The sequence below is a fragment of the Lactuca sativa genome, chromosome 5 (genome assembly GCF_002870075.4).
Source record: "Lactuca sativa cultivar Salinas chromosome 5, Lsat_Salinas_v11, whole genome shotgun sequence".
Lineage (NCBI taxonomy): Eukaryota > Viridiplantae > Streptophyta > Magnoliopsida > Asterales > Asteraceae > Lactuca > Lactuca sativa.
This window is the reverse complement of record NC_056627.2, coordinates 370,828,631-370,900,719: the sequence shown is the minus strand read 5'-3', so window position 1 is coordinate 370,900,719 and position 72,089 is coordinate 370,828,631. Positions and strand designations below refer to the sequence as shown.

The 72,089-nt window shown below is 38.8% G+C and overlaps 4 protein-coding genes and 1 non-coding gene across 7 annotated transcripts in view; 3 read left to right on the top strand and 2 right to left on the bottom strand.

Moving 5' to 3' along the window:
* Window positions 1-34,814: 34,814 nt before the first annotated feature.
* LOC111892789 (small nucleolar RNA Z267) lies at window positions 34,815-34,885 on the top strand. The gene has a single exon (XR_002850666.1). It is a non-coding gene; the product is annotated as a small nucleolar RNA Z267 (small nucleolar RNA).
* A 1,620-nt stretch (window positions 34,886-36,505) lies between these two features.
* On the top strand, window positions 36,506-38,360 carry LOC111892783 (60S ribosomal protein L18-3). Its single transcript, XM_023888833.3, has 5 exons — window positions 36,506-36,649; window positions 36,737-36,826; window positions 36,936-37,064; window positions 37,417-37,599; window positions 38,081-38,360. The coding sequence occupies exons 1-5, from the start codon at window positions 36,647-36,649 to the stop codon at window positions 38,237-38,239; spliced, it is 564 nt and encodes a 187-aa protein (XP_023744601.1). The 5' UTR covers window positions 36,506-36,646; the 3' UTR covers window positions 38,240-38,360.
* Window positions 38,361-40,394: 2,034 nt separating this feature from the next.
* LOC111892782 (uncharacterized) lies at window positions 40,395-42,151 on the bottom strand. The gene is made up of 3 exons (XM_023888831.3): window positions 41,675-42,151; window positions 41,044-41,282; window positions 40,395-40,872 (listed from the first exon to the last, which is right to left on the bottom strand). The coding sequence occupies exons 1-3, from the start codon at window positions 42,149-42,151 to the stop codon at window positions 40,626-40,628; spliced, it is 963 nt and encodes a 320-aa protein (XP_023744599.1). The 3' UTR covers window positions 40,395-40,625.
* A 13,221-nt stretch (window positions 42,152-55,372) lies between these two features.
* On the bottom strand, window positions 55,373-56,044 carry LOC111892785 (uncharacterized). Its single transcript, XM_042901984.1, has one exon. The coding sequence runs from the start codon at window positions 56,042-56,044 to the stop codon at window positions 55,451-55,453; it is 594 nt and encodes a 197-aa protein (XP_042757918.1). The 3' UTR covers window positions 55,373-55,450.
* A 14,101-nt stretch (window positions 56,045-70,145) lies between these two features.
* Window positions 70,146-72,089, top strand: part of LOC111892781 (glyoxysomal fatty acid beta-oxidation multifunctional protein MFP-a) — a 6,035-nt gene continuing 4,091 nt past the window's right edge. For 2 of the 3 annotated variants that reach the window (XM_052763885.1, XM_052763884.1), the window contains exons 1-4: window positions 70,147-70,412; window positions 70,940-71,011; window positions 71,095-71,160; window positions 71,252-71,305. In XM_052763885.1, the coding sequence (XP_052619845.1) occupies window positions 70,316-70,412; window positions 70,940-71,011; window positions 71,095-71,160; window positions 71,252-71,305 (289 nt within the window). In that variant the 5' untranslated portion in view covers window positions 70,147-70,315. Of the gene's footprint in view, window positions 70,413-70,939; window positions 71,012-71,094; window positions 71,161-71,251; window positions 71,306-72,089 lie in introns of all 3 variants that reach the window. The other variant, XM_052763883.1, reaches the window with a different exon arrangement.

Below are 72,089 nucleotides of genomic sequence, written 5' to 3'. Positions count from 1 at the left end.
TTAAGTCATTAATTTTGAGTTTGCTATTATGACTTGATAATTTTCCAAACACGTTAGAAACTCATGAAAACACCCCAAATTATTATTTGGAAAAATTTTAGTTTTATTCCGTTGAGTTATAAAACGATTAAATCGGGTACGACCAAAAATCTCACTTAACATCAGTATCGGGTAGAATTCCACCGTGTCCCAAACCTTAAGCATATATAAAGTTGAGAGAGCCTCATTTGAAGCCTTTTCCACTCTCTCTCTACTTTATCTCTCTAAAACTCGAAATTGAGCCAAAATAATCCAAATCAAGCTTCAAATCATCAAGGTAACTATCCTAGCTCCTAGTATAACACCTTTGGCCTTCAAATTCGTGAATTATATGAGAAATAAGACCATAAACATGTGTTTACGGTCCTGGAACATCCTTAGGCCATGAACACATGTAAATGGGGTTTTTAAGCCATAAAACCCTTCCAAACCACATTTGGAGCTTAGATATGACTTAGGGGCTTACCAAATTGGACATGGAACACCTTTAACTCATCATTTAGGGTATAAACATGAGTTTATGGCCCAAGCATATGCTTGGACTGTAAACACCTATTCATGGGGAGTCAACTCATTTTAAGGTGTTAAAATGCCACTTACACACCTCTTAAGCCTTAGAATAAAGTCTAGAAGCAACAACAATCAAGTTAACAGCCTTAAACATGTAAAAACTACCCCCATAGGAGCTTACGGCCGTAAACCCCCCAAGAATGGGTTCTTAGGCCGTAAACTCCTAAAACCTAGTCAAATAGTGCCTTAAACTCATTCCATGGCTTGTAGATTTAGCTATAAACACTTGTAAGGACCTAGGACCACTAAAACATCAAAGGAATGTGTGTAGGGGAGTTTACAGCCATAAACTCTTAGTTTACTACCTTAAACTCCATTAGATGGTCCATATGAGGGTTCAATCCATTCCTATGCCCTAGATTTGATCCTAGCTAATTTTCCCAAGTGATATAAGGCCATCTAACACCATAGAACACCCCACCATGATTTTACGGCCGTAAACTCATGGGGAGTGGGTCATTAGGGCTGTAAACTCTCTTAGGAGTTTACTCTTGAAGAGTAAACTCCATATCCAAGCCATATACGTCCTTAGATGTCACCCGGGTCACTCCAAACACTTATTTTGAAGTGTTTTCGCGTCTTGGAGTGTATAATCTTATCTAATTAGTGATTCAAAGTCTAATTAGATATAATTGTGTATACTTTCATATTACATAGGAACCTCACGCGTTATCAAGCCCCGATCTGACACTTAGCATCCTAGACGACGCGTTCCTCGACTGGTGAGTTCATACCCCTACCCTTTTTCAATGTTTTCAGAGGGGAATACAAGCAAAAGTACAAGGAAATCTTGTACTCAAACTTATGATTTTATTTGATCCATTTCATATTTCGTATGCTTTTAACACAGAAAACTGTATTAACCAATCATTCATCTTGCAGAGTAAACTGTCATGTTATTTGTGAAGCTCGTTTTAAAATGTCATATTTTATATTTCACAAATGAATTTCCATATAATTTTTTGTTAAAATCATGAATCTTAAAGCATTAAAATGTTCTTGATATAACTCCCCGTAGATACGAAAGTACAACTAGGAACAGAGCGAATACGAAAGTATAGTTAGAAACAGAACGAATACGAATACGAATACGAATACGAATACGAATGCGAATGCGAATACGAATACGAATACGAATACGAATACGAATACGAATACGAATACGAATAGGAATAGGAATACGAATGTGAATGTGAATACGAATACGGATAGGAATAGAAATAGGAATAGGAATAGGAATAGGAATACGAATGCGAATACGAATGTGAATACGAATACGAATACGAATACGAATACGAATACGAATACGAGTACGAATACAAATATGAATAGGAATAGGAATAGGAATAGGAATGCGAATGCGAATGCGAATACGAATGCGAATACGAATATGAATACGAATACGAATACGAATACGAATACGAATACGAATGTGAATGTGAATACGAATACGAATATGAATATGGATAGGAATAGAAATAGGAATAGGAATAGGAATACGAATGCGAATACGAATACGAATACGAATACAAATACAAATACAAATACAAATAGGAATAGGAATAGGAATGCGAATACGAATGCGAATACGAATACGAATACGAATGCGAATGCGAATACGAATACGAATACGAATACGAATACGAATACGAATACGAATAGAAATAGGAATAGGAATAGGAATAAGAATAGGAATACGAATGCGAATACGAATGTGAATACGAATACGAATACAAATACAAATACAAATACAAATATGAATAGGAATAGGAATAGGAATAGGAATAGGAATTCGAATGCGAATACGAATACGAATGCGAATACGAATACGAATACGAATACGAATATGAATACGAATAGGATTATGAATAAGAAAGTACGCCTTTGGATATAATCGAATGTAGGACAACTGGGATAACTGAATTGTTCTTAACTAGATCGTGTAACGAATAGATAACTAAACTATTAGGAAAATAAGGGTCTTCCTGGGAAAACGAAATGTTCCAAATCAAACTGTAGGATAAACGAATAACTAAACTAAACTTATAAGAAAATATGGGATTTTATTGAATAACAAACTTTTTCAGAAAACCAAAGAAACTTGTACATTTTCAGAAAACAAACCTCTTATGAACTCACCAACTTTATGCTGATTTTCAAACTGCTTGTATTCTCAGGTCCACATTAGACAGGTACCCCGCGATCTTTTGGCGAAGACGGAGCGTAGAAGACTTTTCTTAACTTTTGTTCATATGATATATATGTATGACACTTGTAACACTTTGGTTTCAAACAAATGTAATAATTCTATGTAATGTAATGCTTTGTGTTTACTACGCTTACTATGTACATTGGTTGCGATATTCATGACGTCCTCCGCCCCGGAACGTTTCCGCCTTCGGTTTCGGGGTGTGACACTTTGTGCTATAGTAGTCAATGAAAAGGAACTAATATTGCAATTGCCACGAAAAATATTTAAACTAAGATTTTAATAAAAAAAACTAGAAACTTTACATTGGAAACAACTACCAATGAGAAAAACAAGGTTACTTCAGGTTCAGTGTCGGATGATTAAGACTCACGTGTTTATCTTCCCTTAAATTCCAAGTTAAATATGAAAACATAACTAAGGTCAATTAACATGCAATAAATAACTTTGGGCACACAATACATTATTCCTACTAATTGTCTTACTCCCTATATCTAAATGGATTAGGAACAATGAGTGGTTTGGCAATATTGTGTCTTGTGATTACCAATTACAATGTTTAGCATTTAATATCAAAAGTTTGGAATAGTATATGTTGATTCAACCGATCGTCTTAGTTCCTAAGCTATATGAATTAGGCACGATTAGTGAATTGACAATAAACTATCTTTATTGTAAAATTAAACACATGAATAAAACCCAACTTCAATTATCATTGATAGAAATCATAAATTTAAGAACATATAATAACCAAGGTTGATCGGAATAGAAGTAATAATCAAAACACGTTCATCAAATCATCCTAAACATTCCCGGAAGTAACCTAAGTGGTTTAGCCTTCCATAGAACTCACAAAACACAAAACTTGAATAAAAACAACGTAATTCATAATAAAGTTCATAAACCAACTTGAAATCATAAAACTAATAAAATATAATGATCAATCAATCATTGAACGATGAAACCTTGGAGAAGAAGTAACCAAATCTGGAGTTGGATGAAGATCCACCGGTTGAACGACTTCAATTGTTGAATAATGATGAACTTGGTGATTTGTAGCCTCATATTCGGAAATTGATGATCAAAAATGTGTTTGGAGAATGTTTGGAAGTGTTTGGAACCCTCCAAAACTGGTGAAAATCGCAGGGGAGGAGTCCTCAGTCGATTAGGGTTAAATCTCCTTTAAATATGTGGTGAAAAACTGAGCGTTGGCATCCTATTAGGCGTCTTTCAGGGCGTTTTACATGCCTTCTGCCATCCTTGATTTGCACTTGAAAATGGCCTAAAATGGATAGGCGTCCTAGGGGGCGTCTTAGATGCGTTATAGGACATCCCTCATGTTTGGTGTCCCTTTTGGTGATGAAAACGGTAGAATCAGTAAAAACGCAAAACATGAAAGTTGTAGGAAATTTTGTCTAGTTTCCAGAACTTCTTCATTAATGTCAATCGGAGCACTAGATCTTGAGATATGATCAAAACATTGAAGAGTGGTCAAATTTCTCAGCACCATTTTTCTTCATTCCTTTAGCAATTCGTCTCCCACACTTGTTAACTTCAGTTTGCTCGTTTTTCTTGCGGGTTCTGCCCACTTTAGCACTAAGTATTTACCTGCATATAAAGTTCAACAACTCATCAAAGTAGTGTCATTCTTGGGCAATCATACATTAATTCAACATATTTAATACAATTTAGTATATTCATAAAATAGACTATCACCGACCCACTTCCCTTACCTTGAAATACCGATCAAAACCCTCTTTTACCTCTTTACGCGCCCAATACTCTCAAACCCTTGATTTATCTCTTTGTTCTTCGTGTTCTTCAAAGCTTTCATCACCTGCAACAATGGCGTCTCCACATAAATCCACTCAAACTGCCTCCTCCATCAAGAAATCCATTGCAAGAAAGAAATCAACCAAGGGTTCCAAGGGTTCATCATCATCTGTCGATCAAGAACCTTTTCTAAGAGATACCACTCAACTATTTTCTCTCAATCCCATGGATTACGATGAATCCATTAGGGTAATGATCGAGTTTATCGCAAATCACCCCATCTCCATTCCCCTCACCAAAATCCCTGAACCTCCACTACCACTTCATCATCTTCATCGTGCATTTACCAGTATCAAACTCAATGATGGTGCTCTCGAGACTACAATCACCGGTGACAGAACTGTTCCCATCTACAAATCGACCTTCCTTCAGGCAATCGGTGTGAAAGCAAACCCAAAGGGTTTCGAGGTCCAAGAACCAACGGCTGAAGAGTTTCAGACGTTTTTGAATTATATCGGTTACAATCAAGACTACAGAGCAAAAGATTTCAAGAAGTCCACCGTCTCCGGACTTTGGACAGTGCTCATGCATTTCATCATCAGAGGGATGTCCGGAAAGCATGGTGGAACTGATACGCTGAGCAATTATTGGCTCAATGTCATCTACAACATCTACTCCGGACGTGACAATGCAGTGGATCTTCCGGAAGTCTTATGGCAAGACTTCTGCAAATTTGCCACCAAAAGAAAGGAGAACAAAATTTCGATCCCTAGGTTCTGGGCACTGACGCTCCAACAAATATTCCAAGAGCTGTCCAAACCACTTCCGGTTAACACCATTCCTCCAGAGGTATGTGTCTAATTCAAAGTAGTTAAGGCTTATAGGATTCCGGACCAATCCTCCTTTGGTCTGCTTTAAGGACTTACGAACCACATGTTGACCCTTATTCCTTCCGAGCCCATTTATCTTAAGCATCACCTAGAGACTTCGGTTGTGTTCGACCCAACACAACCTGCCCCAGTCTCAATTGAGTCCATCTCGGAAGAGGCCAAGCCTACTACGTCCGGACCAAAGGTTAAGAAACCTGCCAAGCGAAAGGCTTCTCCCTCCAAGTCAAAGCCTAAAAAGAGAACCAAATTCAGCTCTTCCTCTCCAAAGGAAGATGTTCATGACATTCCGACTGACTCTGGCCGTCCGAACTCCCCTCCTGCCCACTCATCTGAGGTACCCCTCAATGTTTCAAAATCACCCGCACACACTCACGAGGAGTCTCCACATAATCCACCCTCACCTTCCAAAAAAGGTAATGCCGGTGTTGAACATTGTTCCTTACAGCCCCTGGAACAAACCCACGAGTCACCTTTGATGATCCCATTGTTTCTTCTACACGCATACACTCCGGAACCCCTGTTCCGGACCCCAAGCTTTCCGAAGATTGAGCAGTCTCTCCGACTCCAGAAGCCTCAACTGGTCTGATACCCGGAAGGCGTACAAGACGACCAGGTGCTAATGATCCCCAATGGGAGGATTTTGTCAACAGGGCCACATCCAAACGTCCGGATCTCACCAGAGCTCAAGTGGAGTCCACACCTATCTCCATGAGGAACATGGCCACCCAAAGCAATTTGTCTTATGTTCCTCCCCTGATACTAATGCAATCAACGAACTTTCTTCCGAACTACCTCCCATTACCACTCATCAAAGCGTTTTCCATACCAATCCGGATGAAGAAATTTCCGAAGAAGTCATGCTAGATGATGAAGAAAAAACTTCTCTAGACACAAACTTCATGACTTCAACACATTTTCAGTCAAAGGCATCCGCATCCAAGTCTGCTTATGACTTCGGATCCTCCTCATCAACCACTCCGGATGATGCACTCAACTCCAAAATGCCTGAAGATGATGTTGCAACCAAGTCGGGTCCTTCACAAATATTTCCTCACGACAAGCTCCTCCGCACAACTCAGATTCTAATTCGGAATCCTCTGCTGGTGACTACATTGACCCCTTCGCTCTCCTTAAGATCCAGACCAATGTCTCAGACACTATGAAGAAAGTGTCATCCATCGAAACTTCTGTCACAAAGCTCAACAAGAAGACGGATTAAAAAGTCTTCGGACTTGATTCCAAACTTGATGTCATTCTTCAATCTCTATCTCAACAGTCCGGACCATCTGTTGTTGAACGAGAAGCTCAACTGGATCAGTTAATCTCTCACCGGGTCAAGCACACAATGGAAGAAGTTGACACCAAGTACCATACTCTGGTTGATCACTATCTCAACACCATTACTTCCATGCTCAAAGTCCATGACGACTTGGTGGCTACTACCAACGACCTGATTAAGCAGACCCATGTTTTCCATGAGAAACAAATCCAAAGAATGGAGAAGGAGATCAAGAAAAAGGATGAAATGAACATGATCCTTAAACAAGTCCCCATCAAGCTTCTCCGCTCCACTTGGAACATCGTTGATGTTCTGAACCAGAAGTTTGATGAGATGCTAGCCATCCTAGGGCATCTGTTCGATCACCTTGCTGCACAAGCTCCTACGTCCAAATTTTATGATTCCCTCACTCTTCAACTCAACACAGCGCTTCAGAAAGTCTTCACCAAATTTGATGATCTTCAGAAAACTTTGGTACTTGCACCAGTTCCGCAGTCCACTGATGCAAGAGGGGGAGAAGGCCCAAGCAAACCTTGGAAACCCGCCTCGAAATTTACACTCCGAGATGAAGACCTAGATTCCGAAGATAAAGTTCAAGTCGTCTTTGGAATGCTAGGGAACTCTGAGAAATAAGGAAGTGAAGAAGAAGACGAATAAGTTTCGAATAAGGCTCCTAAGGGAGTTCTTTCTCTTCAAGCTCCTAAGTTGACCATTCCGAAGGAAATGACAGAAGAACAAAAGAAAATTGGGTCTGCTACTTCCTGGCCTTCCTCTCTCCCTGATGCTCTCCGGATGGGCATTAAAATGGCTAAGGACAAATCTTTTTTAACTGTTCAAGCCTTCATAGCCATGCCTTCTGTGCAGCCTCCTATTCCAGACCCAAAGATTGCTCCAATCGACCAGGGCTCTCCTTTCTGGGTCCCTGATGAAATTTCGGAAGAACCTCTTCCAAATCCTACTCAGGAATTTTCGATTGATGAAAATATGAAGCTCGTTATAACTGGACTTCAAAGAGACAAAGGGAAGAAGCCTATGACTGTCGAGCAACAAGCCCTTCATTCCGGACCTCCTCTCAAGCAAAAACTTGGATGGTCACAGGAAGAAATCAACCAAGCAATAGAGGATAGCATTCGGATCCAAGCACTAAAGGATCATCCTTATCCGATGAGGGGTATCTCTCCTCTTTGCCGCGAAGGCATTCTCAAGGCTGAAGAAATAATTTCGTGCATGTACTACGATGTTTCTCCCAATGACTCCGATCAGCTGGATCTTCCTCTCTCTCCCTTCAGCAAATTCTACACTAAGTTTGCTCCTCTTAACCCATATAATGATCCGGAGATGATTATCCGGACCGAGCGAGAGAGACTTAAAATCTTCTACTCAAAGCACACACAACCTCTCAAGGAAGTGTGGTCGACGGAGAGAATTACCCAAGTAGAAGGTTTCGGAAGAAAAATTCTTGTGAAATTTGAGCTCAATTGTCCTCTCTTCCGTTTTCACATCCTCCAGAACAAGCCTACACCTCGGACTGTTACTGATGTGGACTTTCCCTCCATGAATCCTAATGACATCCTTACCTTAGCTGCCTACTTCAGAGAAAATCAGAAGGATGACATAAGTATGGGAGCTTACCATGCTACTCTAAGCTTCCTGAAGGATTACGTTGCAGAATTTTGCCGACGTGATTATGAACTTGCACACAGTTACGGAACTGAACTATTTGTTGCCAAAATCGACTTTGTTCTTCTGGAAGCTGAAGTCCTTGCAGATGGTCCCATTGAAGGACCGGTTCTAGGGTTTGTCTACACCACAAGGAAAACAAACAAGGATTGTTTCCGAGTCCTTGACAAACATCTAGTTTCGACCAAAGCTGTGAAGAAGTTCATATCCCGGGCATACAAGTCTGATGCTCCGGAACAAGTCAAGGGAAAGTTTGTAAGTCAATTGGCATGGTACATAGAAGTCCGAGAGTGGTTATTCATAGCATACACCTTCATCAAGGAAGAAATGAACTAAGCTTGTTGGATTGCTAAGCTCACTTAGGGGAGATTGTTGGAACCTGAAAGTGAACCTCTAGAAATCCTATCTACTCATTCTGAAGTGTGCATGTTCCGAAGTGGGGAGTGGTTCGGAACACTGTCCGGACCAGGAAAGCAGACGATGTGAAGACTGAAGGCATTCCGGAATGACTCTCATGTCCGGAATGGATGTTGGTCCGGAACAACTTTATGTTGTCTTAGTGCATTTATTGTATTGGTTTTTGTATTGATGTAACGTTTCATAAGACTTAGTCCTTAGTTGTATTTGGACTATCAGAATTTCAGAATTATCTCTATTGTCCAGTCTTATGTAAACACTCTAGTTAATTCAATGTAACCTTCACTCCTATTTAAAGGAGCATTCAATACAAATCAAGAACGGATCTTTCACTCAAATTTTGGCTCTTTACTAAGTTATTTAAAACTTCTTTCAAACATTCTTCTTGTTTTTCATTTATTAACTTTACCTTGATCATTTACTCTCATTCTTCATTTAATGACTTGATCATTTGTTGAATATATTATCTAAGACATGACTGGTCTTTCTAGGCTTGACTTGCACATTTATTAGCAAGCATAAATTGATCTTAAGCATTAACTCAAGGTTTGAGTTTTCAAACCTTGTCCATACGCATCTATCTTGTTCTTACAACAAGCCATGTACACCCTGTGTACGTCTGACCAGATGGGAATTGGGCTTTTTGGACTTGGACTCTTTTGGTATGGGATTCGGTTGGGCTGAGTTGTTTTTTTTTTAACTTAGTTGACTTAGGCCCTATTGGTCCATCAAGTTTTTGGTTGATAATTATTTTGAGAAGACCTACAATGGGTTTGGGCCCAATTTGGAAAATTAGGCAATGGGTTCGGCCTTGGATGGTTGTTGGTACTTGGGCCTTTTGGATTATTAGGTTTAGGCCTAAGTCTTGGTCCAAACTAGGTAAGGGGTAAATTGGTCATTTACCCTAGTAATGGATTTATGGTTATGGATTGGAACCCAATTGTTGATTGGGTGTTGTTTTGAATTTGTTAGTTCGGGGATCTGTTAGCCATCAACAAAGGATTTTCAATTTGATTCGGCAGTGCAAGGGCAGTCTTCTCACTATATCCATGGGTCGAAGGCACCAATGTCGGCCCATTATGTGTTATGTGTTATGCTAGTCGTCTCTGTGATAGTTGTGTGGATGACCCCAGGGGGAGCATGTGGCATTTGGATATCAGACCATGAGGGGAGCCCATGGCATTCCAGATAAAGACCATGGGGGGAGCACATAGCATATTAGATAAAGACCATGGGGGGAGCCCATGGTAACTATATGTATGTTGCATGATAATATGTAGTTGTATGTTTTGGATTAGGTGTCTAAGCCCATAACTATAATTGGTATGTACTTGACCCGAGAGTAGCATGGTCCGTTTGGGTTGCATATCACCAGGACAGTTTGATAGGATGGACTTTTTAGAAGAGGTTATTTATGATTTGTTAATATATTATAAGTTCTAATATTTCAATATGAAATCATATGATTTAAAGTATTGATCAAGAATTAATTTGGAATTAATTTCCTGATCAAAAGAGACTAATTAAATATATGGGGATTGATTTAGTAAATCGTTCATTCTTATGGTGTGGGCCTATGATCCATGATTCTTTAGGTTGGGCTAAACCCATGTGACAACCCATGGAGGTTTAAACCCATGGAGCCTAAGGAATATGGAAGGTCATGCACATTAGGGTTTACATGGTGTAACCCTAATCTTGCCACACTATATAAGAAGCCCCCTAGCATCCAAAATGACATACTAGTGTTCTTGGAGATCATTAAGCCGATTTTGGTGTTAGGATATTCTCTCAGAAGTCATCCTTAGCATCCAAAATGACATAATGAACTTTCTTTTCAACTCAAGAAGTTATACAAGCTACAACAAAGAGGTAACTCCATAACTCAATCTTATGTTGATTATGTCATTTCCATGCTAGTTGTAGGCTTAATGCTTTAGAAAAAAATATTACATGTATAATTAGAGAAAACATAGATCCAAAGCATTTAGGGTTGTATGTGCACCATAGGATATTGTAGTATACTAAAACCCAACAGTGGTATCAGAGAATATGATTGTTTTCCATTATACTTGATGCTTATTGTTTTTTAAAATTGGATGGTGGTTGTCGAGGCCAACAAAAATAACAACCCTAAATATTACACACTAAAATAGTGTATAGTGGTAAAGGGGTCGAATCCACGGAGATTGGTTCAATTTATAACTCTATGAAAAATCTCTTTGTAAAAATACTTGTAAAATAACAATAAAAATAAAATGGGGGGTTTTGGTGTTTTGAAATACTTGAAACAAACTAGAATTAACTATGATTTAAATAGACAATTTCAACAAAAATAAGGGTTTGATGTAAAATCAATAAGGGGGAGATGGTTGACTTAAAGTTTCCTCACTTTGACTTTTGATGAACATGTCATTAGAATCCAATGGTGCAATACTTTGATTTAAATCCTTAATTTGGCTATAGTAATCCAAGGAGCTTGAGATTACCTAGACTTTTCTTAATTGTTGAAATGGCTAGAGAATCTCATAACAATTTCCTTAGTCAAAGTCACTAATTCCAAATAGCATGTAATTAGTGAAAGTCAACTAGCATTAAGAACCAAAAAGTCACCAAATCCAAGAGGATTCAATTGCTTTCACTACCATGTTAGGGAAAATGTTTTTATGATTGCGTGAAGCAAAAACAACACAAAAATCATTTGTTGCTTGCTAATTTGAGGATCCTTTACTTAATCAAGAAATTAGTCAACTAATCACCACAAACACATTTAAACTCATGAATAAAAACATACTAGTAGTGATAATATGATAAAACACAAAACATTTCCATAAAGATTTAAGAACAAGTTCATGGATTCTTCAACATTCAACAAAAGTTCAAAGGATTCAACAAAAAGTCAACCAAGATTAGTTTAGCCAAGCATGGCTAAACTCAAGTAAACAAAGTTAGTTAAGATTGTACCAAACATTTGACAAGAATCAAGAGATGAAAAGAAGATGTTCTTGAAGTGTTCTTGGCCTTCAAAAGTGCTCCAAACTCCATAGAGAAAGTGTCAAACTCGGACATCCAAGATAAGGCTAAAGAGGCACACCAACCTTCCTAATATAGAGCTCTAGGTAAAATCCCAAAATTGCCCTTGTCAGGAATCCATGCGGGCCGCGGGGAATCTTACGCGGGCCGCGTGACTGCAACAGAATTTTTGGGCTTCTTCATGTCTTGGGGCCCCCACAACTAATCCATTGGCCCAGTTTGAATCCAATTAGCTTCTAGCCCATTTATCTTCAATATTTCTTCAATTAGAGCCCAATTTGTCTCTCCACATCACTCAAAACTTCCGCAAACTCCTAAACATCAATCGTGCACACTCAAGAATTCTCTCGCGCCCTTTCAAATTTAAAGTTCAACACTTTCGTGCCTTCAAGCAATCGACAAGCCTACTCTCTGAATCACCTCCACAACCATCAAGCACGAAATCCCCACTGCTTTTTAAGTCCAATCGCCTTCCAAAAGATCCCGCACATTCCCGCTCCTCTAGTCTCCTTAAAATCTGCAATAATGCTCAAGAAACTAGAAAGTACCCGAAATGGTCATAAAAATAACAAAAAGGAAAATATGAATGGAAATTAACTAAAATGCGAATAAAATGTGCTAAAAAAACTATAAAAAGAAGTAAATAAAATGAAGTTATCACTGGAAAATCTACAAATTTCGTTTCTGCATGCCCACCACGACGTGGAAATATTTACCACGTCATGGTGATGCATCTGTGTGCAGGATTTCGAGTTTTTTTTTTTGCCAAATTAGATTAGGATCATCACCCCAAACTGTCTTTGAACCATGAAATCTGTTTTTTTTTTTTTTGATATGGTAATGATCATGCTTGTCCAATTACAAGATAATTGTCATAGTTTCAAGATTTGTGTTAGTTTATATGATAGACTAATTTCTTGTAAATAGTTTATGTGAATTATCTTGACTTATGAGTTTAATTAAGATCATACAAAAATTATTTGATTATTGTGTTAATTGAAATATTTGATCTAAATGTCATTTATTGTCACACCCCCAAACCAGACGGCGGAAACGTCCGAGGGTGGAGGACTTCATTTGTAGTATCACAACACATGCATCATAGTAATCAATGTACAAACAACCATTGTATTTAAAAGTATATAAGTATTTACATGTGTTCAATCATTGTATATTGAAACCAAAATAGTTATACAAAAGAAGAAGATATGACTCATAATGGCTCCATCTTCTCAAAAAGCTCGGGGCGTACCTATTATTATTTCCCTAAGAATACAAGTAATTTGGAAAGAGAGTATCAACAATAAGTTGAGTGATTACATAAGTCTTTATGTGTGAAAGGGTGTCTTTGTATCTTGAATATGAAAACTGTTCTAGAAAATCCCATATTTTCTGTGGTATGTGAAAAGTAGTTTTATTCCCATAAAATCGTTCTATTTGTAAACCAATGTATTTGTAAAACTTGTAACTGGGAGTGTGCTTGGCTTCACCAGCTGTTATTGAAAACTATAGTATACCATTGTACTTTGTATTTTGTAAACTGGTACTTTAAAGATGTACTTACGTTTAGTTGTTCATACACTAACGTGTTGTTAATATCTTTTTAATGAGTTATTATAACCATACTAAGACATGAACGCCTGAAACAAACGCCTTGTGAACGTTTAAACTGTTGATAACAATTGTCACTCATTGGCGTGTATGCCTGACTGTAGCTAGCAGCCTAAGTGCGGGGTTTTCAATCCCGATATAGATCTACACACAACTGGTTTCGATCCCCGGACTGGAGATTCTGGTCATAATGTCAGGGTTTTACCTTGGTTGTCTAAAATGAATTAAACAACCTGAATTGAATGTCTCATAAAAAGTATATAAACGTTACATGTATATCAGTTATGAAAACCCAATCATTCTGAAATAAATGATTGGCAATATGTTCATGAATTAGTATTCCGAACTTGTATTTGACAAGTGTAAACCCTTGATTTGTTTTGAATCAAAACCCTTGTTTCATGTAAAATAGTGTATTCTTGTATACTTAAATCATGAATTATTGTTCTATGTATCATAAATTATACCTATTATAATTTATATGTATTTTATGAATTGGTAAATAACTATTTTTGCATGTAATCCTTTGCTCAACATGTTACAAACGGTAATTAAACTAATGAAATAACATTTATATTTATATACATATACAATTTTATATATAAGTAAAATTTAAACGACCTTCGGACAAATAACCGGTACTATAAGTCCACAACCAAACAAGGAAAAGGACCTAGAATGAGTTATTAGTCCTAAGCCTTTTAAATCTTATTATTATTAATATATATATATATATATATATATATATATATATATATATATATATATATATATATATATATATATATATATATAAGGAAGAGTTATATGGAAAATGAATGATTAAGGCAACACATATTTGAACCAATGAAAACATGACAACACATCACTTCCACAATAACTTCCACAATACATTACTTGTGAAGAAAGAAATGGACACGTGTCATTTGATTATTGGTTCCGGTAGATGTTGCCCTAGTTATTTGTTTTCCATAGAACTATTCCTATATATATATATATATATATATATATATATATATATATATATATATATATATATATATATATATATATATATACATATACAAATATGAATATTTGGGAAAAATATAAGTTTATAAAAGAGTTCAATATTTGGAATATTTTCGATGCTTTAAAATCGTTTTATCGTGATTTGAAATCATTTATTTATAACACAAAGTTATTGTGTTATACTTGTATTTCCCCCCTTAAAACAGTAGAAATTATGAAAATACGGGGGTATGAACTCACTTGATAGATGGTGAATCGGAGGCTTTAGGGGTTGTATATGAGCTTATGGGAGTGGAAAGTGTGAAAGAGAATGAATTTAGGGGTGAAAAGTGTAAAAAAAATCGGAAGCCCTCGCATGCTATATATAGTCCGAAGGTTCGGACCCAAGCCTATGTGAGGCTGCAACGCATCGAACAAATGGAGAAGGGAGGGGGCTTCTTCGGACCAGAGGCTCACTGCTGGCTGGCTCGGATTGGACCAGACTTCGGTCCAATGGGTGACTGACACGTGTGAAGGAGGGTGTCCGAGGGGTGTCTCCAGGGCATCCCATGCGAAGTTGTCCGCTTCTAAGTGGACCTCGGTTGCGGTCCAATCAGGAGGTGCCACGCATGGCTTCGGTCCAATCAGCACCCGCCACGTGCGAGGGTGACGTGGCATGTACTGTTCATGCGAAATTTCCCGGTTTTTCCTATTTTTCTTTATTTTTGTGCCAAAAACTTGTAAAATTCATAACTTTTGCATACAAACTCCGTTTTTGACGTTCTTTATATGCACGCGTAGGTAAAATTATACTCTACGACTTTCGTTTAGACTTTGTCGGCTAATTTTGATTTTATTTTTAATATTATTATTTTTAACAGACCGGGACAGGAAAATCCGTTAAAAATTCATAACTTCTTCATCCGACGTCCGTTTTTGTCTGTTTTTTTACCGTTGTACTACTAATGACGAGACCTTCGATTCTCGTTTAGGTTGTGTCGGCTAAAAACCACTCGATCTTTATTTCGAGTTTTTAGCTGTACACTGCTATACTGAAACTTAGGAAAATCATAACTTCCTCATACAAAGTCAGATTTTGGCGTTCTTTTTATGAAAGTTCTCGGTTTAACATAAACTACAACTTTCATTTAGATTGTTAAGGCTAAAAAGCCTTTTATTAAAAATTCAGTTTTTAAACTGAACAGTGTTTTGCCGGTTTTGTCGCGGATTTTCGATTGGTCATAACTTCTTCGTTATAACTCGGATTTTAGTGTTCTTTATATTTTTGGAAACCTTGTTACAATCTCTATCACTTGGTTCATTCCAATTGAGATTATTTAATAATTTATTTTTGAGGGTGAATTATGTAAATATACACAGTATGCCAAAATTTCTCTTTATTAATTTAAAAAGAAGTATAAATTGACCTACACTATTACATAAGTTTGAAATAACAGTTTGTTACATTTATGAACTCCATAACTTGTCCTCGAGTTATGGAAAATGAAGAGTTTTTTCATAAATGTTTTTTTTAAACCATATTACTCATAAGTTATGGATTTGAAAAGTTTCATAACTTGCCCTCCAGTTTCGGAATTTGTAAAATTTCACTTTTGAATACTTTAGTTCCAAACCCTAGAGTTTTAAAAGGTAAAATTCTACCCTTATACTTTATTATATTATAGGTTTAATAATATATATATATATATATATATATATATATATATATATATATATATATATATATAAGAATAAGTCAGTCTTACGGTTAGTAGGCCTCATTCACGAAGCGGGTCTATAAGGGGGGTATAAGGTTACTGCCTATAAAATGACAGTTTAATGGGTGTCCACTCTCACCCACCGCTACCTTGACCGGTGGAGGGTCGTTAGCCGAACGGGTTTGACAGGACATTAATTTTCATTAAAAGTATAATGATAATTATAAAGTAACTAAAGTTTTATTAAATTATCAATCTAAATTACTTTAGGAAAATGTGAATTTGGTGCAAACCCATTAAATTGCACTTTGCACCTTGTTAAGTCATTAGTGGAGCGTGTGTGGTTAACCGACACACTAATCTGGGACTGACAGTGTGTGACAAAGGGTAGGTTGATGTTAATCATAGATCAATGGAGCGTGTGTGGTTAACCGGCACATTGATTAGGTGGTTGTAACATTTGGTGTACCAAGCTAATTTTCATGGTTATTCACACCTTGTTTGTGATCCTCAGCATCTCAGTCACAAACTTGAAGGGCACAATCGAGATTTAAACATGTCATTGAAAAGTTCAATGAATCTCAAAGGATCTAGGAATTTCAATCCATTTAAAACTTAATAATCAATTTCGTTTTTCATGGTGGAATTTGGTAAATCGTCATTTATCTACCTTCAAATATTTTGCAATAGGATTACGGCATCCCTCTTCTGAATTCTAAAATATTGTGTTGGGTCCTAGCCTTAATATTTCGTTTGGGTGTTATATTAAGGACTTGAATCAACTAACTTGAATTTCTCACATTATAGATGTCTAGTTCAGACAACTATGGTCTTCCTTATTCTTTTAGAAAAAGTTTTCCTCGTGAAGATGATGTTCCCCGAAATACTTCACTTCCTCCACCTCCTCCAATAATTATCCCTAACCCAAAAGTTCAAGGTCACTCAAAGCCCTATTGGCAGGAAGGAAAGTTTGTATGTGCTCACGTCTTGGAGATGAAGTTACATATTGACAAGCCGGGTGAGTTGGGTGTCGAAGTCTCGAGGAAGTTGGCTATTGACTGGGTTCTTCAATAACTTCCTAAGTCATATAGCGGGTTCTTTAAGGACTACTATATGGGAGATCACGACATGGCCCTTATTGATCTAACATATTTGCTTGTTGCTACTGAATCAGCAATGATTTAGCGCACTAGTAAAGCAAATTTGATTGGAAGATCTACTCCCCACACTTCCATGGATATTGACAATTGGAACATTGGAAGTACAGAAAAGCTTTCTCTTCCCAATGGAAAGGGATCAGCCATAGTCAAGTCATTTGACCAAATGGTAAAGAGAACGGCTAAGTCTGAGATATTCCTGTGTACCATTCCCAAAGAGTCCATTGCCAAGAGAAGGGGCATTGGTTGCAAAGCTGCCATATTTACCTGAAGGATCACAAGGATGGTAAAGTCAAAATTTTTTTGACTCTACTTCAGGTAAGTCAATTGTCTGATTCTATTAAGTTCCTAATTGTTGATTCTTAATACATGATGTAACAAGGCTGCATTTTTATGTTTAGTAGGATCATGCAAAAGGAAGGAAGCTTAAAGGAAGATTATGTTGAATCTGGTTGCGAAGATGGATTTCAATCACATGGTTCGATGATCGGATTTTTGAGCTGTTGCTTAAAGAGTTATGATAGATTGCTTAGAAATATGCAGTAAGATAGTTGTCATTTGTAATTGCATTGTAAGGAAAAGTTTTTCCGCATTTTATAAATAAATAAAATTTTGTTTATTTTTATATTATATCTCCTTACAATTGCATTCGTGAAAAATTGATGTCTGTATGTTTCTCTTGTTAGCAATATGGATTTGATTCTTTCGTTTGTGGTAGTGTCAAAATTTACCAAATATGGAAAGATTCTCATCACCCAAGTTTCAGTTGGATAGAAACTTGGAATCATGCAACTTGCATTGTGTGATGAATGAGAACCTTCATATTTGGGAAATTAAGACTAATTCCTTGTTCACATGTATATGTGAGTCAAGTGAAGGACTAGGAGATTGGGTACACTTGGCTGTGCGTTGGTCAGGTCCACCACAAAGATCGATAAGACTATTCGTAATGATTTACTAAAGTTTAGTAAATATGGTTATGCTTACAAGATTAAGTATAATTTTGAATCATTAATAAGGTTTCAATGTATGGAAGAACGAATGAGAAGAATCAAATTAGGCAAAAAGATAAAAGTTTCTCCAATCTGAAAAGATGGGAGAGTAGTTTAGTATCGTGTTTTATGATCATCTTAATGATTATGAAAAATCATATCACAATTGATCCCCTATGGATGTCTTAGTGCATTTGTATGGCTAAGAAGAGGAATCAAGAATTGTTGAAATGGTTAAAAGATGAATCATACTTTGTTCCAAGAACAAGTCTTAGAGTCATACTCCAAGATTGTAACTTAAGTGGCATAATCTTAAGAAAGGTTTATAACACTTGTCAAATGTAGATTAAAATGTTTTTTACTCTTGTACATTTGAAATTGGTAAGTTGTGAGGACAAAGGCCAACTAAGACCAATTGTGTGAAGTGTTTATCTTGATAAGAATCCGCACTAACTCTTGAATATTTTTTTGTCAAGGAATGGTTCATGAATAGAGAATCTTATATGTCAAGGGGTCAGTAAGAGTCTTAAAGATCTTGACAAGTTTCAAGAACTAATCAAGAATAAACCTATTGTTAATCACTAGCAAATGACTTGAGGTTGTAACCTATCGTGATGACATATTCTTATTTTTGTGCTCATTCCAGTTGAAGTTGACTATGCATGTGAGTTCTATGAGTTCTCAGTTGTTTGCATAACAACTTGGAAGCAATGGTAGGCCCTTGTGCTGCCAGGTGGCAAGAAGTTAAGATTAAACAAGTTCAGTCCATATGGGTTTGGATTTGTCACTAACCTTGTCTTGTGATTATGGTTATGACAAATTCACATGGATAGGAACACATACACCATTAAATCTAAGTGTCATAAGGTTTCTCTCCAACTCATGAAAATGATTGTGAGGAAACGCTTTCACTAAGTAGATTTTAAGGATATAGCAATTGTGTTATTTGCATTCTCAGATTTGATTATGACTAAGACATCCCTCATCATAGTTCGAATTATGAGAAATGGCAAAGGTCTAAACATTTGAGACTTATTTTTGTAAGTTCTAAAATTGTTTAGACACACATGTGAGCTATCTAAGGAAATGTGTATGAGTTTGAGAAGCCAAGATATCTTATCGAAGCATCTCGTATCAGAAATCTGAACTTTGGTAAGAAAGTCAATAAGTATTGATTTCTAGAAGTCCAATTGATTTCTGAATACATGTCAAAGCTAGTGGGAGCATAAGTGTTATGCTAGTAAGATAATAATTATTATACTAGTAGGAGCATAACTATTATGGAAAATGTTGCAAGTTAGCAATGTTAGTTATAGAAAACAAAAGTTTCAATTTGCAAAGATGCAGGGTTTGAAAAGTTCTTTTGCTATAATTAAGGGAGAGGAATTCATACTTCATTTCAAATCTAAAAGCTTAGATTGAGATTTTAATCAAATTTAGTCAAAAATATATATGAAAGTAATGTTGGAATGGTTCAACATAAGGAAATTCTATATATGGAAATGATAATTGCGTTCTCAAATTCAATTATGATTACGACATCCCTCTTCACAATTCAAATTGTGAGAACATGGAAAATAGAAATATTATAGCAAAAAACTAATCAAGTATCATGTATTTATGTTAGACATTATGAATCGTGTCCCATATGCTTCGGGTATAGGAGCGATTGCATATGCTATAATATTCTTGTGTTCTAATTTTCCAAATGCCTAGGGCATTAAGAGGGAAAAAGGAATAGAACCAGATATGACTAAAGTGGTTAAGCAACTGTTAGGACAATCCAAGGTTCGCCAAAGATTGGTCGCTTAAGGACAGTTGGAAGTATATTATTGGATGGACCATATTGACATTATTATGAATAGACAGGAGTCTATTAATAATGAGTTGTCGTATGACAAATATGGAAAAATTACATATTGGGAGTTGAAGAATAGATGAGAAAGTTAGAAACTTTTATGCAAGAAGGATGTTTAAAGGAATGTATTTTGAATTCGAGACTTCATTTCCATGGAATTGTCTTGTAACAATCTCCAAATTAATATTTTGTAATATCGTTGGTCAAGTCTTTGTGACTTTTAGTACCTAGACATTACAAAAAGATCCTTGCATGATAGTTTAGAATCTAACACTTTCTAGCAGTGACAAGAATTTGGAATTCATACACTTTTAATAAGCATTTGGAATTGTGAAATGAGCATGATTGAAATGTTGTCAGTTGATCTATTTCACAAAGTAAGGACCATAGACAAACATAGTGTGCATGCTTAGAGCATGGGACAACTATTGTTTTAATTCAAGTATTAAGTTGATTATTCAAAACATTATACAATGAATAATGAGTAATCAATATGGGACTCAAAAGTTTAGGGGCCATATAGGATTAGTATTATTCTTGTGTTTCAATTTGCATGTTTTGACTTCCCGAATAACTAGGTTATTCAAACCATCTATAGTCGATCATACTTTGGAAGTAGGTATTGAGGCAAGACTGTCATGAATGGGTCTGTAGTTTGTCTAGGTGTTTTAGACATAGCTACAGTGTTCATGAGTACTCCTGGAATAAGATTCGAGTATTGGATTCAACCCACGCTCATCTGAATCACTTCATGGATTTTATCACAAGTGATTGTGAGACAATAATATCTTATATTCTTGAAACGGAGACATGTGAATTGTAGTTGCGAGTCGGTTGCACATTGACATATGTAAACGCACCAGTAACTTGGATGTTATAAAACATATTGTTGTGTGTAATTTGATGAGTAGGTACAAGCAAGAATTTGGGTCGAAGTCTATATATTCCTTTTATCCCATGCGGATAAAAGCAATATCTGTGGGCCCCTCGATGATTTAGTGATGACCACCCGATGTGCTTGGCCAAGCCTAGACTAATTTAATTTGTTTAATTAGTCCATCGTCATAAATCAGAAATAAGGAAACAACAATGGACAGAGAGAATAATTAAAATCCATGTCAGTCCATATGATATCTAGAATGGAGGAATATATGATCCCTTATCTAATGGACGCGTCATTGACTAGGTCAGAGTTCGATAACGGCTTTTAAGAGCTACGATTGCTAGTCGGGTTGTGGAGTCGTACTTGCAATAATAGTTATTAGACTTATCCAAGTTAGAGACTGTTGGATTAGGTGTCTAAGCCCATAACTATAATTGGTATGTACTTGACCCGAGAGTAGCATGGTCCATTTGGGTTGCATATCACCAGGACAGTTTGATAGGATGGACTTTTGAGAAGAGGTTATTTATGATTTGTTAATATATTATAAGTTCTAATATATTAATATTAAATCATGTGATTTAATTAGTCTTGATCAAGAATTAATTTGGAATTAATTTTGTGATCAAAAGAGACTAATTAAATATATGGGATTGATTTGGTAAATCGTTCATTCTTATGGTGTGGGCCTATGATCCATGATTCTTTAGGTTGGGCTAAACCCATGTGACAACCCATGGAGGCTTAAACCCATGGAGCCTAAGGAATATGGAAGGTCATGCACATTAGGGTTTACATGGTTTAACCCTAATCTTGCCACACTATATAAGAAGCCCCTTAGCATCCAAAATGACACACTAGTGTTCTTGGAGATCATTGAGCCGATCTTGGTGTTAGGATATTCTCTCAAAAAGTCATCCTTTGTCCTAGGTGTGTTGTGAACCATTTGAGGTGCAACACTTGGAGCACTAAGTTCTTAAAGGCTAAACTCAAGAAGTTCTACAAGCTACAACAAAGAGGTAACTCCAAAACTCAATCTTATGTTGATTATGTCATTTCCATGCTAGTTGTAGGCTTAATGCTTTGGAAACAATATTGCATGTATAATTATAGAAAACATAGATCCAAAGCATTTAGGGTTGTATGTGTACCATAGGATGTTGTACTATACTAAAACCCAAATGTATGTTGTGTGGTATTTTGGGGAACTCACTAAGCTTTGTGCTTACAGTTTTCAGTTTATGTTTCAGGTACTTCAGTTTTCAAATGAAAGAGCTCGTGGCGATTGCAAGGCACAAACCACATGTTTTCGCATTCTGTGAATTACTCTGATTTGATGATGTTTTTCCTAATTCTTGGTTACCTATGTTTTATGAGAAAGAAATGTATTAACGATTTATTAATCTAAAAACAAAAATTTTTATGTCATGATTTTCAGGACGTTACAAGCTAGAATAAAGAAACAAACATAAAAATTCAAACCATAAAAAAAACTAATATTCGTTCATGTTTAGTTGGTACAAATGTTCCGCCACATCTTCTCGAAGATTGAAACATGTTTCACTATTATGAATTTTAACAACTCGTGCTAAAAATCCAGTCGTTCCGGGTACAAACTCTTTAATCGGGATGACTACGTCGTTCGGATCATACGTGCAAATCGCTCGACTTTGATATGAAATAACCATATTATGCATTATAAAACATGCTTGGACCATTCGTTTATTTCTATCTTTATCCCAGAGTCGTATAGCATATTTCACTACATGTCGTGTCTGCTTGAGGACTCCAAATGCCCTCTCGATATATTTTCTCGCTGATTCCCGCCTTTTTGTGAACAACTTTGTTTTTCACTTCGAGGAACCGAGTATGCCTTCATAAATGTAGAATAATCATGGTATATCCCATCATAAAGGTAGTAACCGTATTTATACGACTGCCCGTTCACCGTGAACGACATATCAGGTGCTTTGCCGGTCCAAAGATTGTTGAAAAAAGGAGACTGGCCAAGAACATTAATGTCATTGTTAGACCCCGCAACTCCAAAGAACGAACGACATATCCACAAAACATGAGATGCACTAGCTTCTAGTATTACATTTGGCTCACATATATCACCTCGAGTGAATTGACTGAGCCGTGCATGTGGACATTTTTCCCAAGCGACATGCGTACAATCTGGATTACCAAGCACACCCAAAAATCCATGCCTCTCTTCATGCGCCAAATATAATATCTCACTATCACGTGAAGTAGGTTTACGCAAATATTTTTTATGAAAAACCTCATACACACATGCGCAAAACCAATCTACACAATCAATTACGGTCCTCTCTGATACTTTGAAGTACTCGTCGGATGCGTAAAAGGCTATACTGTATCCCAAATATCTACGCGTAGTCGTACATTTTTGTATACTAGTAAAACCCATTCTTCATCTAGCATCGAGTTTTTGTTTTAAAAAATCATAACGGGCCTCTAAAACATTACTAATACGTAAAAATATAACCTTATTTACACGAAAACAACATTGGAACGAGTCATCATTGTAAAGACATTTATCAGAAAAGTAATCACGTACCAATAAGTCGTGTGCGGCTTGACGATCTCGATTGACGACCGCTCTTGAATCCGAAACATCCATGTGTATGTGTTTTTAGAGATAGAGAGTGAAAAAGTTGATGAATGGAAATAGTTATGTATTGTGTTTATATAGGTAGTGTGTGTGTGTGTGTGTGTCTATATCATATATATATAAATATATATATATATATATATATATATATATATATATATATATATATATATATATATATATATATATATATATATATATATATATCTTACTACCTTATAAAAGAAATCTTATTATTTTCAAAAATAGATTGAATCTAATAATATTATTTTTTTAAGACGTCCAAACCATTAAGCTGATAATACAAGTAATCATCAATAAAATAATAATATTTTTTAAGTCGTACAAAACATAAAGAATGAAGTACAGTTAACCACTGCATATCGGTAATTAGGAGGTTTGACCAAGTTCTTTACTTCTCATAATAGTCGTGAAGAAACCTAAGATCTCGGCAAAAATCTTTCATTTCCTGGCCCCCTCCCCTATATCCGTCATTCTCCGTTTCTCTTCCTACTAAACGTTTTCTTCCTCCAGTAAAAAAAACTCTAAAACCACTCAAATCTTCAGCATAATTGATGTCGGCTCCCCCACCTTCGTCTTCTACATCAATGTCCTCCATGACCCACTCAAGCATTTGTTTAATCGTCTCTATCGGGATCCCGAAGCCATCACCTCTTCCATCGCACCTTACTATTCTTCACGATTATTCTTCGTTTCAAGTATTGGGTTTACCATTCCCTCAGTCAAAATAAATATTTTTTCTAATAGATCTAGCCATTATCTCAAGTAAGTATTGGATTTTTTTTTGTAGATCTAACAATTCTATTTCATAGTTACAGGTAGCTTTTTTTACAAGTTTATACAACATTCCCTCCGCTTATCCGACTCTACCATGATCATTGCAATTTCGTCAACAAATGAAATTATAAGTGATGGTGGTGTAAGATATCATAACCCCCTTATAAAATCATTTCAAGAAGAAGATGAAGAGAAGAAGACGAAGAGAAGAAGACAACAACATTGAGCGATGGTAGTGTAAAATCTTGAATCCCCCTTTCAATCACTTTCTCTCCCGACTCATCAAATCATCGACGACCTGGTAAGATCTACTATATTGTTTGTCGTTAATAATGGCTTGGATGGATGTTACGATGGGAGGTCTTGGGTCTGTATGAAATTTTGTTATATCTGTGTATCCATAATTTCATTTGTAATTTTATCTCAAGTTTCTTTGTATTATGATTTCTTGGTATTTTGGTTTTTTTTTCATATAAACGATTTAGGTCATTCGGTAGACTTTGGATCTGGATGGAGGTTAGGAAGATAGATATAAGCACATCGAGATGCACCAACATGATCTAGAGGAGAGGTAATGGACTCGAAATACGAAAAGAGAAGAGGGGAAGCAGATCTTTGTTCTTTCTTCTTCTTCTTCTCAGTTTTATCTTTTTGTTGACATAAAAACAAACATAGATTTGTATTGATAATCTAATTACACCTGGTTCACTATGTTTTTGTTTATGATTTTAGTCCTCTCTTACGTAAATTAGGGCATTTTTTAATTGTCAATACTTATTTGTTCTTGCATTTCAGGATTTGATGAAGAAGCTGATGGTGAAAAGAACAAAAATATATGTACCAGATAATTAGAGTAGGTAATTTCATATCCTGGTAAGAACATCTTTGATCATTGCACACTCTCCATCGATTTTATTTTATTTTTATTTAAGTTTATTTTCCAAATATTTGTTGGTACTGAAACATGTTTTGCATACGTGTGTATTGTCACTCAGTTACAAGATATGTGAATGAAATATTTTTAGAACTGATTGCATTCTGTATAATTTTGTAGTGGCAGATTGTGAACGATTCATTGTTTGAAATAATTAGTCTATGTTGAAGCTAATTTGATTGTTTAATGTTGTAGGTCATCGATTTCTCTTGCCTGTTCATGTGTAGAAATGGTTTTACTACATTTTATTAATAAGGTTTAAGGGTATGTCACATTTACGGTTTTAATTTATAATTTTTCCAAAATGGTGGATGCCTTATACAAATGGCACGACCAAGTTGCAATCTACGATTTTTGGCTGACCAGTGCATTGCTTTTCTAAGATGAATGAGCTTTTTCACAATAATATCAATTTTTCGGTAGATGGGTACGATGAGTTTGACATTTTGTAACCTGTTCAAGTTCTGGAAATTTATTTAAAATTTGGTATCAAATTTGGAAGTTAAAGAAGTTTTGATGTTGATCAAAAACAATGAATAAAGTGTTTAGGTAAATATTTCAAGGTTAAATTTGACTTTTTCTATAATCCATGGCCTGTATAAGTTTTCATTTGGTTTAGAAGGTGAATAGGGATTTCAAATTGTAAAAGAGCAAGTTTGAGTTTGGTCTTAACAGTAGTTGTCATGTGGTGAGCTCTAGATGATTCAACAAATATGATTATTGTTTCTTATAAGGCCATTTTCAAATTTAATTGGTTTTTTTAATGATTTTGTAGTATTCAAATTTCATACAAGACAGTGGTGCTATTCATTTACATTGTTTTACTTATTTTTGATGATTTACTTTCATCTGAATAATATTTAAATTGTATCATTGTTTTTTCTGTGGAATATATACCACCTTTGTAGACATGGGCGGAGAGCTTCATGTGGGTTTTTACCTTTGGAAAATGACACATAAAGCATGTTAAAAGGATATCCTGTGAGTTTTTAAGTAAATTGGAATTTGATTTACTATTTAAACATTTTAGGAAATTGTTGGAATCAAATATGTTATCTCTATAACGACAAATTGATATTCGATATAATATGGTACATGAATATAAAGAGAATTCGTAGCAACTTTAAAAGAGCATGTGTAGATTTATAATAATATATAGAAGTCAAAGTATGATTACATCCACAAATTTTATCCTAAAAATTACAAAATTAGTAAAAAATTATGACTGTCATAAACGCATAATGGTTGTTGAGTTTTGATTGAATATTTGTTTCTTAATGTTACGTATAAATAAAAACTAATTTTTAATTATTTTCAACCCAAAAAATTAATTTTTGTTTCAATCCTTTATAATAACTTATTTTTTTATTTAACCGAAAACATTAACATATTTTATGAAATTTAGCAAAAAAAACATTATTGCACCACCACTTCCAAAACTCAATATCCCTAATAGTTGAAATGAAACTAATTGTCAAAAAAAATATTTTCCGCCACCGCATCATCAAATAAAACCAAAGCAATTGATAACCTCGGAAAAGAAATTATTCCGCCCTTGCTTCTATATATTTAGCTTCAAACTCTTGGTAAAAAAGAACAATTCGACACAAAACAATTTGCCAAAAGGATAAAACGAACTATCTGACATGAAAATGAAACTAATTGTTGCATGAAAACTATTTATCGAAAGGAACTATTTGGCGGCGCTGCATCGCACGGGTATTCTACTAGTGTGTGTGTGTGTATATATATATATATATATATATATATATATATATATATATATATATATATATATATATATAGCTTCAAACTCTTGGTAAAAAAGAACAATTCGACACAAAACAATTTGCCAAAAGGATAAAACGAACTATCTGACATGAAAATGAAACTAATTGTTGCATGAAAACTATTTATCGAAAGGAACTATTTGGCGGCGCTGCATCGCACGGGTATTCTACTAGTGTGTGTGTATATATATATATATATATATATATATATATATATATATATATATATATATATATATATCTTAATAAGCATTTAGCCTCAAATGTTAAATTTTAAGAGGTATAAACTTTAATGCATCATGTACAACAATTTTATGCATTCCAGAAAAATGAAATATTATCCTGTCAACAATTTATTTAGTCAAAATTAAACAAACATTCCCTCAAATTCAGCCAATTGAATTGGTCAAAACCAAATGAATTGGTCAAAACCAATTGAATTTGTTAGATCAACATGATATAGCATCTCAGCCAATTTAATTGGTCATCCCCAGCTTCCATCACCACCTTCACAGCCGAAAATCATCTTCATAAACCACAACGGCCTTCTCCAACTATCTCTCGTAATTCAAGTTAAGGCTCCCCCTTTCTGATCTTTTTTTTATCAATGTATAGACTTATGGTCATCTTTCTGGCGTCTTTCTATTGAAGTTCTCCATTGCCTTCCTTCATCTTTACACTCTTTCATCACTTTACTCCATCTAAGTGCCTCCCTCTAACAGAAACCCTAAAAGTCGACATCAACGACATACCCCTTCAAGTACTTGCTTCACTCTACTCCTTCGGTAAACATCTTAGTTTTCATCTTTATTATAATTCTTTAATTTTTAGTGTATGCGATTTTGTCATTTTTAGTCACCAACTCTCTCTCTCTCTCTCTCTCTCTCTCTCTCTCTCTCCCTCTCTCATGAAACAAAGGAGAAACGATTTTATGGGTTTTCAATGAACATGAATGATATTGGGGTTTTCTAGCAAGCTGAAGTTTGTTATGATTGTGTCTCTTTATTGTGTTTTTTTCATATGTACATCCATGGAAACTCAAATTCACACTATGCAGATTTTATTGAAGAGTTCAAAGATTTCTTTGTACGGTAGAAGAATCAAATTAGGCACTTGATGGAAAACCCCCTCGCTGAGATATGATGGAAATGACTTTTTCCGGCTGATTAAATGGCGAGTCTTCAAGTCGACGACTCACAAATGGAAACAAGGATCTGATTTGGGAACTTCGTTTTTATTCTTGCCAGGTAAACCATTACGCAACACCACACCACACCACAACCAATGTAACACCATACCATGACCAATGCACCACCACCACCACCTTACCACTTCATCCTCTTTGTCTTTCTCTCGAAAACCACCGCACCACCTAAATTTAGGGTTTAATTTTTCTGATTTGGAACCCTCACCGGCGTTGACTTCTCTGCTACTCACAACTATGCTCATAGATCTGGTATATCTCTTTTTTATACTCTATCTCTCTTTGTAAACTTTCATTGTTGATATTTGAATCCTAGGTAGGTGCCCTATGATTTTAAGGTATTTGTTTTTTACCTTTTTGTTGTTTGAATTATGTAACCATTAAGTTTTAGGTCAAGCTTCAAACCATTGGTTCCACTGGTTGGTTTTTTGCATCTAATTTAGAAATTTTGTTTCACATGTTCAAACTATTAATTACTTATTTTAATCTTTTTGTGGATGATTAAAGCTTGATGGATAGTGGGAGTATGCTTGAGCGAGTTTATGGTGATTTTGTGTTGTGTTTCAGAAACATCATGGTGGGTACGCGCCACAACCCCGATAGTAGTAGGACCAGTGATGAAGAGATCCGCGGGATCATCCATGACGAGGTGGTTGCAGCCATTCGAGAGGCTATACCAGAGATGGTTGGGTCTATTATGACCACCATGATTTAGACATTTGACGAGTGATATGTTGTTGTTACTGAGGTCGCTGCTGTTGCAGCCACTGCAGTTGTTGCTGCCGCTAGGCCGCAGGGAGGTGACTCGTTGTTGTTTCGAGAGTTTAGAAACACGAAGCCACCAGAGTTCGATGGGACACAGGATCCGATTAATGCCTTGAGATGGATCGCTGATATTGAGGGATGCTTTTGTACTTGTTCATGCCCAGAGCATCTGAGAGCCCGGTTCGCCTTGAACCAGCTTCGCTTGGGAGCGAAGGACTGGTGGAAGTTTTTGACGACTGATTTTACCCTGGCATATCATGATGCAGTGACTTGGGAGAGGTTCACCTAGTTGTTTTCGAGATGAGTATGTTCCCCAGGTAGAGAGGGAGCGTTTGGCACAAGAGTTTTTGTCTCTCAAGCAGGAGACAAAGTCAGTAACTGAGATTACGAGGATGTTCCATGAGAGTGCGTTGTCCTGCCCTGAGCATGTGCCCACTGAGCAGGCACGTGAGAGTCGGTACTTGAGCATCTTGAGGAGAGACATTCGGGAGTTCGTGGCGAACTTGTCTTATCGGAAATTGGTTGAGTTACAGACCAATGCCAGGAGGAGGAAGATTGAGTTGGAGATTCAGTCTAGAGAGGAGGCAGAGCAGCAGGGGAGAAATAGAGACCGACACAACCGCAGCTGGCGGCTAAGCGGGATAAGCCCGTTGATTCGACGACTGGAGGCCAGAAGGGTCGCACTTGTAGCAAGTGCGGCAAGGTTCACGAAGGATCTTGCCAGTTGGGGATTTGCTACAAATGTGGTAAGGAGGGGCATATGGCAAGGGACTGCCCCAAGGGATTTTCTGTTTGCTTCCATTGCAACCAGACGGGCCATCGGAAGGCCGAGTGCCCTCATCTCATTCAGGGATCAGCCCAGGGTTCTGCTCCTGCTGCTATTCGTGCTACAGATAGTCGGCCAGTGAAGGCCGAGACACAGAGGGATCACGGGAGAGCTTTTCAGTTGACAGCGGAGGAGGTCCGCGCAACACCAGATGTTGTAGGTGGTACGTATTTCCCTCTTTTCCTGTTATTTTGAGATTTTTGCATGATTATATTGTGTTATTTATTTAGGTACTTTTCTTGTGAGTTTTGTACCTGCTTTAGTGTTATTTGACTCGGGTGCGAGTCGATCCTTCGTGTCCTTAGCTTTTAGTCGTCACATTAGTGTCGCACGAGAGGCGTTGAGTCGACCTCTGAGAGTTTCTCTAGCCGACGGGCATGCGGTTTATGCGACCGAGGTTTTCCGGGGATGTGTTTTGGAGATTTTTGGTGTTGAGTTCCCGATAGACTTGTTCCTGATAGCGATGGGTGACGTTTGTGTCATTGTGGGCATGGACTGGTTGAGTTGATTTGGGGCTATGATCGACTGTGAACGACAAATGGTGACTATTCGAGACCCTGGTGCGGGAGTGCTTACCGTGTATGGCGAGGGTACCAGGTCCGTATCAGCTTTTTGCTCTGCTGACAGAGTGAGACAGAGTATACAACAGGGTTGTATGGGCTTTTTGGCGTATGTGGAGGATACACTGGTTACATCAGAGAGACCGAGTTCTATCTCTGAGGTTCTAATAATGTGCGAGTTCCCAGATGTGTTTCTCGAGGAGTTGCCAGGAGTGCCTCTTGAGAGGCAGGTGGAGTTTCAGATTGGTTTAGTTCTGTGAGCGGCGCCTATCGCCAAGGCACCTTATCGCCTTGCGCCGCTAGAGATGCAGGAGTTATCCTCTCAGCTTCAGGAGCTGCTGGGGAAGGGTTTTATCAGACCAAGTAGCTCGTTGTGGGGAGCACTGATATTTTTTGTTAAGAAAAAGGATGGTTCACATCGGATGTGTATTGATTACCGGAAGTTGAACAAGCTGACGGTCAAGAACCGTTATCCACTTCCGAGGATCGATGATTTATTCGATCAGTTGCAAGGGGCATCTTGGTTTTCCAATATTGATTTGAGATCTAGATATCACCAGATGAGAGTATGCGGGGAGGATATTCAAAAGACGGCCTTTAGAACTCGTTATGGGCATTACGAGTTTGTGGTGATGCCTTTCGGGTTCACCAACGCACCAACAACGTTCATGGATCTCATGAACCAGGTGTGCATGCATACGTTGGACCGGTCGGTGATCATGTTCATCGATGACATCTTGGTGTATTCGAGGTCTAGAGAGTAGCATGAGGAGCATCTGCGAGAGGTTCTTGGGGTATTGAGGTCGGAGAGGCTGTATGCCAAATTCTCCAAGTGTGATTTCTATTACGAGAGGTCCAAGGCATCATTCGAGACTCTTCGCCAGAGGTTATGCGAAGCTCCGATGTTAGCTCTTCCGGAGGGAGTGGAGGACTTCGTAGTCTATTGTGATGCATCTATTTCAAAGATGGTATAGTGTTGATGCAGAGGGTTCACGTGATAGCATATGCGTCGAGGCAGTTGAAGCCTCACGAGACGAGGTATCCCACCCATGATTTGGAGTTGGGGGCGGTGGTGTTCGCCCTCAAGATCTGGCGCCACTATCTTTATGGTGTCCGGTGTACTATATACACAGACCATAAGAGCTTGAAGTACCTAATGAATCAACTCAACCTGAATATGAGGAATAGGAGATGGTTGGATGTAGTGAATGACTACGACTGTGAAATCTTATATCTCTCCCCTCACTTTCCTTCCATTAATGAAACTCGGGAACACGATTTTCTTTCGATACCTCTCACTTTCCCTCTGTATCCTCCCATTTCTCTCCTTAAGTAGACCTCAGGAACAAAGCGTTAAACTCTTTACTAAATACCCATTTATCTTTAACTCACCGAATATCAAATAAATAATTGATTAAGTTCAGCCAAATAAATTGTTTTTTTTTTCGAAAACAATTGAATTAAAGTATTCGATTTATTATGTAATCTAATAAGTTAGTAACTATTAAAAGTATGTTGTAATATACGAAAAGATAGAAAATTTGTATTATCAAATTAAAGTATTTATGTGCAATAATGATCTAAATTTGAAATATTTTTAAACAATTTAAATTATAAAAATTATAATCTAATAAGAAGTGTATATCTTTTTAGTTTTACACGATGATAAAAAGAATCTTATGCTCCTAAAGTTTTGTTTCAAACCCTCATCTTTTAAATGTTACATTAATTTTATCCCAAAAGATCAATATATGTTTATTTCCAATCCAAGGAAACAATGTATATTTATATGTTTAATTATTGTTGATTTTGGTTATGCTATCTTTTATTGATAATTATTTAGATGTAGTATATTATTTGCGTAAAAAAAATCAATCCTTTTTCAAAACTAATTTCTAAAAAAAATTATTCGCACCCGTTGTTTAGTGCTGGTAAACGGCTAGTATATATATACGCACAAGAGAGAACTTTGGTTCTATTAAGTCTTACAAAAGTAGCTAACCTTTTTAATTATATACCCATTTCCTTTTCATACTCTCATCAATGTGGATGAGTTAAAACCATTTAACCCACTTATTTTATCTTCCAACTACCACACTTTGATAAGTAATTTCTTTTCTTATTCGTCGTAGCCAACACGAGCCACAACGACCATGACTCACAATGATACATCGAGATGGTGTGCACGGTCGTGGTTCCTGGCCACGTATACCACAAACGCCTCCGTTGAATGCATACCAGACGACCTTATATATATATATATATATATATATATATATATATATATATATATATATATATATATATATATATATATATATATATATATATACATATACTCTAATAAATAAAAGTTTTTTGTCACATGTCATTTTCTCCTTCATTTGGACACATGGTATTTTCTAAAAATTTTAAATTTTATATTTTTCACTTGTCATTTCATTGTATTTTTCATTTTAGTAAATTAAAATTTCACATTTAATATGTAAGGTAATGTATATATGTAAGGTATTTATTAAAAAGGGTTTATATATATAATGTATTCAATATATTAAAGTCTCATTAATTTTAATATTTCAAAAAAAAAATCATTTTTCTTATAAATTCAAAATTTTCAAATTGTTAAAATTTTATATTTAATTTTTTTAAATAAACTCATGTAATACATGAGTCTCACACCTAGTATATATATATATATATATATATATATATATATATATATATATATATATATATATATATATCATTATTATATATAAAGACCTTAATTTTCTTAAAGCGCGTTCAGCGCGTGAGAAAGGTTTATAGAGAGCACGTTTGATAGAGATGGAATCGTCACACTGTTTCCATACATCGCCATTTATATTTCTTGCACCACTCAACTCTTCACGTCGATTGGGACTGGTTCTTATATCTTACCGCCTTTCAATATCTCCTTATCATTCAATAAGTCAATAATGTTCATCATCTTGTAAGCTAGGTTTTTTTCTTAACTTCAACATCCGACGAATATATTTTCTAATATCAATTTTGGTCGATCAAAGCAATCGTTGTCCTATTTATTTAGGGATTTTTATAATTTTTGTTATTTTTATAGTCATCACATACGCCAAATGCTCCATTCTCCTCCTCCGATGTTGTCAATGAATCTGCAAATTATCTCTCCATTTTCTCTACTTTTTTGATAGTTTTTTTCATGTTTTATGGAATTTAATGTTGTGATCTGATTATAATATTGATTATGATTATGATTTAGCGTTTACTTTGCAATTTTCGTACAATTTTAAGCAGTTTTTTAATGGTTTTCTTTATTGTTAGGGTTATTTGTTAAGTGAAATTTTTGTTTGTTATATATTCACATTTGGTATTTGTTTTGGATATTCTACTCCTCCCCAACATCGTACCCACTATTTGGTGAGAAAATGGCGCAAAAGAAGCGTATTTGATAAAGGATAAGAAGATGATTGAATGTAAGTTTTTTGTATTCCATCAAACTTACTGAAATATTATTTTTTAGAGCAAATTAATTGGAGGCACTTTTTGGAATTTTGATTTCCTTTAAAAAAATCAGTATCAGCCATCAAGAATCGACAAATTAATTCTTTTATCAACCATGTGTGTGAGACGCTTTTGACTTTCCAAAGTTAAGATAGAGAAAATCAATATCAACAATCGACAATTGCTCTTGGTCTCTTGTTTCTATCCGATGACAAAAGGTAAATTTGTTGTTATCTGCTTACACCTCTGTTACACCAATTGTAAGAGTTTTTTGTGGAAATTTATCATCTTGTTCTTCGATCTTTCTGTTACCTCTTCAACTCTCTTATTTTTTTTGTCTATAGCGATTTTATTAATGTATTTGTGATGGGTTTAAAATGTAGTGTTGAGTCTTAACACTTTGAATTCAACCTAACCTAACCTGAGGCATAAATCTTGTTTGTATGTGGTTACGTGTTTTTCACTTTTTGTTGTTTCTTGCGTTTGAACATTTCATTTGGTCAACATTTATATGTTTAATGGGTTGTGTGATTCATACATTGCAGTTGATGATAATGATAAAAAGAGAGGGACATTAGAACTCCAGTTTTGGAATAGGGATGGACCAAGTCTAGGATGAGAATCTTTAATGCAATTGTTTTGATCTTCTTAAAATATTTCAGTTTGCTCCTTTTAAATTGTTTTGTTTTGTGTAGTGTATGCTTATTGTTGCCTATGATGGTTTATAAATATACTTTAAGTATATACAAACAAAATAATGTAATCTGAGGCAAAGTTTTATGATATATTAGAAACAACATTGATTGAAATTGCTCATTAGGTTTTTGTTAATAAGAAGTGAATATGTTGTATTTATCTGATAAAGTTTATGATCGGTAGCAAATGGTTTAAAATAGACAGTGACATACATCTTCATCCCATTGGAGCATGACGATACTCAAATATTATCACTATCCAGGAGGAAAGTAAATCTTTTTTTAATTTCAAATTTTAAAATCATTGATCACTTTTTGTGTTTGATTCCATATGATTTATAATCATATTATTTACGGTTACTTCACAAGTTATTTTTTATTTTTATTTTTAACTTAAGGAGAGTTTAGATGTGCATTTTGGAAAAAATCTATTAATTTTTTTTTTATAAAAAATGCCTTCCCATTTTTTTAATTACATCTTGAAATTCTTTAGTGGTGTATGAGATTACTTTTTAACCTTAAAAGTCCTTTTTGTAAAAGTCATTTTTGACTTTAGCTTTTGAGGAGACAAAAGCCAAAAATTGTTTTTAAAAAATGTTTGGCTTAGCATTTCTTGACTTTTAAACGTTATTTACCTTTTAAGTGGCTAAAAGTCACAAAAACACAACATTTCATGACTTTCGAAAATCAAAATTTCATGGATTGCTCCCCTTTAGGCATCAAGCGGAAGCTCTAAAATTGATTTAACTGAAATCATTTTCTTTTATTTTCTTTTTCATTTTTGAATTATGCAGTTGGTTGTGATGGATATCTGAAATCGACACAAATTAAGATGTTTAAGTGTTCAACGTGATTTTCTTTACTTGAGATTATGTATGTTAGGTCAAAATTCCATAATGGAAGTGAGTTATGAACAAGCGAGGTTTGATGACTCTAATCCATACTCAAGGTTTTTCCATTTTGTCAAGTGCCCATATGCATTAATTATTTTTGGATTTAAGACGATAATTATTTTTCCCGTATAGTGTTTAGCTTTTGTGTGAGTTAATCTAGGTCTTACAATTTACAACAATAATATTCATTTTTTCATAGCCATTTGTATGCTATAGTATCCATTTTATCTATGTTTTTTTTTTTCTACTCTGCAAAATCTAGCTAGTTATAGCATTATACTTTTAAAATTTTTCTAATTACAAATTAAACTCACTCACTACATGCAAAGTTAATTTCAAGACATCGCTTAGCATTCTACATTAACTTTTTAAAATACTTAAATTACCTGACACTCGAAAAATCCACAAGCTAATCCACGGGCTGTGCTGAGCACGGGCCTCAAAACTTTTCTAGTATATATATATATATATATATATATATATATATATATATATATATATATATATATATATATATATATATATATATATATATATATATATATATTATCAAAATCCACAACGTATTTAATACTACTCTTTATGAATTTGAAAAAAAGAAAGTAAAATTGTTAAAAGCAAAGACGAACGGCAAAAATCGAACTGAAAACGAGAATGCAAAGACCGCAAAATGGACGGAAAGAGATTGCATGAGACCGGTCAAAACATAACCAAACTATTCTGGCACCGGTCCCCGCAACCCGAACAGTTTCAAAACTGAACCCAAACCGGACCAAAGTTTCTTTGTGCACCTTACTCGGGCCATTTAACAACCTAAGCTTGGGCTACTGAGAGCCCATTATTCATCTATATACTGAGCGGCGCTTATTAATGTCGTCGTGTTCATAAACCCTAGTTTTTTCAATTTTCCCACATTTCTGCGCAGGTTGCAAAATCCTCCGCCGCTGCTATGGTATTGTTCATTTGCCGGAACCCTAATCTCCATACAGGTTTCTTAATTTTCTTTTTCTAAAGCGTTTTTTTCGCGTCATGATACCAGGGTATAGATCTTGTTGCCGGTGGGAAGAGCAAGAGAACCAAAAGAAACTCCCCCAGATCCGATGATATCTACCTGAAGCTCCTTGTCAAGGTTCATACAAATACACTGCGCAGTTCTCCGCCTGTTTACATTTACATTTACACACGTTCAACCAAGATGCCGAAATATAAACGTTTTGTCTTATTTTTTATTTGATCAGCTCTACCGGTTTTTGGTAAGGAGGACAGGAAGCAACTTCAATGCTGTGATACTGAAGAGGCTCTTCATGAGCAAAGTCAATAAACCTCCGATATCCCTCTCTCGTCTGATTCGTTACATGTCTGGAAAGGTGCTTATTTTCAATTACTTCATATAGACATATATATCATTGCACTGTTAAAAAAATGTTATTTTACCACTTCATATTATTTCTTAAAGTATTCTGTTTTCATCTATCTTGAAAGGGCCTTGCTATGTTGACCGATATTTTTGCTAAAAAAATCTTACCCTACAATCAGGTAGAGATTTTAATGTAATCTAGTTCCCTTCAAACTATGCAACCGCCTTTCTTTGAATAGAGGGAGTATATGGAACTGATCTTAATAATGATAAAAGAATACTAGAACAATATAGTGTTCAAATGGTTGTAATATAGTATTAAGTTGTTGGGTTTTTGATTGGAGGTTTGTTTGTATCTGTAGGATGAGAAGATTGCTGTGATTGTGGGCACAGTGACAGACGATGTTAGGGTGCATGAAATCCCTTGTCTGAAGGTAACTGCACTGAGGTTCACTGAGACTGCAAGGGCAAGGATTGAGAAGGCAGGTGGAGAATGTTTGACATTTGATCAACTGGCTCTTCGAGCTCCTCTTGGACAGAACACGGTGTGTCATCTTTTTCTTTTTCTTATGATGTCTGTTTTTCCTTTTTTATGATAATCATTACTTGTGTAGCAGTTTGAACTATCGCACATGCACATGACTTTTTGTTTCACCCAACCAAACAAGGCACTCCTTATTGCTTGAAGGGATTTGCCTTAAAACATCCTGACTGCCATTTAATTTTCACAACTATATGCATCCTCAATGTACAATTGCCTATTTTCTTATGCATATTTTTTTACTGTCTGATATTGCAAACATGTGCACTAAACAAACACTTGTGTATCTTTAACAAATACACGTTTGCCTTTGTAACCTTTTGGTTTTTATTCAAGCATGGTATTGGTTATCTCTTTATGGTTTATAATCATGGGTTGCCATATACCTTACGGATGACCTTCCATAAACAAGTTTTATTTGTTGAATACTTTGGGGTTAGGTTTCTGGTTTCTGATGATGTGTGTGTTTTGGTTGGGTGGTTTAGGTTCTTCTTAGAGGTCCAAAGAATTCACGGGAAGCTGTGAGGCACTTTGGTAAGGCTCCTGGTGTACCACACAGCCACACCAAGCCTTATGTGAGATCAAAGGGAAGGAAGTTTGAGAAGGCCAGAGGTAGAAGAAACAGCAGGGGATTTAGAAACTAAGTCATCACCAGTCCCATGTTTTGTTTCCCTATGTTTTTGATTATATCTTTACTTCTTGTTTGTGTACTTGCTATTTTGACATCCATCTTTTTTCTTGTTAATGAAGTTAGAGATTTGGACTTGGATTTCTCCAAAATGTTAGCTGAGTGGGTTTTTATGATTCATGTTGCTATATTTGTTTGATCTGGTTTTGGCATAGAGTAGGAGGTTTTAATTGCAAGAACTATTGTTACTTTATACTTTGTGTTTCTAAGTAGTCAACCAAATTATGTTTTGTAGCTGTGATCATAGAGTGTTAGGTGTTGTTTGTTTTTTCAGAGGCAAAATGTCTGCAGTCTGCGGACCACATCTGTAGACCTTTTCAGTAGAAGAGATGGACCAAACGTCTGCGGTTTGAAAAAAGAAGACTGTTTGTTTTTTTAACATCTGCGGGCTATTAAAATAAACTGAAATCTAAATAAACTGATTTTTTTAAACTTCAAAGTGATTTTTTAATTTTTTTATGACTTTTTTTTATAAATAATCGACGAATCTATATCAACTTTTATGTATTATTGTATAAAAAATAAAAATAAAAATGATATAAATTAACGTATATATTTTATAAAAACCAATAACTTTGGTTGCAAAGCTATAAGTAACGTTATAATTAGTGATCAAAAAATTTGATACATAAATGGATGCAAATAAACTTTGATTTTTCAATTAAATCCATTAAAAAAGTATCATAAATATTTTCTCGAGAAATTGACGATATTGTATTAAATAATGTTTTACAAAATTTGGCAAAAAATATAATAATATATTATGATTTTTTTGTCATATTTATATAAACAACTTCAACGACTATTATTATAATAAATTTTTATTTATAAATTTATCAAAAATATAATGTTTGTATTGTCGAACGTTTTTTTAATTTTTGTAATTTTTTTTTTCAAATTGTTCATCATTAATAAAGTTGGAAAAAATATAAATTTAAAAAAATAAAAAAAAACTTGAAAAAGATAAAGATATATATGTTTTTTTAGGCTAGAAGATGTTTGAAGATGTTAGAAAACTCTGGTCCGCGTCTGCGCCAAGAAGAGGGCGCGCAGACATTTTTAGGTCTGCAGTCTTCAAAAAAACAAACAGTCTGCGAAGGCTAATGTCTGCACGTGGTCTGCGCGGCGCAGACAGAAGAGATCACACAGATATGCGGACAAAAAACAAACACTACCTTAAACTCGTACAAGTTGAAAAAGAGGCGACTTGGTTTTAAGCCTGACTTGGTTGAAGTTTACGAGTCCTTGTCTGACTCGTACTGAGTTGAGTTGACCTGTGAATCCGACAGGTCATATATCTCATGGGTAATCACGTGATCGGATGGGTAAACAAAAAGATGATGACAGTGAGAAGAAGAAGATGAGCATGAGTAGTAGCTTCCATCCAACAACAGATGGTGGATTTAGAGGATGAGCGAGGGGGACAACGATGAGCCGATGACTACTCGAAAGGCGAGAGGTTTGAATATTAAAAGCTAATCATACAAACAATAGACGTATGATGTTGACGACTTTCTGAAACACAAAGATATAGCCATGTCTTGATTTATAACCTAAATCTTTTGAATTAAGCATTAAAAGTTAAATATTCAAGTATATATAATAACTTCTAGCTAGTTAATTTGTAATGTTTAGTAAATATGTATTAATATTCAACAAATATTTATGTTTATTGTATCTTTATATATAATTTTTTTTAACATCATGACTCTTATGAGTCGAGTCATGATTAGAAAATTATCCTTTTCGAGTCACTAGTCGAGTCACTAGTCGAGTCACGAGTCGACAACTATGGCTGTGATGACCTCTAAAGTCTCCAGGTTTTTTACCTACTGACTCTTATTCTACAGTAGATGTTTTACATGGTATTCCCAGTTCATCAAAGGTTCCATGTTTCAAATTATTTAGTTATACATAAGATAAGAAATGAAGGGTAGTTGAAACAAATGTGTTAGGTTTGACTTTGTAAATACCGACATGTTGTACTAAAAAACAGGGTTGTAATAGAAGGCTGCAACTTTTGTTCCTAAAATTAAAGCTTAAAATACATGGTAAAAGGGTGTTTTTTTTTCATAAGAGAATCACATTGCAATATTTTGTTTTTACTGAATACAAAGTCGAGAGTGGGAAAGGTTATATATAGAGATGACTATGACCTAAGAATGACAGCTAGTGCTCCATCCCACTATATTTTATCAACATGGCAATGCCATACACAAAAATAATGTTATTCATTAGTGCTTTAAGGCTTAAGCCTTTAACCATTTTCTTCAAGGAAAATGAGCTCGACCAAATGTCAAACAAAAACACACTGAGTGATGCATGGCTTAGTTGGTTGCAACTTAGAACTTGGTAATGAAGTCGTAAATGTGGTTATTGATCTCTTGTGGTTTCTCTTGGTTGATAAAATGAGCGGCTCCTTCCATCACCACAATATTCTCCAATCCTGGTACCAATTCCTTGAATCCACCGCCATGTATGTACTCTTTTGTTCCTGGAAAGCTATACACCAGATCTAACTCCCCAACTATAAATTTCACCGGCACCATTATCTTAGATCCTGTCCATGTTGCACACAACTCCCAGTTTCTGCAAAAAAAACCCTAGTTAATTAATTATATATATATATATATATATATATATATATATATATATATATATATATATATATATATATATATATATATATATATATATAATTTACCTAGGTGTCAATGAAATATATATGTTGATTAATTAATTAATAACGTAGGTATGTACAGATCAAAACACCGATAATAATTTAATGGTCCGGCGAATCCTGTGGCATGATATTTGGATGCAAAGTAGTCGAGGTCTTGTTGAGTGAACCAAGAAGGTATGGTGTATGGAGGTGCATGTTGAAAGACGTTTGCAAAGTGTTTAGGCAACATTGGTGGGGTTGGATCTCGTTGGAAATACGATGATGCCAACAGTTTTTTGATATCAACTTTTGCAAACTCCGCTTCCCACCCAATTTCCTGTTCATATTAATTAATCCATATATACATTCATTTCTTCTGTTCTGGCATATAGTACGTACGTATGTGTAGTTACTAGTTACATTACAAACAACTTGTTGTGGGGTCGGAGACAATACAAGAATACAACAACTTGCATTTTTTTTTGTACCAAACAGCTAGCGAGCAAATAAAGTTAAAATGCAGACTTTCAAAGTCGTCCACTTTATGCGTTTTGAGTTGTTTAAAAGTATGTTTAAGATAATCTTAAGAAAACATCAGATCTTTGTACATACTTGGTTGGAATATGCATACACAAGATGATCATTAATCTAATAATTCTTATAATGTAAAAAAAGGAGTAAATAGTAATCGATCGATATGATGACCTGTAACCTGCAGATGTAGATGACCTGGAACCTGCAGATGTAGAAATCGTCACCAAAAGTGTGTCGCGTGAGGTCAACAGGTTTGACGGACGGATTCCTAGGTTTATAGACGACACTCATGTTAACCAAAGCCTTGATCCGGTCTGGCCGGAAAAGACACAGGTACCATGAGATTATAGCACCCCAGTCGTGACCCACCAGGAAAACCTTGTCCAACCCCAACGAGTCAAGTAAGCACACCAGGTCTCCGACGACGTGGAAGGCCATGTAGCTGGTGGAGGAAGGTGGTGCCTCCGAATCTCCAAAGCCACGAAGGTCAGGCGTGATGGCACGGTAGCCTTTAGAGGATATATACAGCATCTGGTGACGCCGTGTGTACCAGAGCTCCGGGAAGCCATGGACGAAAAGCACAACAGGGCCTTCTCCAATCTCAGCCACGTGCATGTTGATGCCATTTACTTTTATATTCTTATGTTGTATTTTCTCCATGTATATAGACATTTTGTTGTGGTTGCTCATGTTGTGTGGCGGGGCTTTATTATATAAGCTGGTTATAGCGTTGGTTTCTAGGCTTCCACAGTTCCATGGGTATTTCCATCCCTTGGCTTTTGGTGTAAAAAAGGAAGGGAAAGGTGTAATGTGGGTTTATGTCATAGATGGAAGCCATTGTTTGTTTTTTAATTTTACTAAATACTTTTGTTAAAAAAAGTATCATAAATAGGTAGGTAACAAACAATTAGACTCTGCTAAAAAATACCGTCTAAATAATGGTAATTTACTAATTTGTGAAGGTAAAGTTCAAGTTGATTACCTTTTGATAGTATTTTTATTTTTGAATAAACGCTTTTTGTAAAAAAGATAGTATTTTGTTATCAAGTGATATGACCCTTAAGTGGGTTAGCTTCCAAGAAGATAGAGTGAAGAAGAACGCACAACTTTGAATAATTTTCTGCAAGTTTTTTCCCAAATGAAATTACTAGACTTAAATAAGAAAATGCTACCTAAAATAAATTCACTTTATTAGAGAACATGTGTGATGGAAAGGAGATCACGCATGCTTGGAAAACTACTTCTTCCACTAACTAATTTTACATGTGCTTAATGTGATTGACTAATTCCTTTTGACCCTGCTGAAACTTTTATCTCAACAGCAGCTTTCAGCCCAGTTGTGGTCAATGGATCTTCCATGGGCTTGTGGTGTTGAGTTGAGTCCATGACTGTATCAATGCCCTCCTCTTGAGATGAGACCTTGTCCTCAAGGTCGGAGATGGTAACACCGACAGTTGAGGTCATGGTGGCCGGTGGCCGGTGGACGAAGCCCGCATATGGTAACTTGTTGGTTGTTAAATCGGAAGGATAAAGAGGGAATCGAGAAATCCGCCGTAATGGGGCCTAAAGAGTGGAGCCAAGCATAACCCAAAATAAGTTTTACATCGCACAAAGAAAAAGCGGTACCGGGAATGAGGTTTGATCTAAGGTGACAGGAACGTGAGGGCAATACCTGTGTTAATGTAATGGTTCACTGTTTCTGACAAGCACCGAGAATGGAGGCATTGGTTGGACTGTTAAGTTGAGAAATGAGGCGACGTGTGGCTGAATTAGGTTATGTGTACTGTCGGAGTCGACAAGAATGCTAACTTTGCAGTGTTTAATAAGATCGCTTAGTTTCATAGAGGTTGTGGTAGTCATCCCGAAAAAAAACAACCGGTGAAATAGAAAGAAAATGTGGAACAACGAGATTGTCGGTTAGCAATGGTAAGGTGGAATTTCTTGGAAGGTCTGGTGTATTGTCCATAATGAGTAAAATTTGAGGGGGGGGGGATTGCAACACTGTCCCGGTGTGTAACGTTCGGGGCAACGAAAACAAAGCCCGACAACGCGCCTTTGCTGCAGCTGATCCGAGGACAGGCGAGCGGTGGGCAGTGGTGCAGAGGCAGTTGGCTGGGCAGAAGTGATAGCGGTGGAAGCAGGTACTAAGACGGAGGAGCCGTTGGTGGGGGTCAGTAAAAGGGTCGGTGGTTGGAGGGACTCGACGTGGCTGATAGCAGCAGGGGAAGCGGAGGCGGTGAATTTTTCTCCCAAGAGTTTTGCTAAGCCGATTGCTTAGGTAAAGGAAGTAGGTTAAACATAGATAACTCATTTTAGATAGTTGATTATAGACCAGAAAAAATCAATTTAGCAATGCTTTTGGTTGCAACCCAACGACCATATTACTTAACCGTTCGAAATTCACGACATACTCGGTCACTGTGGTGGTTTGTTGGAGTTTGAACAAAGCAGCTTGGTGGTTCTCAAAAGACAATTAGCCAAGCGAAGTTCAAGAGCACGGGAAAACTCAGGCCACGAAGTGAGAATGTTGTTGTCGGCTAAGTATTTGTACCAACTTAGGGCCATGCAGTGGTGATGATACTGATCAGATTCACGATGTTTGTGGTGAGGGTGTTAAATCGGGTGTTAGGGGCGGTGGCAAGATGAAGAAGTGATTGAATGTAGTTCGGTGGATTCTCGTCAGTTTTGTATTCTGGTTTAGGAGGGATGTCAAGTGTCGTATCTTTCTGGGGAGGCATGGTTGGGAGATCGGGAATGAAAGCACCAAATGATATGACCCTTAAGTGAGTTAGCCTCCAAGAAGATAGAGCGAAAAAGAACACACAATACTTGGAGCAATTTTCTGCACATGTTTTTCCAAAATGAAATTACAAGACTTAAATAAGAAAATGCTGCCTAAACTAAATGCACTTTATTAGAGAACATGGGTGATGGAAAAGAGATCATGTATGCTCGGAAAACTACTTCTTCCACTAACTAATTTAACATGTGCTTAATGCGATCGACTAATTCCTTTTGACCCTCTTGGAGCTTTTTTCTCGACAATAACTTTTGGCCCATTTGTGGTCAATGGATCTTCCATGGGCTTGTGGTGTTGAGTTGAGTCCAGGACTGTATCATCAAGTTATGACATTAATATTTTAAAATATATTTTGTTGGATCGAACTCCAAGGAAAAGTCAAGACTTGTGTTGAATGATGAGAAATTCTACAGATCTGATCTGAAAACGAAGTAGATCTTTGAGATCTAAAATATGGCAAAACAGATCTGAAAAGGTCTTGGCAAAAGCCAAACAGATCTGAACTAAGGAATATATAGATGAATAGATCTAAACAAACCTTAGGTGGAAACACATCAGATCTGTTTAGATCTGGGCAAAAACGAGCTTGAAACCAACTGAGGCTTTTGCTACTTGCTCGAATTTGGGATGGCGCCAAATGATGCGACATCGACCTCCGGCAGGCCTCCTGGTCTTCTGCTGCGATGGAGATCTGGACATCACAGTGCAAACCCGTTAGAGCCGTCCCAGGGACTGTGCCCTCGAAGTGGACTCCGAAGGTCAAGTTAGATCAGCTAGAAGATCTGAGATGGTCCTCCATAGCTGGAGAGAACCATCTTGGTGCTAGTGGTGGTGTATGGTGGTTGACGGTGGCGGGTGGCGGCTGAGCCACCCGGCCGGAGTATAATGGCGGCTGAGCCATGGGGGAAGATCTAGTGGCGGCTGAACCACTTGGGAGAGAGTCCAGGGAAAGGTCCCTCTTTATGGAGGAGATACTATTCATTATATAGGGGACAATTAGGTCAGGCCTTGGGCCAGCCCAATTCAGGCCCAACTAGCAAGGAGTTGGGCAAGGCCGCCCGGAGGCACAGGGCGGGGCTGGCGGGCGCGCACCAGGAGAGGATGGCAAGGGAGTACCAGGCGAGGGAGCGCTTGGCCGAGCCGGTAGGAGAGTCCCCAGCAGGGCTGGCAAGGGAGTCCCCAACAAGGCTCGCAAGGGAACGTCAGGGCTGGCAGGAGCGCACCAGGCCATGCTGGCGCGCTAGAGCAGTCTAGACCATGTCAGTGGACCATATCTCATCAAGTGCCCCCAGCCTGGTGTTATTGGTACGCGGCCAATGACACCGGACTGGACTTAGTCGGATAAACCAACAGAAGAGTCCCCAGCGGGGATGGCAAGGGAGTTCCCCGCAAGGTTAGCAGGAGCGTGCCAGGCCAGGCTGGCGCGCTAGAGCATTCTGGGCCATGTTAATGGACCATATATCATCAAGTCCCCCCAGTCTGGTGTTATTGGTATGCGACCAATGATATCGGACTGGACTTAGTCATATAAACTGTGTGTCGTCAAGTCCCCCTAGTCTGATGCGATTGGGTTGCTGACAATCAGATCGGACTAGATAAAGCACCAAAGCATTTAAATAATAAAGAGAAATGACCGAACCTCGCCCACGAGAGCCGTGGGGTTGTGTGACGAGCCAAACACTGCTTGAGCTGACTTGATACTCCTTCATTGAGAGGAGTGCGAGTCGGTCGGTGAGATACAACGTAACCGTTGCTGCGATCATGCAGACCGAGGCTGCTAAAGAGTGTTACGCGACACTAATGTCGGTGGAATGTCGGACCGGGGTAGCTAAGAAGCGTAAGCTTTCCATTCAGTCCCTGAGACTGTTATCCGACGTGATTGTTGAGGCAAGAATAGCCATGTGAGATGGGATGTCACCAGTAACCATCTACATAGTCTGCATTAATAACCATCTTGAGGATCTTTCTTGCTCGGGCTACACCTAGCTGGATTGCGGCGTATCAACCCTATCCCCCCCCCTTTCTTATAGGAGGCGAGGAATAGATTCCGAGAGCTGGGCGACTAGGTTGCTAGCGAGGGTCACTTAGTAAAACTATTGTCGATAGCCAGACAACAGAATTCTTGAGGAACATGTAGTGAGGCTATAGGTAGGAGACATGCAGTGAGACTGTTGCCAAGAGCCAGGCAGCAGAGGTGCTAAGGGATAAGTGGTGAGGCTACAGGTAAGGTTGTGCAGCGAGACCATTTCCAAGAGCCAGGAAACAGAGATGTTGTGGGGTACGCGGCTAGGCTACAGGTCGGGTTACGCAGCAAGACCATTTCCGAGAGCCAGGAAACAGAGATGTTGTGGGGTACGTGGTTAGGATACAGGTCGTGTTACGCAACAAGACCGTTTTCGAGAGCCAGGAAACAGAGATGCTGTGGGGTACGCGGTTAGGCTACAGGTCGGGTAACGCAGCAAGACCGTTTCCGAGAGCCAGGAAACAGATATGTTGTGGAGTCGTAAGTAGCAGGGCCGCTGTCGGGATGAACTTCTTGCTGGAGAGTATCCTCACAATAGCAGGTTGTAATGCGGATAACACTTCATCGATCGTCCGAGCACGAGAGAGCCATGATGACTGTGAGATAGGAAACACCAAGATCATGGTGTTGGTCATAGAATAAGCTTGTGATGCGCGACTTATGATGTGCGACTTAGGAGAATAGCTTGGGCTTAGCAGCCAATGATCGTAGATACATCACGCGAGAGAGCATCATGTGGAATGGATCGGGCTTGGCTGCCAACGATCGTAGATAAATCACGCGGGAGAGCATCGCGTGGAATGGATCGGGCTTGGCTGCCAGCGATCATAGATAAATCACGCGGAAGAGCATCGCGTGAAATGGTCGGAGCATGTTGCTATAATGGAGTCAGGCTGAGAAGCCAGGCGACTCAAAGCGAGAGTACTGAACCTCGCATACGGAGCTTGCCGCTATAATGGAGTCGCGCTGAGAAGCCAGGAGACTCGGGGCGAGGGTACTGAACCTCACATGCGGAGCTTGCCGCTATAATGGAGTCGGGCTGAGAAGCCAGGCGACTCGAGGCGAGGGTATTGAGCCTCTCATGCAGAGCTTGCCGCTAATATGGAGTCGTGATGAGGAGCCAGGTGAATCGAGGCGTGGGTATTGAACCTCGCATGCGGAGCTTGCTGCTATAATGGAGTCGGGCTGGGAAGCCAGACGACTCAAGGCGAGGGTACTGAACCTCGTATACGGAGCTGGCCGCTATAATGGAGTCGGGTTGATAAGTCAGGCGACTCAAGGCAAGGGTGCTGAACCTTGCATGCGGAGCATGCCGTTATAATGGAGTCGGGCTGGGAAGCCAGGCGACTCTAGGCGAGGGTACTGGACCTCGCATGCGGAGCTTGCCGCTAGAGTGGAGTCGGGCTGAGAAGCTAGGCGACTCGAGGCGAGGGTACTGAACCTCGCATGATTGGGCGTAGCACCCAACAATCCATGTTTCTAGCTCGTGTTATCAGTATGGGTTAAAGCAGAATGGTACCTGATGCTCTGCTGCATCGCTAGTTGTACTGATAGTTGATGCCTCGGTGTCTTGGCTATCTGCGAAGAGCTATGTGGCGGTGCTACTTAGAGCTTGATAGTGTAGCTTTTGTTAGGAGGTGCACAACGAAACTGCTGTCAAGAACTGGTCAACAGGGCCGCTGAGAACTGGGCCTCGAGCTGCTAGCTATGGATGAGCAACATGACTACTGAGAGCTGGGCAACGAGCCTCCCAAGGGTTGAACTACGAGGCTGCCCTTTCGATCTAATGTCACCTCGGGAATACACTATCACGTACGGTATCAGCTCTTCATATACTTTAACTCTGCCCCTTTAGAATAAAAATCACTTCTGCATAGTGTTACGCAGCAAGACCATTTCCGAGAGCCAGGAAACAGAGATGTTGTGGGGTACGTGGTTAGGATACAGGTCGTGTTACGCAACAAGACCGTTTTCGAGAGCCAGGAAACAGAGATGTTGTGGGGTACGCGGTTAGGCTACAGGTCGGGTAACGCAGCAAGACCGTTTCCGAGAGCCAGGAAACAGATATGTTGTGGAGTCGTAAGTAGCAGGGCCGCTGTCGGGATGAACTTCTTGCTGGAGAGTATCCTCACAATAGCAGGTTGTAATGCAGATAACACTTCATCGATCGTCCGAGCACGAGAGAGCCATGATGACTGTGAGATAGGAAACACCAAGATCATGGTGTTGGTCATAGAATAAGCTTGTGATGCGCGACTTATGATGTGCGACTTAGGAGAATAGCTTGGGCTTAGCAGCCAATGATCGTAGATACATCACGCGAGAGAGCATCATGTGGAATGGATCGGGCTTGGATGCCAACGATCGTAGATAAATCACGCGGGAGAGCATCGCGTGGAATGGATCGGGCTTGGCTGCCAGCGATCATAGATAAATCACGCGGAAGAGCATCGCGTGAAATGGTCGGAGCATGTTGCTATAATGGAGTCGGGCTGAGAAGCCAGGCGACTCAAAGCGAGAGTACTGAACCTCGCATACGGAGCTTGCCGCTATAATGGAGTCGCGCTGAGAAGCCAGGAGACTCGGGGCGAGGGTACTGAACCTCACATGCGGAGCTTGCCGCTATAATGGAGTCGGGCTGAGAAGCCAGGCGACTCGAGGCGAGGGTATTGAGCCTCTCATGCAGAGCTTGCCGCTAATATGGAGTCGTGATGAGGAGCCAGGTGAATCGAGGCGTGGGTATTGAACCTCGCATGCGGAGCTTGCTGCTATAATGGAGTCGGGCTGGGAAGCCAGACGACTCAAGGCGAGGGTACTGAACCTCGTATACGGAGCTGGCCGCTATAATGGAGTCGGGCTGATAAGTCAGGCGACTCAAGGCAAGGGTGCTGAACCTTGCATGCGGAGCATGCCGTTATAATGGAGTCGGGCTGGGAAGCCAGGCGACTCTAGGCGAGGGTACTGGACCTCGCATGCGGAGCTTGCCGCTAGAGTGGAGTCGGGCTGAGAAGCTAGGCGACTCGAGGCGAGGGTACTGAACCTCGCATGATTGGGCGTAGCACCCAACAATCCATGTTTCTAGCTCGTGTTATCAGTATGGGTTAAAGCAGAATGGTACCTGATGCTCTGCTGCATCGCTAGTTGTACTGATAGTTGATGCCTCGGTGTCTTGGCTATCTGCGAAGAGCTATGTGGCGGTGCTACTTAGAGCTTGATAGTGTAGCTTTTGTTAGGAGGTGCACAACGAAACTGCTGTCAAGAACTGGTCAACAGGGCCGCTGAGAACTGGGCCTCGAGCTGCTAGCTATGGATGAGCAACATGACTACTGAGAGCTGGGCAACGAGCCTCCCAAGGGTTGAACTACGAGGCTGCCCTTTCGATCTAATGTCACCTCGGGAATACACTATCACGTACGGTATCAGCTCTTCATATACTTTAACTCTGCCCCTTTAGAATAAAAATCACTTCTGCATAGTGTTACGCAGCAAGACCATTTCCGAGAGCCAGGAAACAGAGATGTTGTGGGGTACGTGGTTAGGATACAGGTCGTGTTACGCAACAAGACCATTTTCGAGAGCCAGGAAACAGAGATGCTGTGGGGTACGCGGTTAGGCTACAGGTCGGGTAACGCAGCAAGACCGTTTCCGAGAGCCAGGAAACAGATATGTTGTGGAGTCGTAAGTAGCAGGGCCGCTGTCGGGATGAACTTCTTGCTGGAGAGTATCCTCACAATAGCAGGTTGTAATGCAGATAACACTTCATCGATCGTCCGAGCACGAGAGAGCCATGATGACTGTGAGATAGGAAACACCAAGATCATGGTGTTGGTCATAGAATAAGCTTGTGATGCGCGACTTATGATGTGCGACTTAGGAGAATAGCTTGGGCTTAGCAGCCAATGATCGTAGATACATCACGCGAGAGAGCATCATGTGGAATGGATCGGGCTTGGCTGCCAACGATCGTAGATAAATCACGCGGGAGAGCATCGCGTGGAATGGATCGGGCTTGGCTGCCAGCGATCATAGATAAATCACGCGGAAGAGCATCGCGTGAAATGGTCGGAGCATGTTGCTATAATGGAGTCGGGCTGAGAAGCCAGGCGACTCAAAGCGAGAGTACTGAACCTCGCATACGGAGCTTGCCGCTATAATGGAGTCGCGCTGAGAAGCCAGGAGACTCGGGGCGAGGGTACTGAACCTCACATGCGGAGCTTGCCGCTATAATGGAGTCGGGCTGAGAAGCCAGGCGACTCGAGGCGAGGGTATTGAGCCTCTCATGCAGAGCTTGCCGCTAATATGGAGTCGTGATGAGGAGCCAGGTGAATCGAGGCGTGGGTATTGAACCTCGCATGCGGAGCTTGCTGCTATAATGGAGTCGGGCTGGGAAGCCAGACGACTCAAGGCGAGGGTACTGAACCTCGTATACGGAGCTGGCCGCTATAATGGAGTCGGGCTGATAAGTCAGGCGACTCAAGGCAAGGGTGCTGAACCTTGCATGCGGAGCATGCCGTTATAATGGAGTCGGGCTGGGAAGCCAGGCGACTCTAGGCGAGGGTACTGGACCTCGCATGCGGAGCTTGCCGCTAGAGTGGAGTCGGGCTGAGAAGCTAGGCGACTCGAGGCGAGGGTACTGAACCTCGCATGATTGGGCGTAGCACCCAACAATCCATGTTTCTAGCTCGTGTTATCAGTATGGGTTAAAGCAGAATGGTACCTGATGCTCTGCTGCATCGCTAGTTGTACTGATAGTTGATGCCTCGGTGTCTTGGCTATCTGCGAAGAGCTATGTGGCGGTGCTACTTAGAGCTTGATAGTGTAGCTTTTGTTAGGAGGTGCACAACGAAACTGCTGTCAAGAACTGGTCAACAGGGCCGCTGAGAACTGGGCCTCGAGCTGCTAGCTATGGATGAGCAACATGACTACTGAGAGCTGGGCAACGAGCCTCCCAAGGGTTGAACTACGAGGCTGCCCTTTCGATCTAATGTCACCTCGGGAATACACTATCACGTACGGTATCAGCTCTTCATATACTTTAACTCTGCCCCTTTAGAATAAAAATCACTTCTGCATAGTGTCCTGCCAACCCTTCCCCCCCCCCCCCCCCCTTTTTTTTTTTCTTAGAAGAGGCGAAGAAAGGAAAGATGGATGTATAGCCACTGAAAGCTGAGATACATAGCTGCTGGAAAGAGCTAGGAGACCCAAGTACTAACAAAAATTGGGTAGGGCGGCTGCTGAAAGCTAAGCAGCGTGACTATTGATGACTGGGCTTCGCAGCTGCTGAGTTGGGTCTCGCCGCTGCTGAAGGCCGAGCTGTGCGACTACTGAGAATTGGGCAACAAGACTAGCGGGGGCCGGTCAACACGGCTGCTGATAGCCAGGAAACGCAGTTGCAGAGGGTTGTTTCAAAGTGCTTTACTAATAGTAGTGGTAGTAGCAATGTACTACTTACTCTTCTCCGTCCCATTTTTTTTTAAAATGCTGAGTGGTCCGGGTCGCTACGTATTTTTTGAAGATGTATCCCGTTGAGCGGAGCTTGCGGTGCACGAGCGTTGAGTGGCTGATTGGCTAGTTTATTCTTGCAAAGATTTAGGTCATTTTATTATTGAACTATCCCATGAAAAGTGTTTTCCAAATAAATATATAAGCCCATTTGGAGGTGAGTAGCCTGGTTCCTTTTTAGCCCATTTGAATTAAAAATTGGCTTAAGAAAATCCCACGGTGCTAAGATGAATTCAACAGCCCATATACGAATAAATGGGAAGCCCAAATCATGGTTTTGGTAGTCCATATCAAGTGATCAGCCCAACGCTGATTTTGTTTGAACTTTGAACGCATAACACTTGTGGCCCACCCTAGTTTCTCTTATCAGTTTGGGAAAAAGAAAAAGATCCTAGGTTTCTCATTGTTACGATCTCAGTAGGGAAACACACAACTGGAGGTAGTGACTCCTTCGTCGGGGACCGCTGGATACAGGGGCGTGGTGACTGAGGTCTGCGCATGTCTGGGTTGCATCGATCAAGAGGAGGCAGTCGGCCCGTGATTTTGGTTCAAGCTGTTGGTGGTGCCGATTGAAGGAACCGTAGGCAACTCTAGTGGTTTTCTCAGGTCTTTGGCGTGTTCATTGAATGAGGTGGTCGACTGGCGGCAGCGAATCGAGGAAGCGGGAGGCCCTGATCTCAATGGTGATCCAATGGCTTCGCCCTTCTCCCCCTGATGATGACGATAATTGATGGTGATGAAATTGATCGGTGAAGGCGACTATGAAGCGATGGCTTATGCTGTTGGGAGTTAACAGGTGATCCAACGATGGGAGAAACAACGGGTGTGATCGGCTAGAGTGGTATTGACTGGCGAAGCCTGCGGTGATGCTATGGCTCTGGCCGACGATGACTGTCTGAGAAAATAGAGGACTAGTGGTTTTTCTCTCTTGGGTCACCTATCTTGAAAGTGTTTGACAGGTGATGGTCGGGTTTAGCTTGCCTTCAAAATCGATTTGTTGGTTCATCATCGGAATTTGACAACTGTGGCAAAGGTCATAGCCTCGAGTTTTTCCGTCGATGATGGTTTGTTAAATCGTTTCTTGAAGACGATCGTAACAGGTGGTTTACGCAGGGGCCATGGTATGTTTATCAATCGGAGATGGTTTACAGATGTAGGAGATTTTCTAATGAGATTCGTTGACCAGAAAAGGAGATTGGAATAGTATTCGCGATTTCCGGGTGGAGGTCAGATCAATTTTTTGTCTATCTGTTGAGTTGCTGGTTTTGGCGACTAGTAAAGGAAGACTTTGCTATAGGATAACGGTGGTTGTGATAGCGAGCTGCTGCCGGAGCTAGTCTATCGGAGACCCTGTTGGATATCCGGAGAAAGCCAACGATTGTTGGGTTCCGACCAAGGTGGGACCCGAGCCCTCCTTTGACTTTTCGCTAGCTTTTAAGCATCTTTTAAAACATGTGGGCCCTTTGGCGCCTTTGTCTTGTAGCTTCATGTATACTCTTTTGAATACACGTTATAGTTATAGTTATCTTATCCCCCTTTTTTTATTATTATTTTTGAAACAGTAAACTGTAAGTGGCTGTGGTAAGTTTGAGGTTGTAAATCAGATCACGTTTGGAGGATTTGCGAAATGTATAAGCAACAAAGCTTCATATACAGACAATAGTCTTTAAAGAATGGGTTTGAGTAATGCCACCACACATATTGGTGATGTACAAGCAATATAGAATTTCTTACAACATAAATGTTTCAAGATATGGTAAAAGCTCAACTACAGTTGATTTTCCGATAACATAAAAACTTGTAAAAATTTATTTCTTTCTCCCATCAAGACTTCTCTTTTTCTGTTTTGGAAGAGTTTTATAAAATGTACAAGCTATACAGCTGAATGTACAAATGGTTGTTACAGAAAATGCATAACTGAAGAAGAGTTTGATAATGTATGAACAAGAGATAGGTAAAACTCATAAAAAACCTCACCATTTTAAACAAAAACGAATCTAATCAAGTGTTCTTATCATTAAACCTTCCTTACTCTTCAGTTTGCTCCACAGATCTAAAAATCTTTTGTTTCCCATCTCTAAGCTTCCATAGGAAGCATCAAATAAACATCTTGAATGAAGTTGAACATGAGAAATCAGGAACCAAAAACCGATTTTCTTGGTAATGAACAAACAAGAGAGGTAAATACTTGTAAAATATTGTTTGTTCTTCAACTTGCTGAGTAAAATTCGAAAGTATGAACAAAAATGAAGAAAAACTCGAATTTTTGATAACATGAACTTGATGAAATGAATAAAACTTGTAAAAACTTCTTTTCTTCTCCATCAAGTTGCTGAAATATTCATTCAAATATAAAAAAGAAAATAGATCCAAGATCTCTTTGCAAGCTTCATGAGCTGAAAACTTGAACAAATCTTGAGATCAGATCCTAAAAACGAAAACAAATTTGGAGATCTGAATTGAAAAACAAAAAATTCTACAGATCTGATCTGAAAACGAAGTAGATCTTTGAGATCTAAAATATGGCAAAACAGATCTGAAAAGGTCTTGGCAAAAGCCAAACAGATCTGAACTAAGGAATATAGAGATGAATAGATCTGAACAAACCTTAGGTGGAAACACATCAGATCTGTTCAGATCTGGGCAAAAACGAGCTTAAAACCAACTGAGGCTTTTGCTACTTGCTCGAATCCGGGATGGCGCCAAATGATGCGACATCGACCTCCGGCGGGCCTCCTGGTCTTCTGTTGCGGCGGAGATCTGGACATCACAGTGCAAACCTGTTAGAGCCGTCCCAGGGACTGTGCCCCGAGAGCGGACTTCGACGGTCAAGTTAGACCAGCTAGAAGATCTGAGATGGTCCTCCATAGTTGGAGAGAACCATCTTGGTGCTAGTAGTGGTGTATGGTGGCTGACGGCGGCGGGTGGCGGCTGAGCCACCTGACCGGAGTATAATGGCGGCTGAGCCATGGGGGAAGATCTAGTGGCGGCTGAACCATTTGGGAGAGAGTCTAGGGAAAGGTCCCTCTTTATGGAGGAGATACTATTCATTATATAGGGGACAATTAGGTCAGGCCTTGGGCCAGCCCAATTCAGGCCCAACTAGCAAGGAGCTGGGCAAGGCTGCCCGGAAGTGTCGGGCGGGGCTGGCGGGCGCGCACCAGGATAGGATGGCAAGGGAGTGCCAGGCGAGGGAGCGCCTGGCCGAGCCAGCAGGAGAGTCCCCAGCAGGGCTGGCAAGGGAGTCCCCAACAAAGCTCGGAAGGGAACGCCAGGGCTGGTAGGAGCGTACCAGGCCAAGATGGCGCGCTAGAGCAGTCTAGGCCATGCCAGTGGACCATATCTCATCAATGATGCCAACAGTTTTTTGGTATCAACTTTTGCAAACTCCTCTTCCCACCCAATTTCCTGTTCATATTAATTAATCCATATATATACATTCATTTCTTCTGTTCTGGCGTATAGTACGTACGTATGTGTAGTTACTAGTTACATTACAAACAACTTGTTGTGGGGTCGGAGACAACACAAGAATACAACAACTTGCATTTTTTTTTTGTACCAAACAGCTAGCGAGCAAATAAAGTTAAAATGCAGGCTTTCAAAGTCGTCCACTTTATGCGTTTTGAGTTTTTTAAAAGTATGTTTAAGATAATCTTAAGAAAACATCAGATCTTTGTACATACTTGGTTGGAATATGCATACACAAGATGATCATTAATCTAATAATTCTTATAATGTAAAAAAAGAGTAAATAGTAAAAGATCGATATGATGACCTGGAACCTGCAGATGTAGAAATCGTCACCAAAAGTGTGTCGTATGAGGTCTACAGGTTTGACAGAAGAATTCCTAGGTTTATAGACGACACTCATGTTAACCAAAGCCTTGATCCGGTCTGGCCGGAAAAGACACAGGTACCATGAGATTATAGCACCCCAGTCGTGACCCACCAGGAAAACCTTGTCCAACCCCAATGAGTCAAGCAAGCACACCAGGTCTCCGACGACGTGGAAGGCCGTGTAGCTGGTGGAGGAAGGTGGTGCCTCCGAATCTCCAAAGCCACGAAGGTCAGGCGTGATGGCACGGTAGCCTTTAGAGGATATATACAACATCTGGTGACGCGTGTACCAAAGCTCTGGGAAGCCATGGACGAAAAGCACAACAGGGCCTTCTCCGATCTCAGCCACGTGCATGTTGATGCCATTTACTTTTATATTCTTATGTTGTATTTTCTCCATGTCTATAGACATTTTGTTGTGGTTGCTCATGTTGTGTGGCGGGGCTTTATTTTATAAGCTGGTTATAACGTTGGTTTCTAGGCTTCCACAGTTCCATGGGTATTGCCATCCCTTGGCTTTTGGTGTAAAAAAGGAAGGGAAAGGTGTAATGTGGGTTTATGTCATAGATGGAAGCCATTGTTTGTTTTTTTAATTTTACTAAATACTTTTGTTAAAAAAAGTATCATAAATAGGTAGGTAACAAACAATTAGACTCTGCTAAAAAATACCGTCTAAATAATGGTAATTTACTAATTTGTGAAGGTAAAGTTCAAGTTGATTACCTTTTGATAGTATTTTTATTTTTGAATAAACGCTTTTTGTAAAAAAAGATAGTATTTGGTTATCAAGTGATATGACCCTTAAGTGGGTTAGCTTCCAAGAAGATAGAGTGAAGAAGAACACACAACTTTGACTAATTTTCTGCAAGTTTTTCCCAAATGAAATTACAAGACTTAAATAAGAAAATGCTACCTAAAATAAATTCACTTTATTAGAGAACATGTGTGATGCAAAGGAGATCATGCACGCTTGGAAAACTACTTCTTCCACTAACTAATTTTACATGTGCTTAATGTGATTGACAAATTCCTTTTGACCCTGTTGAAACTTTTATCTCGACAGCATCTTTCAGCCCAGTTCTGGTCAATGGATCTTCCATGGGATTGTGGTGTTGAGTTGAGTCCATGACTATATCAATGCCCTCCTCTTGAGCGAGACCTTGTCCTCAAGGTCGGAGATGGTAACACCGACAGTTGAGGTCATGGTGGCCGGTGGCCGGTGGACGAAGCCCGCATATGGTAACTTGTTGGTTGTTAAATCGGAAGGATAAAGAGGGAATCGAGAAATCCGCCGTAATGGGGCCTAAAGAGTGGAGCCAATCATAACCCAAAATAAGTTTTACATCGCACAAAGAAAAAGCGGTACCGGGAATGAGGTTTGATCCAAGGTGACAGGAACGTGAGGGCAATACTTGTGGTAATGTAATGGTTCATTGTTTCTGACAAGCACTGAGAATGGAGGCATTGGTTGGACTGTTAAGTTGAGCAATGAGGCGACTTGTGGCTGAATTAGGTTATGTGTACTGTCGGAGTCGACAAGAATGCTAACTTCTCAGTGTTCAATAAGATCGCTTAGTTTCATAGAGGTTGTGGTAGTCATCCCGAAAAAAAACAGCCGGTGAAATAGAAAGAAAATGTGGAACAACGAGATTGTCGATTAGCAATGGTAAGGTGGAATTTCTTGGAAGGTCTGGTGTATTGTCCATAATGAGTAAAATTTGAGGGGGGGGGGGATTGCAACGCTGTCCCGGTGTGTAACGTTCGGGGCAACGAAAACAAAGCCAGACAGTGTGCCTTTGCTGCAGCTGATCTGAGGACAAGCGAGCGGTGGGCAGTGGTGCAGAGGTGGTTGGCTGGGTAGAAGTGATAGCGGTGGAAGCAGGTACTAAGACGGAGGAGCCGTTGGTGGGGGTCAGTAAAAGGGTCGATGGTTAGAGGGACTCGACGTGGCTGATAGCAGCAGGGGAAGCGAAGGCGGTGAATTTTTCTTCCAATAGTTTTGCTAAGCCGAATTCTTAGGTAAAGGAAGTAGGTTAAGCATAGATAACTCATTTTAGATAGTTGATTGTAGACTAGAAAAAAAAAATTTAGCAATGCTTCTGGTTGCAACCCAACGACCATATTACTTAACCGTTCGAAATTCGCGACATACTCAGTGACTGTGGTGGTTTGTTAGAGTTTGAACAAAGCATCTTGGTGGTTCTCAAAAGACAATTAGCTAAGCGAAATTCAAGAGCACGGGAAAACTCAGGCCACGAAGTGAGAATGTTGTTGTCGGCTAAGTATTTATACCAACTTAGGGCCACGCGGTGGTGATGATACTGATCAGATTCATGATGTTTGTGGTGAGGGTGTTAAACCGGGTGTTGGTAGCAGTGGCAAGATGAAGAAGTGATTGAATGTGGTCCGGTGGATTCTCGTCAGTTTTGTATTCTGGTTTAGGAGGGATGTCAAGTGCCGTATCTTTCTGGGGAGGCATGGTTGGGAGATCAGGAATTAAAGCACCAAATGATATGACCCTTAAGTGAGTTAGCCTCCAAGAAGATAGAGCGAAGAAGAACACACAATACTTGGAGCAATTTTCTGACATGTTTTTCCAAAATGAAATTACAAGACTTAAATAAGAAAATGCTGCCTAAACTAAATGCACTTTATTAGAGAACATGGGTGATGGAAAAGAGATCATGTATGCTCGGAAAACTACTTCTTCCACTAACTAATTTAACATGTGCTTAATGCGATCGACTAATTCCTTTTGACCCTCTTGGAGCTTTTTTCTCGACAAACTTTTGGCCCATTTGTGGTCAATGGATCTTCCATGGGCTTGTGGTGTTGAGTTGAGTCCAGGACTGTATCATCCAATTATGACATTAATATTTTAAAATATATTTTGTTGGATCGAACTCCAAGGAAAATTCATGACTTGTGTTGAATGATGAATGATGCTTATAGTTTGGTTGCTTCAAGATGTGTGTTCGATCTATATGTCTTAGCTTAAGGTTGAGTGTTAGAAATATAAGATAATGACTCTTTGGCAAAATCTGAATTTTTAAGAGGTCAGAATTTCTAAAATGTCTGAATTTTAACACATTGTTTGGTTGGAACCTTTGAATTGTTGTGTTGAATGATAAAAATGACAATGTAACGCTCTGTTCCGAATTGACTTCTAGTCTGAGGCTGTGGGCCAAAGGTTGGTCATCATAAGGAGTATGGCTCTAGAGAAGGTAAGATCTAGGCCCATTTGGGTGCGGGTGATGTATTAGAAGTGATTCGGGTGTTCGGTTTGTGTTTTGGAGCTTAGGGGTATTTTGGTAAAGTGTCAGTTCGGGCTTTTGTGGAAAATGGATTTTTTTCATAAGGTCTAAAGGAATATATGAGGTGATATATGTGTAGAGCTTCTCGTCACCTTTCCGTGGATATAAGGATCGTGAGAATTGGGCTTGTAACGAAGAAGTTATGGCCTTCGGAAGTTTCGTGGTTTTCAGGCTTAACCGAGCACGTGGGGCGTACTAGTAAAGAGGGTAATACGGTGGGCGTACCTTGGAGTACGTTGGGCATACTGACCAAGTTGGTCACGAAGGTTCCCAGGAGTACGCTGGGCGTACTCTAGTCATATCAGAACCATATTTTAGCGTCTTGGACCCTATTTAAGCTCCTTATCTTTTAACCTAACCCTAATATCTTCAGCCTCCATCCCTCTAAACCCTAGAAATCGACCCTTAGCCTCCATTTGAGTGATTCTTGAGCTTTTTGGTGATTTAGTTTGTTTTTGGTGCTTATTGTGGAAGAAGGAGTTCCTTGAGGAAGCATTGCTTGGCTTAAAGCTTGTGGATCCAAGCCCTAATCATATTGATCTAACTCCAGAAAGCATAAAGTTTGGATCTTGGTGGCTTCCTCATGTGGATCTAGTTGGGTTATGACTTGTTATGTTGGACCTTGAAGAAGAAGGGACTTGGTGATCAAACTATGGTTGGAGTCAAGCTTCTAGATCCAAAACCTTCATCAACTTTGCAAGCTTTTGGAGGTATAATGTCTCAACCTTGTCAAATCTTTCATGTAGATCCACCATTATGAGTTTTAGTTCATTTTGGTCTCAAGGATGGAACTTTAAGGTTGAAATACGATTCTTAGGCTTTGAGTTGCCACTCTTAGTGTTAAATGAGTCCCTAAGGTAGAAAGTTGCCATCTTGGAAGTCTTAATGGGCTCATGCATGATTTAAGACCATTTCCTTAGAGGTAGATTATCATTTTTGGAGTTTGAGCTTATGTGGTCCATGCAAAGCCGTCAAGTAAGCAACGTTATGGTTTAAGACGTTGAAAAGGACTTAGATCTGTGTTTTTAGCTTCTAGAGTAGAGTATTAAGCACTTAATGGGAAAATTTCTTAACAGGAGATTACGCTGAGCGTACGTGCAGGTACGCCAAGCGTAAGCATCATTTGGCCTGTACGCTTAGCATACACAGGAGTACGCCCATCGTACTCATCAGTTATGGGCTTATTGTGTTTTGGGCCTCAGTTTGGGCCATGTAGTGGGCTTTGGGCCTTAGTGGACTATCAGAAGTAAGATGTATTGGGCCAAGGATATTTTTGGGCTTAAGTTAAGGCCTATTACAGGGATTGGGCCCAATTGAGCAAATTGGGCCATTAGTGGGTTGGGAAAGTCCACTTAGTGTTGGGCATTTGTTTTGGGTTTGGGCCTTAGTTTGGATCATACTGGGCCAAGGGCATAATGGTCATATTACCCCATACATGGATTAAGGATTATGGTATGGGACCCAATTGTTAATTGGGTATATTGTTTGATGAAGTGACAGCTCGGGAAGCTGGTGGGGCAGCAACTAAGGAATTCATGCAGGAAGCTTCTGCAGTACGAGGTGAGTCTTCTCACCGTACCAATGGGTCTAAGGCACCAAGGCCGGCCCATTTTATGTTATATGTTACACTAGTTGTAGTATATATATGTGGTATGATAGTTAGCTTATGCTAAGTGGTATGCTAGTGATTATATGATATGTGTTATGCCAATTGTCTTATGATACTTGCATGGAAGACAGATATGTGGTATGATAGTTAGCTTATGCTAAGTGGTATGCTAGTGATTATATGATATGTGTTATGCTAGTTGTCCTTGTGATACTTGCATGGAAGACCTTGGGGTAGCCTGTGGCATTGGATGTAAGACCATGTGGGGTAGCCCATGGCAGTCCTAGGTAAAGACCATGTGGGGTAGCCCATGGCAGTCCTAGGTAAAGATCATGTGGGGTAGCCCATGGAATTGGATGTAAGACCATGTGGGGTAGCCCATGGCTTTCCTAGGTTCTATGTATGCATGACTTATGTGATATAGGTAGCTTTTATAGCTAACAGGATATGTGTTATGTGGATTGTGTGTGGGGGGTATGCTCTGGGGGGACTCACTAATCTTTGTGCTTACGGTTTACAGTTTTGGTTTCAAGTATCATCGATTTGGAAAAGAGGAGCTCGGATTGATCGCAGCGCACACACCTATGATTTCCGCAATGAATGATTTTGGGATGAACTCTGATAAACATTTTACTTCATGATGATTTGAAATGTTTGAAATAAATGGTATCAATGTTTAGCTAAATTAAAAAATGAAATTTTTACCCTTGATTTTTGGATCGTTACAAGTTGGTATCAGAGCCTTGGTTTGAGGGATTCGGACATACTTTCGGGTGTGTCTAAACTCAAACTGAGGATCTGTTAAGTTTTCAAAAGGAAAAATGTTTTAAGTAAAGAATTTATAAGACAAGAAAGGGTGTGGTGCATGCAATCAGCCAAGCTCAAGTAAGTTTCCCCAGAATACCCACATTTTTTATCTGCTATGATTTGATTATGAATCTGTAAATCACATGCCAGTCAGGGCTAGGGGAGATGCATGTATATGTTGTATGAGCTGGTAGACTTGCATGCTAGTTATGAGTAGTAAGCAATAGGTTGGCCTGGTATGTGGTGCTTGTAGCCATGAGTGGATGTCATGCTAAAATAAGAATGATAATTGGTATTTGTAACTGCAATGTGTATGTTTTGAAAATTGTATACGGTTAGGATCTTATAGCCTCAGAATAGCTGATTTGACCTTATTTCCTGTGGTCTTGGGGTAGAGTCTATTATTCGACAGTCTATTAGATCCTGTTATGTGTATAATTTGCATGCATAAGGCAGCTGGCAGTGAGGGTGGATGTGGACAGCATGGGTCGCGGTTTGTGGGTTGAACGTTCTATGATAGTTCTTTGGATCAGAGTGCTACTACACGAATGTTGCTTGCTTTGTGCTTTGTGGAACTCTTAAGTGATGGGAGTCAGCCACTAAGTGGATATAACGATATCCAGGAGGTGGATGGATAGCATCATGGGGAGTTCTTCAACAGCTGATGGCAAGGCGAGGTTGGGAACCTAGGGGGAGCCTAGGAGTTGCTTCAGTGAGTATCGTGCTGCTATTAGCGAATATTTGGTGCACCAGTGGAGTAGGTGACTTGGAGGATTCGGGAGGATTGCTGAGGAAAGTATGGATAGGTGTGGAAGGTAGTATGGGCCCGTACTACTGAAAGCACAGGATCCATACTCGAATCAGTGAGAGTCTTGGAAAATCTAAGAAGCTTATGGGAAGGAGAATTGTTGGTTATGTTCTGTAGGGATAGCGGTTATGCAGAATGTGGATGAGCACGCAAGGGGAAGGACCAGGGTTTGGATCCGGCTCCGGTGGTGAGCCAGTCAGCGGAAGGACAGCCAGGATTTTGAGTTCGCCTTGGATTTCTTGTATCGGTCGGCATGGATTGATTGTGTGATCTATTGCGCTTTTGGGATTGGAGACTATGATTTGGGAGTAGTTGTAGCCCAGGTAGGGCTGGGGTTACTCCAGCTATTGCAGTTCAGCCGTTGACGATTGAGCTGGTATGTGTATCGGGGTGCGATACCCTGGATGATATGGATCCCAGAGCCGAGGACGGAAGATTGATTAGGAGTACCTCAATGAGATAGGTTCAGGTCAGGTGAATTTATTGGAGGATCTTGAGCGAAGACTCAAGAGTTCGGATCAGTTTTTGAGAGGCCAGCATGGTCGAATTCAGCGCAACACTTGCGGAAACTGCACGATGGAGCTTCGTTCCAAGGGTTTGGTTTGTCATTGGAAACGGAAGGAAGTGTGCATCATGTCCTCAGGATGGTCGAGGTAACATAGGAGAAGGTAGTCAGGATTCCTTCAGATGTTTGCGGATATGCTATCTTCCACCACTTCAGAGAATTTGCATAAGTTTGGAATTGTGATAAGTTAGATCTTAGGTTGGTTTTCTACTATTGTCTGGGTTAGCAAGGGTTTTCAGATGCCATTCAGCATGTCGAGGAATCTTTGAGAGATCTTCAGATGGATGTATCTCACGGAGCGTATTCCGTGTGTACCGTGATTGCTCTGATTCGTTGTCGGAATCTGTTCAGTGATCTGGGTTGCTATAGGTGTAGCAGGTTTGGACCCGTCATCAGGGATTGCCCATAGGAAGCAAGCCCGTTATATTTTCATTGTGTTCAGGTGAATGACAAGGAGGTCAACTGTCTGACGATCAGGTAGGAGCAGTGAGTGCACCTGCTCCAGTCATTTTCGGGGTTGGTTCAAGGGCTTGAACGAGGGAATTATGACTAGGTTCCAGTAACCTTAGCAATTATGTTTGGAAAGGCTTTCGGGGTTTTCAAATGAAGAGAGAAGTAGTCACCAAAGTATTGTGGGAGCATCCGACTTTTGGACTCTGTGATCTGAGTGTGATATCAGCTTGAACAGCTAGAGTCATTGGCATTGTTGGGATTCAAGAAGTGTTAGCTGGTTTTCGGGAATCGTGTTGTTTTGGAAGGGTTATTCATGGTGTTACATCTTTGTTAATCACCGGCTGTCAGCAAATTGATCATTGGAACGAGAGAGGGTTTGGGAATCCTTCAATTCTCATATGTTGAGCGGACTTAGTTGAATCTAAGTGGGGGAGAGTTATTCAGATATCCAGGATAGAAGCGAGTGTAAGACGAGGATGCGTCTTGCATTCCCCTTTGGGGGAGGAAAGTCGGCCTTGGGGGCTGACTGAATATAGGATATCGTGGATGGGAGTTCGGGAAACTTACCAAACATTTGGATCGTGTTGCCTGATGTCATACAACAGGATTTGGGGGAGGGAACCAGGTAGAGTTCCAGTCAGTGTTTGAGTTTAGTTGGGAGGATAAACCACGCGGGCGCTCAACATTGAGATGTGTTTGGATTGATAGATGAGCGATAGGGCTATGGTCAGTGATCATGTGAGGGTGAAAGTGTTGCAAGACTATGGGGGAGCCGTAGCATTCACTAGCAGTCGGATAGTGTGGAAAGTGTTGTAGGACTACGGGGGAGCCGTAGCATTCACTGGCAATCGGATAGTGTGGAAAGTGTTATAAGACTACAGGGGAGCTGTCGCATTCACTATCAGCCAGATAGTGTGGGAAGTGGTGTAAGACTGCGGGGGAGCCGTAACATTCACTAGCAGTAGAGAGTGTTGTAAGACTGCGGGGGTGTTGTAGCATTCACAGATTCTTCCAGGTGATTTAGATCAGGGCAGGCTAGTTCGCAGGGTTGTGGGGGAGCCACAACTTAGTTAGGATCAGGACCAGAGGTGATTGACTGCTCATTTATCCAGGGGCGAGCCCGGATGGTTATGGGAATTTAGGACGGAACTGGTAGTGATCAAAAGTATAGTGTGAGATAAGCCTGATATCTTAAAATAAAGTTGTAGTGGTCGAAATAAGGATTCCGGATATATAAAGAACGCCGAAATCCGAGTTATAACGAAGAAGTTATGACCCGTAGAAGTTTTGCGACGGAATCGACACGGCACCGGGAAGCGTAAATAGTGAATTTACGATAGAGCTATTTTTAGCCTTAGCAATCTAAACGAAAGTCGTAGAATACATTAAACCAAGAGCGTCCATAAAAAAATGCCCAAATCTGACTTCGTATGAGGAAGTTATGACTTTTCGAAGTTTCGGCTTAGCAGTGTACAACCCGGAGTTCGAATATTAGATCGAGCGGTTCTAGCCGACACAACCTAAACGAGAATCGAAGATCTCGTTAATAGTAGCGTCACGTTAAAAGACAGATGAAAACGAATGTCGGATGAAGAAGTTATGGACTTTTAACAGACCAATCTTGTCCTGGCCTGTTAAATTATAACTTTAAAAATGAAGTCAAAAGTAGCCAACGGAGTCTAAAGAAAAGTTGTAGAGTACGTTCCCGCCTACACATGGATATAAAGAACATCAAAAACGGAGCTCGTGTGTGAGAGTTATGATTTTTAGAAGTCGGAAAGGGAAATTGCGAAACCTGGTGCGAGATGATGACGTGGCTCGATCTGGACCTTCCATCGCTGACCTCGGTACCTGCTTCGGATTGCGACACGCCGCCCCTCGCCTACGCCCAGCGTACTTCGGTCTTGTGCGGTCCGAGGGATGGCTACGTAGCCCCACTGAAATGAAGCCACCTGTCGTTCCTATATGAGTTACGCCCCGCGTAACAAAGGGCTACGCCCAACGTAGACTGAAGATCAGCTCCTATAAATACCTTGCGAAAGCAGCCGACTTCTTCACTCATTCCACCATAACTTTCTCTCTCTACTTTCTATCACTACCCCCTAACCCCCCTAAGCCTAGGTAAACCTCCTAGCACCCGAAGGAAGCCCCGAGGCTCCCGGAGTCTCGAGAAAAAGGGTCTTTCGGTTCGGAAACGCTGCTCCAAGCGAAGCCCGGTTTTCGAGAAAATCCGTTGTAAGCGAGTTACGTCTACGCTATTTTTAATATAGCTTCTAATCAATTATAGTAACATCATTAAGACCTTAAATAATTATTTGAGCTATTATTATGAGTTATATAAGAGTGTTGTTTAACTCTTATATAATAGTAATAATAGCTAGACTATTAATTAGTCGCAGTTAACGTTAGACTAAACCCTAGTGGTATTGATATTAGGTTTTGTCAAGGGAAAATTGTTTTGAGATAACGAAGTGTTGTTCGAGTACCGAGTCACCACCTCAGGTGAGTGCATAATTACTTTCATCTTACACATAGATATGAAGTATTTTATATAAATTACGTGATGTGTGTGCATATTATCTGTATACTTCTATGCTGGATGAACGATTTTATACATGTTTTAAATGATTTAAACTGTATATGTATTTTATATCTACAAAATGTGTTGGGTAAAACATGGGTAGATGTAATAGTTGTTGTGTGACAAAATAAAATAATGATCCGGATTTTTTTTTGGTTTGAATTATCCGTCTATGGATTTGACATTGGATTCTCCTATAAATAGGAGCATATGAAACATAGTACTAACCAATTACAATCAAAGGACTGGACAAAAGAGTTACATCTGACACTCATAATATCCGTGTTTGACAAATAAAACTAAGTCCTATGACAAGTCAAATCAAACAAAAGACAAATTACATTAAATGCATAAAGACAAAATATTGATTTCAGAACAACAATCATTCTGGACACAAGGTTCATTCCGAAATGTCTTCACTCAATCTTCACTTCACTATTTTGACTTCAAGTCTGGACACAAAGGAATTCCGGAGCACACTTCTCTTCGGAACTAGCTTGACTTCGGAGATGACAAATGTATTTCGGATTGCTAGAGGTTCACTTTCAGGTTCCAACAGGTAGTTTAGTACCCAACTATGCTAGACAATATGTTTATGTTATGTTATTATGTGGTGGCGGTGGTGGTGGTAGGGGTGAAATAGTCCCCGTAACCGGTTGAGATACACCGGAGAGTAGGTCGGGCACCCAGATATGCCTGACATGGGGTACGTCGGGCACCCCGGTATGCCTGACAGTGGGGTAGGTTAAGCACCCTAGTATGCTCAGCAGGGTAGGTTGAGTACCAAGATATGCCCAACAATATGTGATTTGTATGGTATGTGGTATGATGCGGGAACTAACTAAGCTTTACGCTTACAATTTTCAGTTTTGCTTTCAGGTACCTCTTCATCGAAGGGGAAGGAGCTGGCACGGTAGCAGCGCACCACATACACATATGATTTCCGCATTTCAAGATCTATGGGATTGTACTCTGACATATTTATTATTCCACGACATGTTTTATGACATTTGACTTATGGGATTATGTGTTGATATGATATTGATGATGTTTTTCAGTAAACTGTTTTATAAGCAACATAATTAAAATCAAAATTTTTTGTCATGATTTTTGGGGTGTTACACTGGTTATTTCTTTCTTTCTTGATTACCTCCATTTTTTCAATGTCGGTTTGTTGAGATTAAAAAAAACTATTTAACAAGAAGCAAATGTTAGGAATTTCAGTAGGAACTAACTGACTAGATCATGTTTCAATAATTCTTATGCTTAAAGACTATCATACCATTTAATTTCTAACAAAAAATGGATACATACATTAAAGTTCTAATATTTTCAACGATTTGACAAGAAAGTCCTAAAATTTATTTTTTTTACAGTAAAGTCCTAATTCACGATTTGACAAGAAAGTCCTATTTTTTTTTATAATAAAGTCCTAATTACCGGCTAACCGGAAAAAAATATCAAACAATGTCTATAGACTTATACCGTAAAAAAAAGGGATAATGACTTAAAAGGGTAATGTATTTCTCGATTAGTACACATTTGGTCACTGAGTTTTTTTTTCGTCCACATTTACCCCTTGAACTTGTTAAACTGTATACATTCAGTCCTTATGACCGGCTACTCCAGGTTAACCGGTAAAAAAGACTTAATAGGGTAATATATTTTTCATTTTGTACACATTTAGTCCTTAATATTTTTGTACACATTTAATCCTTAATATATATATATATATATATATATATATATATATATATATATATATATATATATATATAGTTATTTTTGTTTTTTTTTCTCATTCAGATGATTTCTTTAGGTTTTTCTCATTAAATATTACGTGGGACATTCATTAATGAGGTGTTTCGCCTTTTGATGCTTATGTCCATTGCGATCTCCACTATTTGGTTGCTTAGGTCATGTGTTCTGAACGTCATAACTTCTTCATACGATCTTTATATCCATGCAAACGAACTTTATATTCATGCGTTCATATTTTAGTTTACTACAACTTTCATTTAGATTACTCTCATTAAAAAATAATATATTTTCACTTACGATTTTTATATCCATACGCAGGGGTGGATTTAACCTGGTCCAGTGTTGCACAGGCAACACCTATTTGTTCTGTCTGCAGTGGAAATTTTTTTGATTTCTTTTCGTTTATACCTATTTTTCATGTATTAGCAACACCTCTCTCATTTTGGCAACACTTACTATGTATTCCTCCGTCCTCCCCTGTTCATACTTTTTTATGGATGCATGTATGGATGTTTTTTTTAAAAATCATAAGTAAAAATATATTAAATTTTAACGGGAATAATCTTAATGAAAATTAACACATGAATATAAAGATCGTCAAAATCTGATATCCTTTAAAGAAGTTACGATGTTCAGAATACAAAACCTAAGCCAAACCACAAAACTTACGCAACCACACAATCGAGATCACGTTAGACATAAGCATCATTAACCCCAAACACCTCATCAATGATTGTTCCACATAAGATGTCGTGAAAAACATCTAAAGAAATCATTTATAAGTACTGAATGAGTACAAAAAAAGACTTATTTTGAAAAAAAAATGTTAAGGACTAAATATGTACAAAAATATTAAGGACTAAATGTGTACAAAATGAAAAATATATTATCCTATTAAATCATTTTTGTTGGCTAACCTGGAGGAACCGGTCATAAGACCTGAATGTGTACAATTTAACAAGTTGAAGGGATAAATGTGGACGAAAAAAAAAACTCAGTAAACAAATGTATACAAATTGAAAAGACAAAATTGCAAAAATGGTCCCTGTGGTATGCAAATTTTTGGGGTTTTAGTCCAAACAATGACTTTTTTGGACTGGTGGTCCTTTTAAGGTAGTTTGCTTGTGATTTTGGTCCTTCGCTAAATTGAAAAGACTAAAATACCCTTCTGATATATTTTATATGTTTATTTCTATTTAATTTAAAGTTTTATTAATAAAAAATATGGGACCCACCTCTCTCTCTCTCTCTCTCTCCAAACACACACAAATACCGTTGGATTCATGCTTTGCCTTCTCCATTGCTATGTCGTCGATCATTGGAACCAAAATGCTATTTCTTCACCTGCTTCCCCTTCTTTTTGTATTCGGTCTTCAGAACCTCACCACCACTAACATCCCTCCACAACCTCCACCGTCGCACCGTCCTGATGTAGGTGGGGAACTCATCAACTCTGTAACAGGAACAACAACGGAGCACCATCCTCCTACGTATTTCTCCTTTGACGTGGCTCATCCATCTACAAGAACAGGAGATGTTTATGAAGTAGCTTCTTTTCCAATCTAAATGGTGGAACCCGATAATAACTCCATTGATATTGAATCTGTACAGGATTGTGACTGGATGAACAAGAAATCAGATACAAGACCTACATCACATAAAAAGAAAAAACCTCTGTGAAAACCTAGAAGATGAAAACTCAGAATGATCGAGAAATCTGAAACCGATTCCAAACTCAACTTTTTAAACGGGATGATTTGGAGACAATCTACACACATATAATGGAAAACCAACATGTTAAGAACTTAGGAAATCTGATTTCAATTGAAAAATTCCACCGGAGCAATTGTGCCTTTGCTCCACGTACCGCCGGCCACGGTGGCGTGTGGCAATTGTTCTTGGTCGTTTTAGCTTGAATTCGACAAAAAAACAGGAAGGATAACTTGTGGATCTCAAATTAAAGTAGATGGATCAATGAGGGATCCTGTTGGAGGTTGAAAACAGTCGTGAAATGGGGGAAACTTCCGGTGGGTTTTTCACGAGATTCACTCAGCGATTAGAGGTGTCGACGAGTTGTTTTCGACCGATAGTGGGTGCAGCTAGAAATGATGCTCTCCAGGGGGTATTTAGGTTTGTCTGTTGTCGAGAAAGAAGGAAGAAGTAGGACTGGAACGGAGGCTAACAACCTCCGGTTGCTGCTTTGTTTTTTAAGGGGGGGGGGGGGGGGGGGGGAGAGAGAGAGAGAGAGAGAGAGGTGGGACCTTTTTTATTTTTTTTAATTGTTAAAATAAATAAATAAATATTAAAATTTAAGAATAATGAAAGAAAAATGAAAAATAAATACCCCAAGGGTATTATAGTCATTTCAATTTTCAGAGGGACCATTTTCACATACAAACCACTCCAAAAGGACTACGAAACCAAAAAAGTCATTGTTTGGACTAAAACCCCAAAAATTTACATACCACAGGGACCATTTTTGCAATTTTGTCAATTGAAAAATACATTACCTCATTGTTAAAAAAAAAAAAAAAAAAAAAAAAAAATAGAATTTTCCTTCTTGTCTTTGGTTTCACTCACTCCCATTCATTTACCATCCTTTCGCACGTTAAGTTAAAGTGGGGAAGAGGGTGTTATGTTTCTTGCTTTTGTCTGTGTTCGCCCCGTGCCGTCCAGTCCATTGATCATCGATTCTTAATTTATACAGCACAGATGCAAGAACAAACCAGAGGAATAACACTATACCATAAAGCAAGAAAAAGCGACCAAGCTGATGGCAATGAAAGCCAAAACGCAACTGGTGATTGGAGACGACGGTGTAGCTATCATCACCCTCAACAACCCCCCTCTCAATTTACTCTCCTTTGAAGGTAATACCTAGTACGAGCATACATACAATTACAAATACCTACAATTGTTTTTCATCGTTGAAATTGATCAAGAACTTGTTTATTAGAGAGAAACACTCCGACCCGTGATTTCTTATACGAGAATGGACTGATTTCTACTTCAGAACTGTCACGAAGTAATGCTTTGTAGAGGAAAACTATGAATGAAGTAAAGCTTGCTGAGAAATTCTTCTTCGTAAAGTGTTAGGGTAGCTATTTATTTATGTAGTTGAACACACCGTGGCTAAATTGTCCACGAATACGAATTTTCGGTTCTTCATTGACACGTTAAAATGTCCTAAGTCGTAACTATGAATATGTGCAGGATGTGTTTGTTCTATTTATGAAACAATTACTCATGGAATCTACCTTACAACTATGTCTTGGTTTGGTTTTGTATGTTGACAGCTACGCTAATGATTAATTTTCAGAACTTATTACTCTGGAATTGGATGACTGTATTTATCTATTCCATGTCCAAGATAATTGTTTTTTTTCTTGTCATTCAGTTATGCTTAGCTTAAAAAGCAGCATTGAAGAAGCCCTGCTATGCAATGAAGTTAAAGCGATTGTGGTAAATGGTATGCATAAAATTTTGACCTTTGTTATTCAAGGTACTTTATGGTATACTTATAATATGATAAACAATGAGTTGATTGAATAGGTTCAGGGGGTAAGTTTTCTGGGGGAGCCGACGTGAAAGTTTTTGGGAAATCTGAGATGGTAAAGAGTGAGTAGTAAACCAAGTTTATGTTTATTTCTTAGAATTGCGTGTGTTGCTATCTTTGTGAATTGTGATACTTAATACTATTATTCAACAGAACGAAACGAGGTTGGTTTCATATCAATAGAGTTGATCACAAACCTTTTGGAAGGTATGTCATTCATTATACCTCTGTGATTTCTCAATTTGTTATAGGTATCTACCAAAATCAATGTCAATGTTGATGATAGCAATTCTCTCTATATGACATGGCTCATGAGTACTATGGGCTTTTTCACATGAAGTATCTAAAGGCAAAACCATCTTTATATTATTAATTGCTGTTATTAGTTTTGTATGATAGTTTTCAAAACCTTGTGGTTATTTTGATGTGAGGACTTTAATAAAAACTTTCATTTCATCTAGTTGAGTGTAAGTATAAGGGCAAAGCACAACGTACTTTCACCATTTTTATTGATTTTTACCCACTTGACTTTTTTTTTTTTTTTGTAATGATAAAACCAATATACTTTTATGTCTTATAGAAAACAGGTAATTTTATTGACGCAACGACCGCGGTTACATTTACATACTTTTGAACAAGACAATTAAATTGTAAGGGTTTAATCAACAAAAAGAAGTTGAGGGACTTAATCAGTAAAGTTGTGAAAGTAGGTTGTCATTTTTTACATGTTGCGGTTATTAATATAATGTCCAACTCAAACGGGGTAAACAGGCAAAAACAGAGTTTTCTATAAGTGAAACAAAGTATAAACCGTCATTAAAGTTACAAATCTTGGATCCCTGATTCACGTAACTATCTATTATTTCATTTATATAATCATATTTTTATTCTTTAATTCAAAAATAACTTGTAAGTTGTAGCAAAGTTTTTTTTTTTTCTATTGATAGATGGGTCACCTGACCTGCATAGGGGATCTGGGGCTTCAGTCAGG

What these genes read in the sequence shown, in the direction of transcription:
- LOC111892783 (XM_023888833.3), top strand. An exon ending in TTCGTTACATGTCTGGAAAG is followed by an intron (nt 37,065 to 37,416) that starts GTGCTTATTTTC and finishes TTGTATCTGTAG; the next exon opens with GATGAGAAGATTGCTGTGAT. An exon ending in CTCCTCTTGGACAGAACACG is followed by an intron (nt 37,600 to 38,080) that starts GTGTGTCATCTT and finishes TGGGTGGTTTAG; the next exon opens with GTTCTTCTTAGAGGTCCAAA.
- LOC111892782 (XM_023888831.3), bottom strand. Translation starts at nt 42,151, where the DNA reads ATGTCTATATACATGGAGAAAATACAACATAAGAATATAAAAGTAAAT. An exon ending in TCTACATCTGCAGGTTCCAG is followed by an intron (nt 41,283 to 41,674) that starts GTCATCTACATC and finishes TAATATGAACAG; the next exon opens with GAAATTGGGTGGGAAGCGGA. An exon ending in TATTATCGGTGTTTTGATCT is followed by an intron (nt 40,873 to 41,043) that starts GTACATACCTAC and finishes TTTTTTTTGCAG; the next exon opens with AAACTGGGAGTTGTGTGCAA.
- LOC111892785 (XM_042901984.1), bottom strand. Translation starts at nt 56,044, where the DNA reads ATGGAGAAAATACAACATAAGAATATAAAAGTAAATGGCATCAACATG.